The sequence below is a fragment of the Lampetra fluviatilis genome, unplaced genomic scaffold (genome assembly GCF_964198595.1).
Source record: "Lampetra fluviatilis unplaced genomic scaffold, kcLamFluv1.1 SCAFFOLD_357, whole genome shotgun sequence".
Taxonomy (NCBI): domain Eukaryota; kingdom Metazoa; phylum Chordata; class Hyperoartia; order Petromyzontiformes; family Petromyzontidae; genus Lampetra; species Lampetra fluviatilis.
This window is the reverse complement of record NW_027621061.1, coordinates 35395-97417: the sequence shown is the minus strand read 5'-3', so window position 1 is coordinate 97417 and position 62023 is coordinate 35395. Positions and strand designations below refer to the sequence as shown.

Sequence of the window (62023 nt, the reverse complement as noted above, 5' to 3'; positions counted from 1 at the left end):
CACCCCTACTCACTCACCTACTCACTCACCTACTCACCTACTCACTCACCTACTCACCCTCACCCACTCACCTACTCACTCACCTACTCACCTACTCACCACTCACCCACTCACCTACTCACTCACCTACTCACCTACTCACTCACCCACTCACCTACTCACCTACTCACTCACCTACTCACCTACCTCACACCTACTCACTCACCTACTCACTCACCAACTCACTCACCTACTCACTCACCTACTCACTCACTACTCACTCACCACTCACCTACTCACTCACCTACTCACTCACCCACTCACCTACTCACCTACTCACTCACCTACTCACCTACTCACCACTCACTCACCTACTCACTCACCTACTCACTCACCTACTCTCACCTACTCACTCACCCTACTCACCTACTCACTCACCTACTCACCTACTCACTCACCACTCACCTACTCACCACCTACTCTACTCACTCACCCACTCACCTACCTCTCACCTACTCACTCACCTACTCACCCACTCACCTACTCACTCACCTACTCACCTACTCACTCACCCACTCACCTACTCACTCACCTACTCACTCACCTACTCACCCACTCACCTACTCACTCACCTACTCACTCACCCACCTCCACCTACTCACTCACCCACTCACCTACTCACCTACTCACTCACCCACTCACCTACTCACCTACTCACTCACCTCACCTACTCACTCACCACTCACCTACTCACCTACTCACTCACCCACTCACCTACTCACCTACTCACTCACCACTCACCTACTCTCACCTACTCACCTACTCACCTACTCACTCACCTACTCACCTACTCACCTACTCACCTACTCACTCACCCACTCACCTACTCACCTACTCACTCAGCCACTCACCTACTCACTCACCTACTCACTCACCCTACTCACTCACCTACTCACCTACTCACCTACTCACTCAGCTACTCACCTACTCACTCCTACTCACTCACCTACTCACTCACCTACTCACTCACCTACTCACCTACTCACTCACCTACTCACCTACTCACTCACCCACTCACCTACTCACTCACCTACTCACTCACCTACTCACCACTCACCTACTCACTCACCTACTCACATCACCCACTCACCTACTCACCTCACCCACTCACCTACTCACCTACTCACTCACCCCTCACCTACTCACCTACTCACTCACCCACTCACCTACTCACTTACTCACTCACCTACTCACCTACTCACTCACCCAACTCACCTACTTACCTACTCACTCACCCACTCACCTACTCACGCACCTACTCACTCACCCACTCACCTACTCTCTCACCTACTCACCTACTCACCTACTCACTCACCTACTCACTCACCTACTCACCTACTCACCTACTCACTCACACCACTCACCTACTCACCTACTCACTCAGCCACTCACCTACTCACTCACCTACTCACTCACCTACTCACCTACTCACCTACTCACTCAGCCACTCACCTACTCACTCACCTACTCACTCACCTACTCACTCACCTACTCACTCACCTCTACTCACTCACCTACTCACCTACTCACTCAGCCACTCACCTACTCACTCACCTACTCACTCACCTACTCACTCACCTACTCACCTACTCACTCACCTACTCACTCACCTACTCACCTACTCACCTACTCACTCACACCAATCACCTACTCACCTACTCACTCAGCCACTCACCTACTCACTCACCTACTCACCTCACCTACTCACCTACTCACCTACTCACTCAGCCACTCACCTACTCACTCACCTACTCACTCACCTACTCACTCACCTACTCACTCACCTACTCACCTACTCACTCAGCCTCACTCACCTACTCACTCACCTACTCACCTACTCACCTACTCACTCAGCCACTCACCTACTCACTCACCTACTCACTCACCTACTCACTCACCTACTCACTCACCTACTCACTCACCTACTCACCTACTCACTCACCTACTCACCTACTCACTCACCTACTCACTCACTTACTCACTCACCTACTCACTCACCTACTCACCTACTCACCTACTCACTCACCTACTCACTCACCTACTCACCCACTCACTCACCTACTCACCCTACTCACTCACCTACTCACCTACTCACCTACTCACTCACCTACTCACTCACCTACTCACCTACTCACTCACCTACTCACCTACTCACTCACCTACTCACTCACCTACTCACCTACTCACTCACCTACTCACTCACCTACTCACTCACCTACTCACCTACTCACTCACCTACTCACCTACTCACTCACCTACTCACTCACTCACCTACTCACCTACTCACCTACTCACTCACCTACTCACCTACTCACTCACCTACTCACTTACTCACTCACCTACTCACTCACCTACTCACTGACCTACTCACCTACTCACTCACCTACTCACCTACTCACTCACCTACTCACTCACCTACTCACTCACCTACTCACTCACTCACTCACCTACTCACTCACCTACTCACCTACTCACTCACCTACTCACTCACCTACTCACTCACCTACTCACCTACTCACTCACCTACTCACTCACCTACTCACCTACTCACTCACCTACTCACTCACCTACTCACCTACTCACTCACCTACTCACCTACTTACTCACCTACTCACTCACCTACTCACCTACTCACTCACCTACTCACCTACTCACCTACTCACTCACCTACTCACTCACCTACTCACCTACTCACCTACTCACTCACTCACCTACTCACCTACTCACTCACTCACCTACTCACTCACCTACTCACTCACCCACTCACCACCCATCCACCACTCACACCCACCCACCCACTCACCCACCCACTCACCCCACCCACCCACTCACCCACCCACTCACCCACCCACCCACCCACCCACCCACTCACCCACCCACCCACCCACCCACCCACTCACCCACCCACCCACCCTCCCACTCACCAACCCACCCACTCACCCACTCACCCACTCACCCACCCACCCCACCCACTCACCCACTCACCCACCCACCCACCCACTCACCCACCCACCCACTCACCCACTCACCCACCCACCCACCCACTCACTCACTCACCCACCCACCCACTCACTCACTACCACCCACTCACTCACTCACCCACCCACCCACCCACTCACCCACCCACCCACCCACTCACCCACCCACCCACCCACTCACCCACCCACTCACTCACCCACCCACCCACTCACCCACTCACCCACTCACCCACCCACCCACCCACTCACCCACCCACCCACCCACTCACTCACCCACCCACCCACCCACCCACTCACCCACCCACCCACCCACCCACTCACTCACCCACCCACTCACTCACTCACTCACCCACCCACCCACTCACTCACCCACCCACCCACTCACTCACTCACCCACCCACACCACCCACTCACTCACTCACCCACCCACCCACCCACCCACTCACCCACCCACCACCCACTCACCCACCCACTCACTCACTCACTCACCCACCCACTCACTCACTCACTCACCCACTCACTCACTCACTCACCCACTCACTCACCCACCCACTCACTCACTCACTCACCCACCCACCCACTCACTCACCCACTCACTCACTCACCCACTCACCCACTCACCCACCACCCACTCACCCACCCACTCACCCACCCACCCACCCACCCACTCACCCACCCCCACCCACCCACCCACTCACTCACTCACCCACCCACCCACCCACTCACTCACTCACCCACCCACCCACCCACTCACTCACTCACCCACCCACCCACCCACTCACTCACCCACCCACTCACTCACTCACTCACCCACTCACTCACCCACCCACTCACTCACTCACTCACCCACCCACCCACTCACTCACCCACTCACTCACTCACCCACTCACCCACCCACCCACCCACTCACCCACCCACTCACCCACCCACCCACCCACTCACCCACCCACCCACCCACCCACCCACTCACTCACTCACTCACCCACCCACCCACCCACTCACTCACTCACTCACCCACCCACCCACTCACTCACTCACTCACCCACCCACCCACCCACTCACTCACCCACCCACCCACCCACCCACTCACTCACTCACCCACCCACCCACCCACTCACTCACTCACTCACCCCACCCACTCACTCACCCACCCACGTCTGTGTCTCTCCCCCACCCACGTCTCTCCAGGTTTGAGAAGTTCAACACTCGCTACCTGAAGCGCGTCCTGCTGCGCGACCCGACCTCCCGGGAGTCGTCCATCGTGAACACGTACAACAAGATCGAGCGTCGCCTCGCCATCCAGCAGATCACACACGCACCCTCCACCGCCTCCGCTCTGTGGGTACCACACACACACACACGTACACACACGTGTACACACACACACACACGTACACACACACACATCGTGAACACGTACAACAAGATCGAGCGTCGCCTCGCCATCCAGCAGATCACACACGCACCCTCCACCGCCTCCGCTCTGTGGGTACCACACACACACAACACGTACACACACACACACACGTGTACACACACACACACACGTGTACACACACACACACGCACACACACACACGTACACACACACACACACGCACACACACACACGTGTACACACACACACACACACACGTGTACACACACACACACACGCACACACACACACACGTGTACACACACACATGCACACACACGTGTACACACACACAACGCACACACACACACGTACACACACACGTACACACACACACACATCGTGAACACGTACAACAAGATCGAGCGTCGCCTCGCCATCCAGCAGATCACACACGCACCCTCCACCGCCTCCGCTCTGTACGTAACACACACACACGTACAGGCACACGCACACAGGCACACGTACACACACGTACACATGCACACACACCATACTGTACTGCACACCACGTAACACCGCCAGCCTCAAATGAGCTACCCGGTGTAGCGGTGGTGTGTAGTAAACATCGTGGTGGTGGTGGTGCTGGCCACCCACCCCCCTCTGTGTGTGTAGCCACAGTGCCGGTAGCCTTCATAGGTGCTCGCTAACAGCACTTGCCCCTACAATCTGTTAGAGGCTACACGGGGGACCTTTGCCTGTGTAGGTAGCTACTACTAACAGCACTTGCCCCGACACTCTGTCAAGGCTACACGGGGGACCTTTGTCTGTGTGTGTAGCTACTACTAACAGCACTTGCCCCTACAGTCTGTTAGAGGCTACGCGGGGGACCTTTGCCTGTGTGTGTGTGCCAGGTACCGTCAGGGCGAGGAGGCGGTGGTGGTGGCGCCAGAGACGATGAACCCGGAGCGCATGGAGGACGTTCGCAAACTCGTGGAGCAGCACTTCTACAGAACACGTCAACGCGTACGTACACACACACAGTGTACACACACACAGTGTACACACACACACACAGTGTACACACACACACAGTGTACACACACACAGTGTACACACACACAGTGTACACACACACAGTGTACACACACACACAGTGTACACACACACAGTGTACACACACACAGTGTACACACACACAGTGTACACACACACACACAGTGTACACACACACACAGTGTACACACACACACAGTGTACACACACACAGTGTACACACACACAGTGTACACACACACACAGTGTACACACACACACAGTGTACACACACACAGTGTACACACACACAGTGTACACACACACACACAGTGTACACACACACACAGTGTACACACACACAGTGTACACACACACACAGTGTACACACACACAGTGTACACACACACACAGTGCACACACACACACACAGTGTACACACACACAGTGTACACACACACAGTGTACACACACACAGTGTACACACACACAGTGTACACACACAGTGTACACACACAGTGTACACACACAGTGTACACACACAGTGTACACACACACAGTGTACACACACAGTGTACACACACACAGTGTACACACACACAGTGTACACACACACAGTGTACACACACAGTGTACACACACACACAGTGTACACACACAGTGTACACACACAGTGTACACACACACAGTGTACACACACACAGTGTACACACACAGTGCACACACACAGTGCACACACACACACACAGTGTACACACACACAGTGTACACACACACAGTGTACACACACACAGTGTACACACACAGTGTACACACACACAGTGTACACACACAGTGTACACACACAGTGTACACACACAGTGTACACACACACACAGTGTACACACACAGTGTACACACACACAGTGTACACACACACAGTGTACACACACAGTGTAGACACACACACAGTGTACACACACAGTGTACACACACAGTGTACACACACAGTGTACACACACACACAGTGTACACACACACACAGTGTACACACACACACAGTGTACACACACACAGTGTACACACACACACAGTGTACACACACAGTGTACACACACACACAGTGTACACACACACACAGTGTACACACACACAGTGTACACACACAGTGTACACACACACACAGTGTACACACACAGTGTACACACGCAGTGTACACACACACACACAGTGTACACACGCAGTGTACACACACACAGTGCACACACACACACAGTGTACACACACACACAGTGTACACACACACAGTGTACACACACACAGTGTACACACACACAGTGTACACACACACACACAGTGTACACACACACACAGTGTACACACACACAGTGTACACACACACAGTGCACACACACACACAGTGTACACACACACAGTGTACACACACACAGTGTACACACACACACACAGTGTACACACACACAGTGTACACACACACACACAGTGTACACACACACAGTGTACACACATACAGTGTACACACACACAGTGTACACACACACAGTGTACACACACACAGTGTACACACACACACACAGTGTACACACACACAGTGTACACACACACAGTGTACACACACACACACAGTGTACACACACACAGTGTACACACACACACACAGTGTACACACACACAGTGTACACACATACAGTGTACACGCCAACGCATACGTACAAAGACAAAGATCCCCCGTATAGCCTTGACAGAGTGTAGGGGCAAGTGCTATTAGCAAGAACCTATGAAGGCTACCGGCACTGTGGCTACACACACAGAGGGGGTGGGTGGCCAGCACCACCACCACCATCACCACCACCATCACCACCACCATCACCACCAGCACCACCATCACCACCACCATCACCACCATCACCATCACCACCACCACCATCACCACCACCATCACCACCACCACCAGCACCACCACCACCACCATCACCACCACCATCACCACCACCATCACCACCACCATCACCACCAGCACCACCACCACCACCATCACCACCACCATCACCACCACCATCACCACCAGCACCACCATCACCACCACCATCACCACCATCACCATCACCACCACCACCATCACCACCACCATCACCACCACCACCAGCACCACCACCACCACCACCATCACCACCACCATCACCACCACCATCACCACCAGCACCACCACCACCACCATCACCACCATCACCACCACCACCATCACCACCACCACCATCACCACCACCATCACCACCACCATCACCACCAGCACCACCACCACCACCATCACCACCACCATCACCACCACCATCACCACCAGCACCACCATCACCACCACCATCACCACCATCACCATCACCACCACCACCATCACCACCACCATCACCACCACCACCAGCACCACCACCACCACCACCATCACCACCACCATCACCACCACCATCACCACCAGCACCACCACCATCACCACCATCACCACCACCACCATCACCACCACCACCATCACCACCACCATCACCACCATCACCACCATCACCACCACCGCCATCACCACCACCGCCATCACCACCACCAGCACCACCATCACCACCACCACCACCAGCACCACCACCATCACCACCATCACCACCACCACCACGCCCGGCCGCCTTTGTCTCCCCAGTGGCGATGTTCACGACGCTACACCAGCTACTCACTTGAGGCTGAGTCGACCTAGGGGAGGTACCGGTTCAGATGATCTTTGCCACTGAGCGGGAATTGAACTCTGCCGGGTTCGTAGCGCAGCGTAGCGCTAACCACTGCACCACCACTCCTCACTCACACACACACAGTGCGCTAACCACTGCACCACCACTCCCCACTCACACACACACACACAGTGCGCTAACCACTGCACCACCACTCCCCACTCACACACACACAGTGCGCTAACCACTGCACCACCACTCCCCACAAAGACACATACAGTGCGCTAACCACTGCACCACCACTCCCCACACAGACACACACAGTGCGCTAACCACTGCACCACCACTCCCCCCCCCCACCCCTCCCACCCCCTAAACCCCCCCACCCCACCCCCCCACCCCACCCCCACCCCACCCCCACCCCACCCCCTCCCCCCCCACCCCCCCACCCCCCTCCCCCCACCTACCTACCCCCCTCCCCACCTCCCCACCCCACCCCCACCCCACCCCCTCCCCGACCCCACCCCCCCACCCCACCCACACCCCCCCACCCCTCCCTCACCACCAGCTGACTTCCTACAACCGCCACACGCTGCCTGCTGACCTCATGGAGAAGCAGGCCGGAGAGATTCTCTTGCGACGGCGCAAGTTCAACGACCTCAAGCGGCGGGTGAGGGGGGGGGTGAGGGGGAGGGGGGGGTGAGGGGGGTGAGGGGGGGGAGGGGGGGGGGAGGGGGGGGAGGGGGAGGGGGGTGAGGGGGGAGGAGGGGGGGGGGGGAGGGTGAGAGGGGGGAGCCGTGGTGATGGTGGTGGTGGTGGTGATGGTGGTGGTTATGGTGGTGGTGACGATGGTGGTGGTGGTGATGGTGGTGATGATGGTGGTGACGATGGTGGTGGCGGTGGTGATGGTGGTGACGGTGGTGGTGGCGATGGTGATGATGGTGATGGCGGTGATGGTGGTGATGGTGGTGGTGATGGTGGTGGTGATGGTGGTGGTGATGGTGGTGGTGATGGTGGTGGTGGTGGTGGTGATGGTGGTGGTGACGGTGGTGGTGGTGGTGATGGGCGTGGTGGTGATGGTGATGGTGGTGACGGTGGTGGTGGCGGTGGTGATGGTGGTGACGGTGGTGGTGGCGATGGTGATGATGGTGATGGCGGTGATGGTGGTGATGGTGGTGGTGATGGTGGTGGTGATGGTGGTGGTGATGGTGGTGGTGGTGGTGACGGTGGTGGTGATGGGCGTGGTGGCGATGGTGGTGGTGGTGGCGATGGTGGTGGTGGCGATGGTTGTTGTTTCCGTGGTGGCTGCAGTTCAACTCGGAGCGGCCCAAGCGTGGGGAGCTGCAGCACCAGCTGTCCGTCCCCACGGAGGCGGCTCACGGACACAAGTTGAACCGCGCCAAGACAGGTGGGGGCCTCACCCTGCAGGGCTACCACACACACACACTCACTCACACACACTCACACACACTCACACACACAGACACACACACACTCACACACACAGACACACACACAGACACACACACACTCACACACACAGAGACACACACACACTCACTCACACACACAGAGACACACACACAGAGACACACACACAGAGACACACACACAGACACACACACACTCACACACACAGAGACACACACACAGACACACACACACTCACACACACAGAGACACACACACACTCACACACACAGAGACACACACACAGAGACACACACACAGACACACACACACTCACACACACACAGACACACACACAGACACACACACACTCACACACACAGAGACACACACACACTCACTCACACACACAGAGACACACACACAGAGACACACACACAGACACACACACACTTACACACACAGAGACACACACACAGACACACACACACTCACACACACAGAGACACACACACACTCACTCACACACACAGAGACACACACACAGACACACACACACTCACACACACAGAGACACACACACAGACACACACACACTCACACACACAGAGACACACACACACTCACTCACACACACAGAGACACACACACAGACACACACACACTCACACACACAGAGACACACACACAGACACACACACACTCACACACACAGACACACACACACACACTCACATAGTGTAGTGTATAGTGTCGTGTTGCAGTGTATAATGTAGTGTATAATGTAGTGTATAATGTAGTATAGTGTAGTATGTAGTAGTAGTTTGTGTGTGTGACTCACTGCGTGTGCCCGCGACGTTGCGAGTGCAGTGGGCTACTACGTGGACGAGACGGAGGAGGGGGACGAGGAGGTCGCGACCCCCGCGACCCCCCGTGACCCCCGCGACCCCCGCGACGACCCCGGCACCCCCGGCGACGAGGACGTCTTCACCCCCGGCGACGTCACCGCCGGCTCTCCCCCAGGTCCGCTCCGACAAAAAACTACAATCAACGTTGTCACAACGTGACCCCGTGGTGACCCCGTGGTGTGACCCCGTGGTGACCCCACAGAGTGACCCCGTGGTGACCCCCGTGCTGTGACCCCGTGGTGTGACCCCGTGGTGCGACCTCGTGGTGACCCCACAGTGTGACCCCGTGGTGACCCGTGGTGACCCCACAGAGTGACCCCACAGTGCGACCTCGTGGTGACCCCGTGGTGTGACCCCTTAGTGACCCCGTGGTGTGACCCCGTGGTGTGACCCCATGGTGACCCCACAGTGACCCCACAGTGTGACCTCGTGGTGACCCCGTGGTGTGACCCCGTGGTATATATGTATATTATGTTTGTGCATTAATGTGCGTACATTATGTATGCAGATTATGTGTGCAAATAATGTGAGTGAGTCAGTTACTAGATGAGTGGGTGAGTGGCTGAGCGAGTGAGTGAGTGAGTGGATGGGTGAGCGAGTGGGTGAGTGAGTGGCTGGGTGAGTGGCTGGGTGAGCGAGTGAGTGGCTGGGTGAGTGGCTGGGTGAGTGGCTGGGTGAGCGAGTGAGTGGCTGGGTGAGCGAGTGAGTGGCTGGGTGAGTGGCTGGGTGAGCGAGTGAGTGACTGGGTGAGTGGCTGGGTGAGCGAGTGAGTGGCTGGGTGAGCGAGTGAGTGGCTGGGTGAGTGGCTGGGTGAGCGAGTGAGTGGCTGGGTGAGTGGCTGGGTGAGCGAGTGAGTGGCTGGGTGAGTGGCTGGGTGAGCGAGTGAGTGGCTGGGTGAGTGGCTGGGTGAGCGAGTGAGTGGCTGGGTGAGTGGCTGGGTGAGCGAGTGAGTGGCTGGGTGAGCGAGTGAGTGGCTGGGTGAGCGAGTGAGTGAGTGGCTGGGTGAGCGAGTGAGTGAGTGGCTGGGTGAGTGGCTGGGTGAGCGAGTGAGTGGCTGGGTGAGTGGCTGGGTGAGCGAGTGAGTGGCTGGGTGAGTGGCTGAGTGAGCGAGTGAGTGGCTGGGTGAGTGGCTGGGTGGGGTGGCTGGGTGAGTGGCTGAGTGAGCGAGTGAGTGAGTGGCTGGGTGAGCGAGTGGGTGAGCGAGCGAGTGGGTGAGTGGCTGGGTGAGCGAGTGAGTGAGTGGCTGGGTGAGCGGCTGGGTGAGTGGCTGGGTGAGTGGCTGAGTGAGCGAGTGAGTGAGTGGCTGGGTGAGTGGCTGAGCGAGTGAGTGAGTGGCTGGGTGAGCGAGTGGGTGAGTGGCTGGGTGAGCGAGTGAGTGGCTGGGTGAGTGGCTGGGTGAGTGGCTGGGTGAGCGAGTGGGTGAGCGAGTGGGTGAGCGAGTGAGTGAGTGGCTGGGTGAGCGAGTGGGTGAGCGAGTGAGTGAGTGGCTGGGTGAGCGGCTGGGTGAGCGAGTGAGTGAGTGAGTGAGTTACTAGATGAGTGGCTGGCTGAGCGAGTGAGTGAGCGAGTGGGTGAGTGACTGGGTGAGGGACTGGCTGAGCGAGTGAGTGAGTGGCTGGGTGAGCGAGTGGGTGAGCGACTGAGTGAGCGAGTGGCTGAGTGAGTGGCTGGGTGAGTGGCTGAGTGAGTGGCTGGGTGAGTGGCTGAGTGAGTGGCTGGGTGAGTGGGTGAGCGAGCAAGTGAGTGAGTGGCTGGGTGAGTGGCTAGGTGAGGGACTGGGTGAGCGAGTGAGTGAGTTACTAGGTGAGCGGCTGGGTGAGCGGCTGGGTGAGCAAGTGAGTGAGTGGCTGAGTGAGCCAGTGAGTGAGTGGCTGGTTGAGTGGCTGAGCCAGTGAGTGAGTGAGCGAGTGAGTGAGTGGCTGGGTGAGTGGCTGAGTGAGTGGCTGAGTGAGCGAGTGAGCGAGTGAGTGAGTGAGTTACTAGGTGAGTGGCTGGGTGAGCGACTGAGCGATGTAACCCGGCCGTCTTTGTCTCTCCAGGCTTCCCCAACAACGGCCCTCCCCAGAAGCCTCGTGGCCCGCGGCTTGGATCAGAGCCCGGGCCACCGCGTCCTGGGCCCAGCTTTGAGGAGGAGGAAGAGGAGGAGGAAGATGATGGTGGTGGTGGTGGTGGTGGAACAAGCCAACCCTTCCTCAAAAAGAATGCGTGACGGAGGTGTGGGGGTGGTGGTCATAGTGGTTTAGATGGTGGTGGTTGTGGTGATGGTGGTGATGATGGTGGTGGTGGTGATGGAACAAGCCAACCCTTCCTCAAAAAGAATGCGTGACGGAGGTGTGGGGGTGGTGGTCATGGTGGTGGTGGTGATGGTGGTGGTTGTGGTGATGGTGGTGATGGTGGTGGTGATGGTGATGATGGTCATGGTGGTTTAGATGGTGGTGGTCATGGTGGTTTAGATGGTGGTGGTGGTTGTGGTGATGGTGATGGTGGTGATGGTGGTTTAGATGGTGGTGGTGATGGTGGTGATGGCCACCCCCATTACCCGCAACGTTCCCCTCTGTGACCCACGTGGTCTCTCATCCACACCAACACTCCTACTACCACTACTACTACCAACACCACTACTACCACCACTACTACCACCACTACTACCACCACTCCTACTACCAACACTACCACCACTACCACTACTTCTACCACCACTACTACCACCACTACCACCACCACTACCACCACCACTACTACCACTACTACTACCACCACTACTACTACCACTCCTACTACTACCACACTACCACCACTCCTACTACCACTACCACCACACTACCACTCCTACTACCACTCCTACTACCACTCCTACTACTACTCCTACTACCACTACTACCACCACTCCTACCACCAACACCACTACTACCACCACCACTACCACTCCTACTACCACCACTACTACCAACACTACCACCACTCCTACTACCACCACCACTACTACCACTACCACCACTACCACCACCACCACTACCACCACCACTACCACTTCCACCACCACTACCACCACCACCACTACTACCACCACCACCACTACCACTCCTACCACCACCGAGTGACGAGTCTACTCTGCATGGTGCTCAGTGTCCGCGTCTCGTGGAGGGATGTTGGTCGCTGTGCGTTGTGCGTCTGTCTCCGGGGTGACTGCGTCACCATGAACTCCGCTTGCAGGTCCTGGACACATTTCACATCGCCCCTCGTGACAAATGTGCACACCGGTGAGTGAGTAAAGCAATGAATTTACTCACTTGTCAAAATAGCGATAACTTTATCTTTAAAGGGAATAGCAGTGCTGCCAATAATACTCACCCAGCCACTCACCCACCTACTCACCCAGCCACCCACCTACTCACCCACTCACCCACCCACTCACCCAGCCACTCACCCACCTCACCCAGCCACCCACCCACTCACCTACTCACCCACTCACCCAGCCACTCACCTACTCACCCACTTACCCACCCACTCACCCAGCCACTCACCCACCTACTCACCCAGCCACCCACCCACTCACCCACCCACTCACTCACCTACTCACTCAGCCACCCACCCACTCACCTACTCACCCACTCACCCAGCCACTCACCCACTCACCCAGCTACTCACCTACTCACCCACCCACCTACTCACCCACTCATCCATCGGGAGTCAGCTTAACGGGGGCTGGCGGTGTGGGTGGTGGTGGTGGTGGGGTATGTGTGATGATGGTGGTGTGGGTGGTATGTGTGTGGGTGGTCTGTGCGGGTGGTCTGTGTGTGGGTGGTAGTGTTACTGATGGTGGTCGTGGTGTGTTTTGATGGGCAATGTTCGTCTATGGCAGTGCTGAGTCTATAGGCAGTGCTGAGTCTATGGGTGACAGTGCTGAGTCTATGGGTGACAGTGCTGAGTCTATGGGTGGCAGTGCTGAGTCTATGGGTGACAGTGCTGAGTCTATGGGTGACAGTGCTGAGTCTATGGGTGGCAGTGCTGAGTCTATGGGTGACAGTGCTGAGTCTGTGGGTGACAGTGCTGAGTCTATGGGTAGCAGTGCTGAGTCTGTGGGTGACAGTGCTGAGTCTATGGATGGCAGTGTTGAGTCTATGGGTGACAGTGCTGAGTCTATGGGTAGCAGTGCTGAGTCTATGGGTGGCAGTGCTGAGTCTATGGGTGGCAGTGCTGAGTCTATGGGTGGCAGTGCTGAGTCTATGGGTGACAGTGCTGAGTCTATGGGTGGCAGTGTTGAGTCTATGGGTGGCAGTGTTGAGTCTGGGTGGCAGTGCTGAGTCTATGGGTGGCAGTGCTGAGTCTATGGGTGACAGTGCTGAGTCTATGGGTGGCAGTGTTGAGTCTATGGGTGGCAGTGTTGAGCCTATGGGTGACAGTGCAGAGTTTATGGCAGTGTTGAGTCTATGGGTAGCAGTGTTGAGTCTATGGGTGACAGTTGTGAGTCTATGGGTGGCAGTGCTGAGTCTATGGGTGACAGTGCTGAGTCTATGGGTGGCAGTGCAGAGTTTATGGCAGTGTTGAGTCTATGGGTAGCAGTGTTGAGTCTATGGGTGACAGTGCTGAGTCTATGGGTGACAGTGTTGAGTCTATGGGTGACAGTGCTGAGTCTATGGGTGGCAGTGCTGAGTCTATGGGTGGCAGTGCTGAGTCTATGGCAGTGCTGAGTCTATGGGTGACAGTGCTGAGTCTATGGCAGTGCTGAGTCTATGGGTGACAGTGCTGAGTCTATGGGTGACAGTGCTGAGTCTATGGGTGACAGTGCTGAGTCTATGGCAGTGCTGAGTCTATGGGTGACAGTGCTGAGTCTATGGCAGTGCTGAGTCTATGGGTGGCAGTGCTGAGTCTATGGCAGTGCTGAGTCTATGGGTGACAGTGCTGAGTCTATGGGTGACAGTGCTGAGTCTATGGGTGACAGTGCTGAGTCTATGGGTGACAGTGCTGAGTCTATGGCAGTGCTGAGTCTATGGGTGACAGTGCTGAGTCTATGGGTGGCAGTGCTGAGTCTATGGGTGGCAGTACTGAGTCTATGGCAGTGCTGAGTCTATGGGTGACAGTGCTGAGTCTATGGGTGGCAGTGCTGAGTCTATGGGTGACTGTGCTGAGTCTATGGCAGTGCTGAGTCTATGGGTGACAATGCTGAGTCTATGGGTGACAGTGCTGAGTCTGTGGGTGACAGTGCTGAGTCTATGGGTGACAGTGCTGAGTCTATGGGTGGCAGTGCTGAGTCTATGGGTGACAGTGCTGAGTCTGTGGGTGGCAGTGCTGAGTCTGTGGGTGACAGTGCTGAGTCTATGGGTGACAGTGCTGAGTCTATGGGTGACAGTGCTGGGTCTATGGGTGGCAGTGCTGAGTCTATGGGTGACAGTGCTGAGTCTATGGGTGACAGTGTTGAGTCTATGGGTGACAGTGCTGAGTCTATGGGTGACAGTGCTGAGTCTGTGGGTGACAGTGCTGAGTCTATGGGTGACAGTGCTGAGTCTATGGCAGTGCTGAGTCTATGGGTGACAGTGCTGAGTCTATGGGTGACAGTGCTGAGTCGATGGCAGTGCTGAGTCTATGGGTGACAGTGTTGAGTCTATGGGTGACAGTGCTGAGTCTATGGGTGACAGTGCTGAGTCTATGGGTGACAGTGCTGAGTCTATGGGTGGCAGTGTTGAGTCTATGGGTGGCAGTGTTGAGTCTATGGGTGGCAGTGCTGAGTCTATGGGTGACAGTGCTGAGTCTGTGGGTGACAGTGCTGAGTCTATGGGTGACAGTGCTGAGTCTATGGCAGTGCTGAGTCTATGGGTGACAGTGCTGAGTCTATGGGTGACAGTGCTGAGTCGATGGCAGTGCTGAGTCTATGGGTGACAGTGTTGAGTCTATGGGTGACAGTGCTGAGTCTATGGGTGACAGTGCTGAGTCTATGGGTGACAGTGCTGAGTCTATGGGTGGCAGTGTTGAGTCTATGGGTGGCAGTGTTGAGTCTATGGGTGGCAGTGCTGAGTCTATGGGTGACAGTGCTGAGTCTATGGGTGACAGTGCTGAGTCTATGGGTGACAGTGCTGAGTCTATGGGTGGCAGTACTGAGTCTATGGCAGTGCTGAGTCTATGGGTGACAGTGCTGAGTCTATGGCAGTGCTGAGTCTTTGGGTGACAGTGCTGAGTCTATGGGTGGCAGTGCTCAGTCTATGGGTGACAGTGCTGAGTCTATGGCAGTGCTGAGTCTATGGGTGACAGTGCTGAGTCTATGGCAGTGCTGAGTCTATGGGTGACAGTGCTGAGTCTATGGGTGGCAGTACTGAGTCTATGGCAGTGCTGAGTCTATGGGTGGCAGTGCTGAGTCTATGGGTGGCAGTGCTGAGTCTATGGGTGGCAGTGCTGAGTCTATGGGTGGCAGTACTGAGTCTATGGGTGACAGTGCTGAGTTTGTGGGACAATGTTATTGTTTGGACCACGTAAGATGATAAGCAATGTTAGATGGGCCATGTTAGTTTATGAGAAGTCAGAGGCACAAACTCAAATCGTCGTTACGCAGCGGACAGACAATCACAGGGGGAGGGGCTAGACGGGGGGAGGGGCCAGACGGGGGGAGGTGCCAGGGGGGGAGGGGCTAGACGGGGGGAGGGGCCAGACCGAGGGGGGGCCAGGGGGGAGGGGCTAGACGGGGGAGGGGCTAGACGTGGGGCGGGGCCAGGCGGGGGGAGGGGCCAGGCGGGGGGGAGGGGTCAGAGTTGAGCCGTTGGTTGGGTGGTCGCCGCTCGCGACGCAACCAGTTGCGTGGACGGATCTCGTGCGTCAAGCGGTCGCGTGCAACTGGTTTCCCGCGGGTTGCAGAGAGGAGTGGGGGGGGGGCTGGGGGGGTGCTGGGTCGGTCGGGCGAACGCGGTGGGGACATCTCGGATTGGCGGTTGTGGCGGTTTTGGTGGTGGCGGTTTTGGTGGTGGTGGTTTTGGTGGTGGCGGTTTTGGTGGCGGTTTTGGTGGTGGCGGTTTTGGTGGTGGTGGTTTTGGTGGTGGCGGTTTTGGTGGTGGTTTTGGTGGTGGCGGTTTTGGTGGTGGCGGTTTTGGTTGTGGTGGTTTTGGTGGTGGTGGTTTTGGTGGTGGCGGTTTTGGTGGTGGCGGTTTTGGTTGTGGTGGTTTTGGTGGTGGCGGTTTTGGTGGTGGCGGTTTTGGTGGTGGCGGTTTTGGTGGTGGCGGTTTTGGTGGTGGTGGTGGTGGTGGTTGTGGTGGTGGTGTTTTTGTTGGTGTGGTGAGTGCGCTTTGAGGGGCGAAGGTGAACTTTGGTGTTTTTTGGGGCTTTTAAATGGTGACAAACATCTCGTTTTTTACACAAAGTGTGTTTGTAGTTCATGACGACGACGATGACGATGATGACGATGATGCTGCTGATGATGATGCGATGTGAATAGTTCCTGTCCGGGGTGCTGCTTAGGGTTAGACATTCCTCAGTGAGTTCACTTTGTAATACAGAGCAGCATGCGAGTGTGTGTGTCTGTGTGTGTGTCTGTGTGTGTCTGTGTGTGTGTCTGTGTGTGTGTGTCTGTGTGTGTGTAGGTGGGTGTGTGTCTGTGTGTGTCTGTGTGTGTGTGTCTGTGTGTGTGTGTCTGTGTGTGTGTGTGTGTCGGTGTGTGTATGTCTGTGTGTGTGTGTCTGTGTGTGTGTCTGTGTGTGTGTCTGCGTGTGTCTTTGTCTCGTGGTGTCAAAGTGCACCTACCCTGGCACAAGTGCTGTGGTGACATCACCACTCAGCTGTGAATGGCAGCTGTTGTCGTGTTTGTGGTATCTCTACGTGTGTGTGTGTCAGTGTGTGTGTGTGTCTATGTGTGTGTGTGTGTCAGTGTGTGTGTGTGTTTATGTGTGTGTCGGTGTGTGTTTGTCTATGTGTGTGTGTCAGTGGAGGCATGCAGGGCAAGGGTGATGAGTCGGCTGCCTTCCATGACCCCCCAGGTGCTGGATAAATTGCCCCCTCAAGATGGAGGAGGCATCTTGTCGGGTGACTTTAACGCCCGAGTTGGCCATGACCCAGGCACCAGAATTCAGCGTCGGGCAGAGACGATCTCCCAAACGACCTGCTGAGGGAGGGTGGCATCTGTGCCAGAGGTCACAACCGGGTACCCGATACCCGTACCCTACTCAATACCCGGCTACCCGTACCCAGCCGGGTACGGGTACCCGTTTGCGACCCTGGTGCGGCCGGGTACGGGTAGGCCGTGAGTCACTGGTGAGTCACCGTTTGTCACTCATTTCGGGTAGGGTACGGGTAGGGAACGGGTACCCGTACCCGGCCGGGTATGGGTACGGGTACCCATTTGCGACCCTGGTGCGGCCGGGTACGGGTAAGGAATCAAAACCCGTTTGCGACCTCTGATCTGTGCGCAGACTGCCCTACGTGACATCATCACAACATTTACACTGAGACCTTTACCAGTGGCAAAATATAGCAATAGGTTTTTACCCTTTCAACTGGTACAAAAACTGACACCTTTATACAAGGCATCATGTTTGCAATAACCACAACACAAGCATTGCAAACATGATGCCTTGTATAAAGGTGTCAGTTTTTGTACCAGTTGAAAGGGTAAAAACCTATTACTATAATTTGCCACTGGTAAAGGAGATGTCTCATAGTGTAAATGCTTAACCCCGAGCTCTCAATACTCTGAGAGTGCGCTGTCTTTGAGTTGTACGCCTTTTGGCGTCATCTGGTCCAACACCCAATGGAGACTATGCTCTAAGAAAAGCTGTCTCGGGTGTGGACCAATCAACTTCAAGGACAGTGCATATCATTATCATCATCAGAGTTGTTTCTTTTTGTTTGCATTTTGACTGCTCGTGTTGTGGTTATTGCAAACATGATGCCTTGTATAAAGCTGTCAGTTTTGTACCAGTTGAAAGGGTAAAAACCTATCACTATCATCACAAGAGTTTGGACCACTGGATGGGTAAAAACCACAGGGGCATCTCACTGCTCCTTGTGAGGCTGGGAAAGGTCCTGCCAAGGATTATATTCAACATCGCCCTCTTCCCAGACAGCACGCTGAGTGAGGAGAGGCTTGCGGAGCTCCAATGTGGTTTCGGGCCGGGGCAGTCCTGCACAGACGCCACATTCTCCGTCTGCTTATTACAGCAGAGGCGTAGGGAATTCCAGCAGAAACTGCATCACTGCTTTATTGACCTGGTCAAGGGCTCTGCGTTGTTTTTCGAGTCCCTGACTCACAATCATTAAGGGCCTTCATGATGGTGGGCAGGCCCAATTGTAAAACTACGTGGCCGGGAGTCGGAGCCATTCCCTGTTCACTTTGGGATGCGACAGGGATGTCCTCTGGCTCCCACGTTATGAAACATTATCTTCGAACACGTAGTTCGTGCAGCTTTCTACGGCTGTATATTGGAGGAATCTCCATCTGGTACAGATACAATGGGAGGCTGATCGATACCTGGATGCGGTCAAGGGATGGCTCCCTATTGGTCAACCACGTTACTATGTATGCTGATGATCTGGTAATTGCTGCTCACTCAGAGGAGGAGTTGGCGATGCTGCTAATGAAACTGGAGCGTGCCACTAAGATGTGAGGGCTTAACATTAGAGTCCTACCAAAACGAAGCACCTGCCTGGGTATATTCGATGTCATCAAGTCGCCCTCCAGCAACAGCTGAGGGCAGAGGAGCGACGCTCACAACAACGAGCGGAGCGCCGGGTGGCTAAAGCACAGCGAGTTGGCACAGCGGGGGGCACGGCTGGTGGTGCATCTGCCGGTCATCTCGGTCGGCCGACCCACGGCACCTGCTGGGTCTGTTCTGTGACCTGTCAGCCAGCGAGCCTTGGACACGTGACTTCCAAGTGCACCTAGCCTGGCACAGGCGTCGTGTTGACATCATCCCCTTTCCGTGGCTAGTGGCGGCTGTTATAGTCTTTGGTGTGTACGTGTCTCTGTGTGTGTGTCTGTGTGTGTGTCTGTGTGTCTGTGTGTGTGTGTCTGTGTGTGTGTGTCTGTGTGTGTGTCTGTGTGTCTCTGTGTGTGTGTCTGTGTGTGTGTCTGTGTGTGTGTCTGTGTGTGTGTCTGTGTGTGTGTCTGTGTGTGTGTCTGTGTGTGTGTCTGTGTGTGTCTCTGTGTGTGTCTCTGTGTGTGTGTCTGTGTGTGTGTCTGTGTGTGTCTGTGTGTGTGTGTCTGTGTGTGTGTCTGTGTGTGTGTCTGTGTGTGTCTCTGTGTGTGTGTCTGTGTGTGTGTCTGTGTGTGTCTCTGTGTGTGTGTCTGTGTGTGTCTGTGTGTGTGTCTGTCTGTGTGTGTCTGTCTGTGTGTGTCTGTGTGTGTGTCTGTGTGTGTGTCTGTCTGTGTGTGTCTGTCTGTGTGTGTCTGTCTGTGTGTGTGTCTGTGTGTGTGTATGTGTGTGTGTCTGTGTGTGTGTCTGTGTGTGTGTCGCTGTTGATTTGTGTGAGGAGCGGTGGCGCAGCGGTTTGCGCTCTGCGGGGTCCGCCAGTGGTGTCAGAACCAGTCCCGAGTCCTCCCCTAGGTCCACTCGGCCTCAGATGAGTACCTGGTGTAGCGGTGTAGTGTAGGAAACATCGCTAGCACTGGGGAGACAAAGGCGGCCGGGCGTGGTGCTGGCCACCCACCCCCTCGTGTGCCATGCCGGCCTTCATAGGTGCTGCTACTCGCTAACAGCACTTGCCCCTACAGCCTGTTACAGGCTACGTGGGGGATCTTTGTCTTTGTGAAAGTGAATGTAAGCGGATGTTGCTGCCGACACCGCAGGCAGCGTCTGGTGTGGGTCTCCCCTAGGTCGACTGGGCACCAAAAAGCAACACGAATCAGTGATTGCTTGTGAATGTGCCATACCCATCCATTGTACGATATCGGACGACGCGTTGCTCGTGTGTGATGGGAATTGTACTACGACTACTGAGTGCTTATTAAAGGCTATGCAATGCAAAACAGAGGCTCACTCCCTCACTCACTCGCTCACTCACTAGCTCACTAGCTCACTCGCTCACTCACTCACTAGCTCACTCACTCACTAGCTCACTCACTCACTAGCTCACTCACTAGCTCACTCGCTCACTCACTCACTCGCTCACTCGCTCACTCACTAGCTCACTCGCTCACTCACTAGCTCACTAGCTCACTTACTCGCTCACTCACTAGCTCACTAGCTCACTCGCTCACTCACTAGCTCACTAGCTCACTCGCTCGCTCACTCACTAGCTCGCTCGCTCACTAGCTCGCTCGCTCGCTCACTCGCTCGCCAACTCAGCTCCAAAGCAGCAGGTCCCAATCGGGGGTCTGTGGGTCCCTGCTGGCTGCTAGGGGTACCACAGGGGGTCTGTGGGTCCCTGCTGGATGGTAGGGGGTCACAGGGGGTCTGTCTGGATCTCTGTGGCATTCAGGAGGTCCGGTGGACCGGTTCTGGCTCCTGCCACCATGAGTGGTGGACAGTCCTCTACTCGGGGCAGGAGACTGCCAAACAACAGGGTGTGGCTCTTCTTTTCAACAAAAGAATGAAGGGGGCGTGGTAGCGTGGCGGTGAGGTGTGGGAAGCTGTAAGCCCCAGGATACCTTGGGCTCGCCTTCCCATCAACCGGAGGCGAGGAGTGGTGGTCGTGGTTACTTATGCCCCCACCGAAGACGAACATCCGTGGAGGGATGCAGGCAAAGTCGATGAGTCAGATGCGTTCTATGACCTGTCACAGGTGCTGGCTAAAGTGGCCACTCGGGACAGAGTCATCTTGTTGGGTGACTTCAATGCCCGAGTTGGTCATGATGCTGGCACCTGGTCTGGAGTGATTGGAAGGCATGGGCCAGATCAGCTCAATAACAACGGCAGGAGCCTGCTAGATTTTTGTGCAGCCCATGGGCTTGTAATTACCAACACGCTCTTCCGGCATCGGCGCATCCACACAACATCATGGATGCATGCCAGGTCCAAGCAAGAACATCTGCTGGACTACATAGTGACGGACCAGCGGATGCAAGCCCATATCCTTGACCCCAGGACCTACCGTGGAGCTGATCTGCCCTCTGACCATCGACAAGTCATCTGTAAGATGCGCCTGCCATTCTTCCACTCCGGTGGTGGGTGTACACCCAGGACCCCAATCCAACCTAAAGTGGCCTGGTCTCAGCTGATGAAAGCTGCAAGCGAGAATTTCATCATCGCTTGCGGCTGGGGTTGGCATCGTCCCCCACTCCTGATGTCAAGGGTAAATGGGCGAGGTTTAGGACTGTGACTCATGCAACTGCAATGGCTGCTTTGGGTATGCAGTCCAGACCTCCCCAGAGACCCTGGCTGACAGAGGAGGTGTTGAGAAAAAGCGACAGGCCCACTCTCATCGTCTACAGCATCCCACGTCAGAGAATGAGGAGGTTTACCGCAGCCTTCGCTCGGAGGTTCAGAGAGCTGTGAGGCGCTGCAAGGATGGGTGGTGGTCGCGGGTTGCTGAGGAGATGGAGTCTGCCTCAGTGGCCTGCGATCACAAATCACTATTTAACTCCATCAAAAAAGTAACCTGCAGCGCCACACCTACTACCATCATTAGCGGGAAAAAAACGGTGATCCAATCTCCGACCCCCAGGAACAGGTTTGCAGATTTGCTGAGCATTTCTGTGAGGTCCTGGGGGAGGGGAAATCCCTCAGCCAGGAAAACATCATGGCACAAAGTGGGGATGACCCTGCTGAGGCTGCAGTGCCTCAAACATTGGAAGAAGTCACCCCCTGCGAGTGGCTGGCTGAGGTGCCATCTGTTGAGGAAGTACTGAAGGCGATCCGGAGTCTGAGACCAGGAAAGGCAGCGGGCAGAGATGATCTCCCAAGCGAAATGCTGAGGGAGGGTGGCGTTTGTGCACAGACTGCCCTATATGACATCATAACAACAGTCTGGACCACTGGACGGGTTCCGCAGGATAGGAAGGATGCCCTGGTGGTCCCCCTCTTTAAGAAGGGGGACCGCACAGACTGTAACAACTACAGGGGCATCTCACTCCTCAGTGTGCCGCGAAAGGTCCTGGCAAGGATTATTCAACATCGCCTTGCTAGGCACGCTGAGGAGAGGCTTGCGGAGCCCCAATGCGGTTTCAGGAAAGGGCGGTCCTGCACAGATGCCATATTTTCTGTCCGTCTGCTACAGCAGAGGTGTAGGGAATTCCAACAAGACCTACATCTCGGTCATCTCGGTCAGTCGACCCGTGGCACCTGCTGGGTCTGCCCCGTGATCTCCTGCCAGCGGGCGTTCGACACTTCACGTGGCCTCAAGGTGCACATGGCCTGGCACAAGCGTGGCGAATGGCGGTTGTTGTGTGGTGTATGTGTGTGGTGTGTGTGTGGTGTGTGTGTGTGGTGTGTGTGTGTGGTATGTGTGTGGTGTGTGTGTGGTGTGTGTGTGTGTCGGTGTGTGTGTGGTGTGTGTGTGTGTCTGTGTGTGTGTGGTGTGTGTGTGTGTGGTATGTGTGGTGTGTGTGTGTGGTGTGTGTGGTGTGTTTGATGTGTGTGTGTGTGTGTCTGTGTGTGTGTGTGTCTGTATGTGTGTGTGTGACTGTGTGTGTGTGTGTGTCTGTGTGTGTCTGTGTGTCACTTTGACCCCGCCACAAACGACACTTCCCCACTCTCCCTTGAAATCTCACAGGGACCCAATCATTACACAACCTGCACCACCCCTCCCACCCCTCTCACTCGCCCATCCACCTACCCACTCACCCTTCTCACTCACCCATCCACCTACCCACTCACTCACCTACCACTCACCCCTCTCATCACTCACCTAGCACTCTCACCTACCACTCACCCCTCTCAATCACCTATCCACATACCCACTCACCTACCCCTCTCATAAGCGACCACAGGGTTCAGTGTTGAATCAGTGTGAGGCTCACAGAGCCAGACTGAGGCTCCCACAGGGTTCAGTGTTGAATCACTGAGGCTCACTGAGCCAGACTAAGGCTCCCACAGGGTTCAGTGTCGATCACTGAGGCTCACAGAGCCAGACTGAGGCTCCCACAGGGTTCAGTGTTGATCAATGAGGCTCACAGAGCCAGACTGAGTCTCCCACAGGGTTCAGTGTCGATCACTGAGACTCACAGAGCCAGACTGAGGCTCCCACAGGGTTCAGTGTTAATCAGTGAGGCTCACAGAGCCAGACTGAGGCTCCCACAGGGTTCAGTGTCGATCACTGAGACTCACAGAGCCAGACTGAGGCTCCCACAGGGTTCAGTGTTAAATCAATGAGACTCACAGAGCCAGACTGAGGCTCCCACAGGGTTCAGTGTTAAATCAATGAGACTCACAGAGCCAGACTGAGGCTCCTTTATAGTTGAGTAGACGGGAGGAGGGGGAGGTGGGGGAGAGGAGGGGGGGGTGAAGGGGGAGGGGGTGACGATGGGTGGGGGGGTTTGGAGGAGGGGGTGACGGTGGGGGGGGGGTGACGATGGGGGGGGTGAAAGGGGGGGGTGAAGGGGGGGGTGACGGCTGGGGGGGGGTGAAGGGGGGAGGTGAAGGGGGGGGTGACGGTGGGGGAGGTGACGATGGGGGGGGGGGTTGGAGGAGGAGGGGGGTGACGGTGGGGGGGAGTGTGACGGTTGGGGGTGGGGGGGGGGTGAAGGGGGGGGTGAAGGGGGGGTGACGGTGGGGGGGGGTGACGGTGGGGGGGGTGACGGTGGGGGGGGGGGGGGTGACGATGGGTGGGGGGGTGAAGGAGGAGGAGGGGCTGTAGTTGAGGCTGTGATCTTGAGACGGCGCCTCAAGAAGCCTTGAGGCGGGTCTGCTCGCGGAGCGTCGTGGTCGTCGTCGTCGTGAGCTTCATCGCGAGGTGAGGACGAGATGGTGGTGGTGGATGGGAGAGATGATGATGATGATGATGAAGAGATGGTGGTGGTGCTGGTGGTGGATGGGAGAGATGATGATGATGATGATGGAGAGATGGTGGTGGTGTGTGCCACAGTGCCGGTAGCCTTCAGAGGCGCTGCTGCTGCTGCTGCTACTCGCTACTACTAACAGCACTTGCCCCTACAGCCTGTTAGAGGCTACACGGGGATCTTTGTCTGTGTAGCACTGCGTGAGACAAGTTGTAGTACCATTCATCTGGATGATGATTTTAAAGTGACCGGCTCCAGCGGATTTTCTAATATCGGAAGGGAAGAGCGTTCCAGACGGCCACGGAAGCGAGTCACCCACTCACCCACTCACTCACCTACCCACTCACCCACCCACTCACTCACTCACTCACCCACCCACTCACTCACCCACACACCCACTCACTTACTCACACACCCACTCACTCACTCACCCATCCACCCACTCACCCACACAGCCACCACCACTCACTCACTTAATCACCCACCCACCCATTCAATCGCTCACCCACGCAGCCACTGACCCATTCATCCACTTACCAACTCAATCACTGACTCACCCATTTATCCACTCACCCACTCACCCACACAGCCACCCACACAGCCGTTCACCCACTCAATCACTCACCCACTCACTCACCCACCCACTCACTCACTCACCCACCCACCCACTCACACACTCACTCACTCACTCACCCACTCACCCACTCAATCACTCACCCACTCACTCACTCAATCACTGACTCACTCACCCATTCAATCGCTAACCCACACAGCCACCGACCCATTCATCAACTCACCCACTCATCCACTCGCTCACCCACCCACTCAATCACTGACTCACCCACTCACTAACCCACTTACCCACCCACTCACCCACCCACCCACTCACCCACTCACCCACCCACCCACCCACTCACCCACCCACTCACCCACCCACCCACTCACCCACTCACCCACTCACTCACCCACCCACTCACCCCCCCACTCACCCATCCACTCACTCACTCACCCACCCACCCACCCACCCACTCACCCACCCACCCACTCACTCACTCACTCACTCACCCACCCACCCACTCACCCACCCACTCATCCACCCACTCACCGACCCATCCACTCACCCACCCATCCACTCACTCACCCACTCACTCACTCACAAACCCACTCACCCACCCACCCATCCACTCACTCATCCATCCACTCACCCACCCACTCACCCACCCACCCACTCACCCACTCACTCACCCACCCACTCACCCACCCATCCACTCACTCACCCACTCACTCACCCACCCACCCACTCACCCACCCACCCACTCACTCACTCACTCACCCACCCACTCATCCATCCACCCACTCACTCACCCACCCACCCACTCACCCACCCACTCACCCACCCACTCACCCACTCACCCATCCACTCACCCACTCACCCACCCACTCACCCACTCACCCACCCACTCACTCACCCACCCACCCACTCACCCACTCACCCACTCACCCACTCACTCACCCACCCACCCACTCACCCACCCACCCACCCACTCACTCACTCACAAACCCACTCACCCACCCATCCACTCACCCACTCACCCACCCACTCACCCACTCACTCACCCACCCACCCACCCACTCACTCACCCACTCACTCACCCACCCACCCACCCACTCACTCACTCACAAACCCACTCACCCACCCATCCACTCACCCACTCAGCCACCCACTCACCCACCCACCCACTAACCCACCCACCCATTTCTCTACGTATATTTGACTGAGCAAAGTCGCTGCTGCTGCTGCTGTAAGGCTTCCCGCAGTTCGCGTGATGATAGGTGGATGCTGATCTGCCCCTCTGACCATCCGCTTGTGGTCATCTGTAAGATGCCGCCTGCCATTCGTCCACCCAGGGACCCATTCACACCCCACACGTTGTCGTGGCGAGCTCGGCATGAACGTTGCGAGCGAGAATGTCGACCTCGCCTGCAGCTCGGGTTGGCATCGTCCCACACTCCTCCTGCAGATAGCGAGCGGGAATGGGCGAGGTTCGGGACTGTGGCTCGCGTAGCTGGTGGTGGTGATGGTAGTGATGATAGTGGTGATGATGATGGTGGTGGTAGTGATGGTGGTGATAGTGGTGGTGATGATGATGGTGGTGGTGATGATGGTGATGATGATGGTGGTGGTGGTGGTGATGGTGGTGATGATGGTGGTGGTGGTGATGGTGGTGGTGATGGTGGTGATGATGGTGGTGGTAGTGATGATGGTGGTGATGATGGTGGTGATGATGGTGGTGGTAGTGATGATGGTGGTGGTAGTGATGATGGTGGTGATGATGGTGGTGGTGGTGATGATGATGGTGGTGGTGGTGATGATGGTGGTGATGGTGGTAGTGGTGGTGGTGATGATGGTGGTGGTGGTGATGATGGTGGTGATGGTGGTGGTGATGATGGTGATGATGATGGTGGTGGTGGTGGTGATGGTGGTGGTGATGATGGTGGTGGTGGTGATGGTGGTGGTGATGGTGGTGATGATGGTGGTGGTAGTGATGATGGTGGTGATGATGGTGGTGATGATGGTGGTGGTAGTGATGATGGTGGTGGTAGTGATGATGGTGGTGATGATGGTGGTGGTGGTGATGATGATGGTGGTGGTGGTGATGATGGTGGTGATGGTGGTAGTGGTGGTGGTGATGATGGTGGTGGTGGTGATGATGGTGGTGATGATGATGGTGGTGGTAGTGATGATGGTGGTGGTGGTGATGATGATGGTGGTGGTGGTGATGATGGTGGTAGTGGTGGTGGTGATGATGGTGGTGGTGGTGATGATGGTGGTGATGATGGTGGTGGTAGTGATGATGGTGGTGGTGATGATGATGGTGGTGGTGGTGATGGTGGTGGTGATGATGATGGTGATGATGGTAGTGGTGGTAGTGATGATGGTGGTGGTGGTGATGATGGTGGTGATGATGGTGGTGGTAGTGATGATGGTGGTGGTGGTGGTGATGGTGATGATGGTGATGATGATGGTGATGATGGTGGTGGTGGTGGTGATGGTGGTGATGATGGTGATGATGATGGTGGTGATGATGGTGGTGGTAGTTCTGGTGATGATGGTGGTGATGATAGTGATGTGGTGATGGTGGTGATGATGGTAGTGGGTAGACCATGGTGATGGTGAGTACAGTAGGGTGAGTACAGTACGGTGTGTACAGTGTGTACAGTGTGGAGGGGGAGTGAGACACGTGGGGCTCCTTCACGTGGAGGTGCGAGACGACCTCCACCAGGAGGGACAGGGGGGCGGGGGGGATGAGGGGGATGAGGGGGGGCGAGGGGGGCGGGGGGAGAGGGAGAGAGGGAGAGGGGGGGAGGGGAGGGGGGGGAGAAAGAGGGGGGGGTAGGGGGGATGAGGGGGAGGGGGAGAGGGGGATGAGGGGGAGGGGGGCGAGGGAGGAGAGGGAGAGGGGGGAGAGGGGGGAGAGGGGAGGGGGGGGAGAAAGAGGGGGGGGTAGGGGGGATGAGGGGGAGGGGGATGAGGGGGATGAGGGGTGAGGGGGGGCACGTTGTGGAGCCCCATTCACGACGTGGTGTTTTTGCGGAAATGTTTCAGAAAACTCAAATTCTGCGGGTAGAAGGTGGGGAGAGAGAGAGGCCACCACCACCACCAGCAGCAGTGACGATTGTCTGAACCGGTCCTGGGCCTCCCCTAGGTCGACTCAGCGTCAATTGAGTAGCTGGTGTAGCGGTGTAGTGAACATCGCTAGCACTGGGGAGACAAAGGCGGCCGGGCGTGGTGCTGGCCACCCACCCCCTCGTGTGCCGTGCCGGCCTTCATAGGTGCCGCTCGCTAACAGCACTTGCCCCTACAGCCTGTTAAGGCTACACGGGGGATCTTTGTCTCTGTGTGTGTTGAACTTGGTACGTAGCCTACCTTGCTAATCTACAGGTGTCTGTGGGTCTCTGTGTGTGTGTCTGTGGGTGTCTGTGGGTCTCTGTGTGCGTGTGTCTGTGGGTGTCTGTGGGTATCTGTGTGGGTGTGTCTGTGGGTGTGTCTGTGGGTGTCTGTGGGTCTCTGTGTGCGTGTGTCTGTGGGTCTCTGTGTGCGTGTGTCTGTGTGCGTGTGTCTGTGGGTCTCTGTGTGGGTGTGTCTGTGGGTGTCTGTGGGTGTCTGTGTGGGTGTGTCTGTGGGTGTCTGTGGGTCTCTGTGTGCGTGTGTCTGTGGGTGTCTGTGGGTGTCTGTGGGTATCTGTGTGCGTGTGTCTGTGGGTGTCTGTGGGTCTCTGTGTGCGTGTGTCTGTGTACGTGTGTCTGTGGGTCTCTGTGTGGGTGTGTCTGTGGGTGTCTGTGGGTGTCTGTGTGGGTGTGTCTGTGGGTGTCTGTGGGTCTCTGTGTGCGTGTGTCTGTGGGTGTCTGTGGGTGTCTGTGGGTCTCTGTGTGCGTGTGTCTGTGGGTGTCTGTGGGTGTCTGTGTGGGTGTGTCTGTGGGTGTCTGTGGGTCTCTGTGTGCGTGTGTCTGTGGGTGTCTGTGGGTGTCTGTGGGTCTCTGTGTGCGTGTGTCTGTGGGTGTCTGTGGGTCTCTGTGTGCGTGTGTCTGTGGGTGTCTGTGGGTGTCTGTGGGTCTCTGTGTGTGTTGAACTTCTTTCACACCGCACCTTAGCCAAATCGCACCAATCACAGGCAGGAGTGATGGTTGCCCACCTGGGCTGAGGAATGTGCACACTCGGCGTTGCCGTGACGGGGCCGAGTCTGTCCGAGAGGCGGACAGCCAGGCCGTTGTGTCGGGAAGTGAATTCCAGGAGGGGTTTTCAGGCTCAAAGGGAGAGGTCACGAGCAAGGTCACCACTCACTCGCTCGCAGATACACACACAGACACACACACACAGACACACACACACACAGATACACACACACAGACACACACACAGACACACACACACACACAGATACACACACACAGACACACACACACACAGATACACACACACAGATACACACACACACAGATACACACACAGACACACACACAGATACACACACAGACACACACAGACACACAGACACACACACAGACACACACGCACACAGACACACACACATAGACACACACACACAGACACACATACACACAAATACACACACAGATATACACACACACACACAGACACACAGACACACACACAGACACACACACACAGATACACACACAGACACACACACAGACACACACACACACAGACACACACAGATACACACACACACAGACACACAGACACACACACAGATACACACATACACAGACACAGATACACACACACACAGATACACACACAGATACACACACACAGCCACACACACACAGACACACACACATACACACACACAGACACACACAGACACACACACAGACACACACACACAGACACACACACACAGACACACACACACAGACACACACAGACACACACACAGATACACACACAGACACACACACAAACACAGATACACACACAGATACACACACACACAGATACACACACACAGACACACAGACACACACACACAGATACACAGACACACACACAGATACACACACAGATACACACAGACACACACACACACAGATACACACACACACACACAGATACACACACACAGATACACACACACACAGATACACACGCAGATACACACAGACAGACACACACACACAGATACACACACACACACAGACACACACACACAGATACACGCACACACAGATACACACAACAACAACAACAACCGCCATTCGCCACTAAGTGGCGGTGACGTCACCACGACGCTTGTGCCAGGCCATGTGCACCCTGAGGCCACGTGAAGTGTCGAACGCCCGCTGGCAGGAGGTCACGGGGCAGACCCAGGTGCCACGGGTCGACTGACCGAGATGACCGAGATGACTGGCTGATGCACCACCTGTGCCCCCTACTGTGCCAACTTGCTGTGTTTTAGCCACCCGGCGCTCCGCTCGTTGTTGTGAGCGTCGCTCCTCCGCCCTCCGTTGTTGTTGGAGGGCGACTGCCTCCAACTGCCCAGTAGCGTCCTTCACGAGCCTCCTCCACTGAGGCCGATCTTGACACCGCTGGTACCAGTCATCGGCAAGTCCACTCAGCTCCACGTCCTCCTGTACCACATCACTCCATCTCTTCTCTAGCCCGTGCCGCGCTCGTTTAGCCCCCTCGATCCGGCCGAACAAAAGCTGTTTAGGCATGCGGTGGCTGGGCATGCGGGCTACATGACCCAGCCAACGCAGCCTTGCCTGCCGGAGGAGCTCACTGATGGGACTTTGCCCAGATCTTTCAAGGACTTGTGAGCTCCTCACACAATCCAGCCTGGTTAAACCCAGGATGGATCGTAGGCAGGCCAGCCTAAATGTTTCCAACCGGCGAAGATGCTCCACTAGGGGGGTCCACGTTTCGCAAGCGTAAAGAAGGGAGGGAATGACCGTGGCCGAGAAGACCTGAAGCTTCGTGCGGAGCGACAGACCAGGTAGCTTCCACACAGCGTTACGCAACCGATGAAAAGATATTGCCGCTCGACTGATTCGGAGTGAGACCTCTGCTGATAAACTGGAGCCGGTCATAAGCACACTGCCCAGGTATGGGAAACTCTCCACTCTCTCCACAACTGCCCCATCACCGATTGAGAGTTGTGGGGGTGGAGTGCCCGATGGTACAAAATACCCAGGCAGGTGCTTAGTTTTGGTGGGGCTGATGGTAAGGCCCCACCTCTTAGTGGCACGCTCCAGTCTCAGCAGCAGCGTCTCCGACTCCTCTTCTGAATGAGCAGCTATTACCAAATCATCGGCATACATAACGTGGTTGACCAATAGGGAGCCATCCCTTGATCGCACCCGGGCGTCGATCAGCCTCCCATTATATCTGTACCAAATGGTAATTCCCCCGGTACAGCTATTGAAGGCTTCACGAACTACGCAGTCGAAATAGATGTTAAATAATGTGGGAGCCAGAGGACATCCCTGTCGCACCCCAAGGTGTACAGGGAAAGGCTCCGACTCCCGGCCACGTAGTTTTACCCGGGCCCGCTCACCATCATGAAGGTCCTTAATGATCGTGAGCAGAGGGTCAGGGACTCCGAAAGCACGAAGAACAACCCAGAGCCCAGTCCTACTGATGGTATCATAGGCCTTGACCAGGTCAATAAAGCAGAGATGTAGGTCTTTTTGGAATTCCCTACACCTCTGCTGGAGCAGACGGACAGAAAATATGGCATCTGTGCAGGACCGCCCTTTCCTGAAACCGCATTGGGGCTCCGCAAGCCTCTCCTCAGCATGCCTAGCAAGGCGATGTTGAATAATCCTTGCCAGGACCTTACCCGGCACACTGAGGAGTGAGATGCCCCTGTAGTTGTTACAGTCGGTACGGTCCCCCTTCTTAAAGAGGGGGACCACCAGGGCATCCTTCCAGTCCTGCGGAACCCGTCCAGTGGTCCAGACTGTTGTTATGATGTCATATAGGGCAGTCTGTGCACAAACGCCACCCTCCCTCAGCATTTCGCTTGGGAGATCATCTCTGCCCGGTGCCTTCCCTGGTCTCAGACTCCGGATCGCCCTCAGTACTTCCTCAACAGCTGGTACCTCAGCCAGCCACTCACAGGGGGTGACCTCTTCCAATATTTGAGGCACCGCAGCCTCAGCAGGGTTATCCCCACTTTGTGCCATGATGTTTTCCTGGCTGAGAGATTTTCCCTCCCCCAGGACCTCACAGAAATGCTCAGCAAATCTGCAAACCTGTTCCTGGGGGTCGGAGATTGGATCACCGTTTTTTTCCTCTAATGATGGTAATAGGTGTGGCGCTGCAGGTTACTTTTTTGATGGAGTTAAATAGTGATTTGTGATCGCGGGCCACTGAGGCAGACTCCATCTCCTCAGCAATCCGCGACCACCACCCTTCCAGATACACACACACACAGATACACACACACAGATACACACACACACAGATACACACACACACACAAATTCACACACACATACGCGCACACACAGATACACACACAGATACACGGGTCGACTGACTGAGATGACCTTGATGACTGGCTGATGCACCACCTGTGCCCCCTACTAAAGACACACACACACAGACACACACACACAGACACACACACACAGACACACACAAGACACAGATCCCCCGTTTAGCCGGTGCAGACTTTTGGGGCAAGTGCCGTTAGCGAGTATCAGCAACTATGAAGGCTACCGGCACTGTGGCACACACAGAGGGGGTGGGTGGCCAGCACCACGCCCGGCCGCCTTTGTCTCCCCCAGTATATATAGACACACACTCCGACTGCACAATCAGAAAATACAAGATGAGGCGCTGTTGTAAGGGGGGAGTTTCACCATACTTCACCAAAATGTGTCAGGTGCAGGTCGGTCCAGGAACCCGGCTTAGATATTCTCCCAACTGCTGGCAGTAGGATCCTGGGTGGGGAGATGTTGACTACCTCGCCTGGTGTACAGGAGGTCGTGGGTTCGATGTTGAGATGTTGACTACCTCGCCTGGTGCACAGGAGGTCGTGGGTTCGATGTTGAGATGTTGACTACCTCGCCTGGTGTACAGGAGGTCGTGGGTTAGATGTTGAGATGTTGACTACCTCGCCTGGTGTACAGGAGGTCGTGGGTTCGATGTTGAGATGTTGACTACCTCGCCTGGTGTACAGGAGGTCGTGGGTTCGATGTTGAGATGTTGACTTCCTCGCCTGGTCTACAGGAGGTCGTGGGTTCGATGTTGAGATGTTGACTACCTCGCCTGGTGTACAGGAGGTCGTGGGTTCGATGTTGAGATGTTGACTACCTCGCCTGGTCTACAGGAGGTCGTGGGTTCGATGTTGAGATGTTGACTACCTCGCCTGGTCTACAGGAGGTCGTGGGTTCGATGTTGAGATGTTGACTACCTCGCCTGGTCTACAGGAGGTCGTGGGTTCGATGTTGAGATGTTGACTACCTCGCCTGGTCTACAGGAGGTCGTGGGTTCGATGTTGAGATGTTGACTACCTCGCCTGGTCTACAGGAGGTCGTGGGTTCGATGTTGAGATGTTGACTACCTCGCCTGGTACACAGGAGGTCGTGGGTTCGATGTTGAGATGTTGACTACCTCGCCTGGTCTACAGGAGGTCGTGGGTTCGATGTTGAGATGTTGACTACCTTGCCTGGTCTACAGGAGGTCGTGGGTTCGATGTTGAGATGTTGACTACCTCGCCTGGTGTACAGGAGGTCGTGGGTTCGATGTTGAGATGTTGACGACCTCGCCTGGTGTACAGGAGGTCGTGGGTTCGATGTTGAGATATTAACTACCTCGCCTGGTGCACAGGAGGTCGTGGGTTCGATGCTGAAATGTTGACTACCTCGCCTGGTCTACAGGAGGTCGTGGGTTCAATGTTGAGATGTTGACTACCTCGCCTGGTGTACAGGAGGTCGTGGGTTCGATCCTGACACTAATGAGATGTTAACTACCTCTTCTGGTATGCAGAAGGTCGTGGGTTCGATGTTGAGATGTTGACTACCTCGCCTGGTACACAGGAGGTCGTGGGTTCGATGTCGAGATGTTGACTACCTCGCCTGGTATGCAGGAGGTCGTGGGTTCGATCCTGACACTAATGAGATGTTAACTACCTCTTCTGGTATGCAGAAGGTCGTGGGTTCGATGTTGAGATGTTGACTACCTCGCCTGGTACACAGGAGGTCGTGGGTTCGATGTCGAGATGTTGACTACCTCGCCTGGTATGCAGGAGGTCGTGGGTTCGATGTTGAGATGTTGACTACCTCGCCTGGTCTACAGAAGGTCGTGGGTTCGATGTTGAGATGTTGACTACCTCGCCTGGTGTGCAGGAGGTCGTGGGTTCAATGTTGAGATGTTGACTACCTCACCTGGTGTACAGGAGGTCGTGGGTTCGATGCTGAGATATTAACTTCCTCGCCTGGTGTACAGGAGGTCGTGGGTTCTAAGCTGAGATGTTGACTACCTCGCCTGGTGTACAGGAGGTCGTGGGTTCGATGCTGAGATGTTGACTACCTCGCCTGGTACACAGGAGGTCGTGGGTTCGATGCTGAGATGTTGACTACCTCGCCTGGTGTACAGGAGGTCGTGGGTTCGATGTTGAGATGTTGACTACCTCGCCTGGTCTACAGGAGGTCGTGGGTTCAATGTTGAGATGTTGACTACCTCGCCTGGTGTACAGGAGGTCGTGGGTTCGATCCTGACACTAATGAGATGTTAACTACCTCTTCTGGTATGCAGAAGGTCGTGGGTTCGATGTTGAGATGTTGACTACCTCGCCTGGTACACAGGAGGTCGTGGGTTCGATGTCGAGATGTTGACTACCTCGCCTGGTATGCAGGAGGTCGTGGGTTCGATCCTGACACTAATGAGATGTTAACTACCTCTTCTGGTATGCAGAAGGTCGTGGGTTCGATGTTGAGATGTTGACTACCTCGCCTGGTACACAGGAGGTCGTGGGTTCGATGTCGAGATGTTGACTACCTCGCCTGGTCTACATGAGGTCGTGGGTTCGATGTTGAGATGTTGACTACCTCGCCTGGTACACAGGAGGTCGTGGGTTCGATGTCGAGATGTTGACTACCTCGCCTGGTCTACAGGAGGTCGTGGGTTCGATGTTGAGATGTTGACTACCTCGCCTGGTATGCAGGAGGTGGTGGGTTCGATGTTGAGATGTTGACTACCTCGCCTGGTCTACAGGAGGTCGTGGGTTCGATGTTGAGATGTTGACTACCTCGCCTGGTGTGCAGAAGGTCGTGGGTTCAATGTTGAGATGTTGACTACCTCACCTGGTGTACAGGAGGTCGTGGGTTCGATGCTGAGATATTAACTACCTCGCCTGGTGTACAGGAGGTCGTGGGTTCTAAGCTGAGATGTTGACTACCTCGCCTGGTGTACAGGAGGTCGTGGGTTCGATGTTGAGATATTAACTACCTCGCCTGGTGTACAGGAGGTTCGATGTCGAGATGTTGACTACCTCGCCTGGTATGCAGGAGGTCGTGGGTTCAATGTTGAGATGTTGACTACCTCGCTTGGTGTACAGGAGGTCGTGGGTTCGAGGCTGAGATGTTCACTACCTCACCTGGTATGCAGGAGGTCGTGGGTTCGATCCTGCCACTAATGAGACGTTAACTACCTCTTCTGGTATGCAGAAGGTCGTGGGTTCGATGCTGAGATGTTAACTACCTCGCCTGGTGTACAGGAGGTCGTGGGTTCAATGTTGAGATGTTGACTACCTCGCCTGGTGTACAGGAGGTCGTGGGTTCAATGTTGAGATATTAACTACCTCGCCTTGTGTACAGGAGGTCGTGGGTTCAATGTTGAGATGTTGACTACCTCGCTTGGTGTACAGGAGGACGTGGGTTCGATCCTGACCCTGATGCTGCTACTGCTGCTGCTGTGTATTTGGAGTCTGCGTCTCTCTCCCCGTGGTGGTCGCTGCCTGGATGTTTCTCTCCGGGTTCTCCGGTTTCTCCCCTCTCACAATTAGAATCAACGTCACCACGAGCTCAGAGTCAATGTCCACGTGGTGATGATGATGATGATGATATCAGTCAGGTGGCTGAGCTGCTGTCATCAGTGATGTACCAGCTCGCTTCTGATACCATATCTACACAGCAGCTGAGTGGGTCTTACAGCTGGTGATGTGAACATAGTTTAGTTGTAGTGTGGGTCTCTGTGGGTGTCTATGAGTATGGGTCTCTGTGGGTCTCTATGAGTATGGGTCTCTGTGGGTCTCTATGAGTATGGGTCTCTGTGGGTCTCTATGAGTATGTGTCTCTGTGGGTCTCTATGAGTGTGGGTCTCTGTGGGTCTCTGTGGGTCTCTATGAGTATGTGTCTCTGTGGGTCTCTATGAGTATGGGTCTCTGTGGGTCTCTATGGGTCTCTGTGGGTCTCTGTGGGTCTCTATGAGTATGGGTCTCTGTGGGTCTCTATGGGTCTCTGTGGGTCTCTGTGGGTCTCTATGAGTATGGGTCTCTGTGGGTCTCTGTGGGTCTCTGTGGGTCTCTATGAGTATGGGTCTCTGTGGGTCTCTATGGGTCTCTGTGGGTCTCTATGAGTATGGGTCTCTGTGGGTCTGTGTGGGTCTCTATGAGTATGGGTCTCTGTGGGTCTCTATGGGTCTCTATGAGTATGGGTCTCTGTGGGTCTCTGTGGGTCTGTGTGGGTCTCTATGAGTATGGGTCTCTGTGGGTCTCTGTGGGTCTGTGTGGGTCTCTATGAGTATGGGTCTCTGTGGGTGTGTGTGGGTCTCTGTGGGTCTGTCGATGTCTCTGTGGGTCTCTATGGCTCTCTGGGTGTCTATGGGTCTCTCTCCGAGTGTGTAGAAACACACGTTTGTCAATATCTACATCACGATATCTGCCACGTGGTTGAGCTTCCGTGGTAACGGTCGCTTATGATCAAAGATCCGGGCAGCCTCAGCGGGTGCCTCTACGACGGGCGAACTCAAAAATGTATTTAATTTTTATTTCGATGTTATCCTTGGCCCGGAATCGATCCGGCGGGCTTGTGCTCCCAGCCCAAACAGAAATGCGTAAAACCGCTCGCCCCGTCTCGCGCCGGGAGCCGACACCGAGACAAATATTGGTTTTGGTTGTGCCGTGTTGACATTTCCATTTAGCCAAATATGAACGGCGAGTGGTCTGCCTGTGTGCGAATGAACCCCCCCCCCCCCACAAACACACAGGTGTATGCACACGTGAACACACACACACATCAACATGTACACAGAGTTACAGAGAGACGCATAGTTACACAGAAATGCACACATACACCCATACACACACTTACATAAGAGTTGCACACAGACACACCACACAACAACCGCCATTCACCACGAAGTGGCGGTGACGTCACCACGGCACTTGTGCCAGGCCATGTGCACCTTGAGGCCACGTGAAGTGTCGAACGCCCGCTGGCAGGAGGTCATGGGGCAGACCCAGCAGGTGCCACGGGTCGACTGACTGAGATGAGTGGCCGATGCACCACCTGTGCCTCCTACTGTGCCAACTTGCTGTGCTTTAGCCACCCGGCGTTCCGCTCGTTGTTGTGAGCGTCGCTCCTCCGCCCTCCGTTGTTGTTGGAGGGCGACTGCCTCCAACTGCCCAGTAGCGTCCTTCACGAGCCTCCTCCACAGAGGCCGATCTTGACACCGCGGGTACCAGTCATCGGCAAGTCCACTCAGCTCCACGTCCTCCTGTACCACGTCACTCCATCTCTTCTCTAGCCCGTGCCGTGCCCCTTTAGCCCCCTCGATCCGGCCGAACAAAAGCTGTTTAGGCATGCGGTGGCTGGGCATGCGGGCTACATAACCCAGCCAACGCAGCCTTGCCTGCTGGAGGAGCTCACTGATGGGACTTTGTCCAGATCTCTCAATGATTTGTGAGCTTCTCACACAAACCAGCCTGCAGGTTAAACCCCAGGCGAATATGTTCCATTAGGGGGGTCCACGTTTCGCAAGCGTAGAGAAGGGAGGGAATGACCGTGGCCGAGAAGAACTGAATCTTCGTGCGGAGCGACAGACCAGGTAGCTTCCACACAGCGTTACGCAGCCGATGAAAGGATATTGCCGCTCGACTTATTCAGAGTGAGACCTCTGCTGTTAAACCGGAGCCGGTCATGAGCACACTGCACAGGTATGGGAAACTCTCCACTCTCTCCACAACTGCCCCATCACCAATTGGGAGTTGTGGGAGTGGAGTCTCCGATGGTACAAAATACCCAGGCAGGTGCTTAGTTTTGGTAGGGCTGATGGTAAGGCCCCACTTCTAAGTGGCACGCTCCAGTCTCAGCAGCAGCGTCTCTAACTCCTCCTCTGAGTGAGCAGCAATTACCAGATCATCGGCATACATAACATGCTTGAGCAATAGGGAGCCATCCCTTGACCGCACCCGGGCATCGATCAGCCTCCCATTGTATCTGTACAAGATGGAAATTCCTCCGGTACAACCATCGAAGGCTTCACGAACTACGTTTCGAAATAGATGTTACATAATGTGGGAGCCAGAGGACATCCTTGTTGCACCCCAAGGTGAACAGGAAATGGCTCCGACTCCTGGCCACGTAGTTTTACCTGGGCCCGCTCACCATCATGAAGGTCCTTAATGATCGTGAGCAGAGGGTCAGGGACTCCGAAAGCACGAAGAACAACCCAGAGCCCAGGCCTGTTGATGGTGTCATAGGCCTTGACCAGCTCAACACATTCCTGCGGAGGGAGCTGGTAGGAACGTTGGGTTGCTCGGTCAATGGCCTGCAGGGTCAACGGCGGCGTGGTGTATTCCGCAAATATGCCCGACTGTGAGGGTGGGCACAAGCCGGCGTGAGTAGGTTAAACGTTGAGTTTTATAAGGGCACCAGCCTCTCCCCACCCAGCCCCACTCAGCCCTTCCCACCCTCCCCTAAACACCCAGCCCCACCCTCCCCACCCAGCCCCTCCCCACCCAGCCCCACCCTTCCCACCCAGCCTCTCCCCATCCTCCCCTCCCCACCCAGCCCCTCCCTCCCCACCCAGCCCCTCCCTGCACGACGGACACAATAATCCCCTGTGGGCTGGTGTAACCAGGAGGTTCCTACCAGTATAAAGCCGAGATGTAGGTCTTCTTGGAATGCCCTACACCTCTGCTCTAGCGGACGGACAGAAAATATGGCACCTGTGCAGGACCGCCCTTTCTTGAAACCACATTGGGGCTCCGCAAGCCTCTCCTCAGCGTGTCTGGCAAGGCGATGTTGAATAATAATTGGCAGGACCTTTCCCGGCACACTGAGGAGTGAGATGCCCCTGTAGTTGTTGCAGTCTGTGCGGTCCCCCTTCTTAAAGAGGGGGACCACCAGGGCATCCTTCCAGTCCTGCGGAACCCGTCCAGTGGCCCAGACTGTTGTTATGATGTCATGTAGGGGAGTCTGTGCACAAACGCCACCCTCCCTCAGCATTTCACTTGGGAGATCATCTCTGCCCGGAGCCATTCCTGGTCTCAGACTCCCATAGACTAACACTGCCCATAGACTCAACACTGACCATAGACTCAACACTGCCCATAGACTCAACACTGCCCATAGACTCAACACTGCCACCCATAGACTCAACACTGCCCATAGACTCAACACTGCCATAGACTCAACACTGCCCATAGACTCAACACTGCCCATAGACTCAACACTGCCACCCATAGACTCAACACTGCCCATAGACTCAACACTGCCATAGACTCAACACTGCCCATAGACTAAACACTGCCCATAGACTCAACACTGCCATAGACTCAACACTGCCCATAGACTAACACTGCGCATAGACTCAACACTGCCCATAGACTCAACACTGCCCATAGACTCAACACTGCCACCCATAGACTCAACACTGCCCATAGACTCAACACTGCCCATAGACTCAAAACTGCCACTCATAGACTCAACACTGCCCATAGACTCAACACTGCCCATAGACTAACACTGCGCATAGACTCAACACTGCCCATAGACTCAACACTGCCCATAGACTCAACACTGCCACCCATAGACTCAACACTGCCCATAGACTCAACACTGCCCATAGACTCAAAACTGCCACTCATAGACTCAACACTGCCCATAGACTCAACACTGCCACCCATAGACTCAACACTGCCACCCATAGACTCAACACTGCCCATAGACTCAACACTGCCACCCATCGACTCAACACTGCCCATAGACTCAACACTGCCACCCATAGACTCAACACTGCCACCCATAGACTCAACACTGCCACCCATAGACTCAACACTGCCACCCATAGACTCAGCACTGCCACCCATAGACTCAACACTGCCACCCATAGACTCAGCACTGCCACCCATCGACTCAACACTGCCACCATAGACTCAACATTGCCACCCATCGACTCAACACTGCCACCATAGACTCAACACTGCCCATAGACTCAACACTGCCCATAGACTCAACACTGCCCATAAACTCAACACTGCCATAGACTCAACACTGCCCATAGACTAACACTGCCCATAGACTCAACACTGCCACCCATCGACTCAACACTGCCCATAGACTCAACACTGTCACCCATAGACTCAACACTGCCACCCATAGACTCAACACTGCCACCCATAGACTCAGCACTGCCACCCATAGACTCAACACTGCCACCCATAGACTCAGCACTGCCACCATAGACTCAACATTGCCACCCATCGACTCAACACTGCCATAGACTCAACACTGCCCATAGACTCAACACTGCCCATAGACTCAACACTGCCATAGACTCAACACTGCCCATAGACTAACACTGCCCATAGACTCAACACTGCCCATAGACTCAACACTGTTCATAGACTCAACACTGCCATAGACTCAACACTGCCCATAGACTCAACACTGCCCATAGACTCAACACTGCCATAGACTCAACACTACCCATAGACTAACACTGCCCATAGACTCAACACTGCCACCTATAGACTCACACTGCCCATAGACTCAACACTGCCCATAGACTCAACACTGCCCATAGACTCAACACTGCCACCCATAGACTCAACACTGCCATAGACTCAACACTGCCCATAGACTCAACACTGCCACCCATAGACTCAACACTGCCCATAGACTCAACACTGCCATAGACTCAACACTGCCCATAGACTCAACACTGCCCATAGACTCAACACTGCCATAGACTCAACACTGCCCATAGACTAACACTGCCCATAGACTCAACACTGCCCATAGACTCAACACTGCCCATAGACTCAACACTACCCTTAGACTCAACACTGCCCATAGACTCAACACTGCCATAGACTCAACACTGCCCATAGACTCAACACTGCCACCCATAGACTCAACACTGTCACCCATAGACTCAACACTGCCCATAGACTCAACACTGCCACCCATCGACTCAACACTGCCCATAGACTCAACACTGCCACCCATAGACTCAACACTGCCACCCATAGACTCAACACTGCCCATAGACTCAACACTGCCCATAGACTCAACACTGCCCAAAGACTCAACACTGCCACCCATAGACTCAACACTGCCCATAGACTCAACACTGCCATAGACTCAACACTGCCACCCATAGACTCAACACTGCCATAGACTCAACACTGCCACCCATAGACTAACACTGCCCATAGACTCAACACTGCCACCCATAGACTAACACTGCCCATAGACTCAACACTGCCATAGACTCAACACTGCCACCCATAGACTAACACTGCCCATAGACTCAACACTGCCACCCATAGACTCAACACTGCCCACCCATAGACTAACACTACCCATACACTAACAGGTATTGCGCAGAGTCTAACGTTGCACGTAAGGTTAATGATATTATTAATCGATATTTTAACAATCCTTATCTACAGCTCATTAGTGTAGTGTATAGTGTAGTGACAAACGGTGACTCACCACTGACTCACGGCCTACCCGTACCCGGCCGCACCAGGGTCGCAAACGGCTACCCGTACCCGGCCGGGTACGGGTAGCCGGGTATCGGGTAGGGTACGGGTATCGGGTACCCGGTTGCGACCTCTGTCACCGACCCAAAACCTCTCCCCCTTCGCCCCTCAGGTCGCGATGCCGCCGCCATCAGCGCTCCGCATGGCCGCCATCTTGGCCTTCCTGGTGGCGTCCGTGAGCTCCAGCTACTACCCGGACGCCTCAGGCCCCGTGCTCTCCTCCTCCTCCTCTGGAGTTCAGTCGCAGTTCTCCGTGGCGGGGGGCGGGAGGGCCCCCCAGACGTTCGTGAAGCAGGCGACGTACGCGGGAGTGGGGGTGGTGGGGGTGGGCGGGGTGGGCCCCCGTCCACCGGTGAAGGGTAAACTCAAGGAGAAGTGGATCGGTGAGAAGGATATCCGTCGGTGGTTCGGTGTCGCGGGAGGGATGGAGCATCATCATCATCGGCATCAGCGGCAGCAGTGTCATCAATGTCACCACCACTGTCACCACCACCATCATCACTATCACCACCATCATCACTACTATCATTATCACCACCACCACCATCATCACCAGCATCATCACTATCACCACCACCACCACCATCACCACTATTATCACTATCACCACCACCACCATCACCACTACTATCACTATCATCACCACCACCATCACCACTACGATCACTATCACCACCACCACCATCACCAGCATCATCACTATCACCACCACCACCACCATCACCACTATTATCACTATCACCACCACCACCATCACCACTACTATCACTATCATCACCACCACCATCACCACTACGATCACTATCACCACCGGGTTGGAAGTGCAGTGCGCCAACTCCGACACCACCACCACCACCACAACCCCGAACACCACCACTACAACCACCACCACCATGATCACCATTCGGATAAGCTAAGATTTTCATCACCACCACCAGCAACACAACCATCACCACCACCAACCCTTAACACCACCACCACAACCCCCAACACCACCAATACAACCACCATCACCATGATCACCATTCGGATAAGCTAAGATTGTCATCACCACCCCCAGCAGCACAACCATCACCATCACCACCACCAATAAACCTTAACACCGCCACCACCACCACCGCCACCACCACCGCCACCACCACCACCACCACCACCACCACCCCTCTGCTCTCCTCCCTCCACAGAAGTTCCCGTGGTGCTGCAGCCCGGCCCGCGCGGTTTGAAGGGCCCCCCCGGACACCCGGGCTTGCCGGGAGTGGGCCAGGCCGGGCCCCCGGGCCCCACGGGCCCCCCAGGGGCCCCTGGGAGCCCCGGGACCCCCTCGCCGGGGAGCCGCGGACACCCGGGGCTCGCCGGACCTCCCGGGGTAGCCGGCCACAAAGGTCCCGCCGGAGTCCCAGGACGCGCCGGGACCCCCGGCCCCAAGGGCCACCAGGGCCCCCAGGGCCTGCCGGGGCCCAAGGGGGACAAGGGGGACGGGGGGGACGGGGGGGAGGGGTCCCCGGGGCCGCGGGGCCCCCCCGGAGCGGAGGGGCCCCCGGGCGTCGGAGTCCCGGGGAGTGCCGGCATGGACGGGGCCGAGGGGCCCGCGGGCGCGCCCGGCGCCAAGGGGGAGCCGGGGAGCCGCGGGCCCCCGGGGCAGCCCGGCCTCCCGGGGCCGCTGGGCCTCCCCGGGATGGGCAGCCCGGGCAGGGACGGCGCCCCGGGGCGTGCGGGGGAGAAGGGCCACCGGGGCCTCCAGGGGAAGCCGGGCCTGCCCGGCAGGCTCCCGCCCGGCGCGAAGGGCGGCCGCGGCGAGTCCGGGCCACCCGGCCCCGAGGGCCCCGAGGGTCACGTGGGGCCCAAGGGGGAACCGGGGCCGGAGGGGCAGCCGGGCTTGCCCGGGGTCGACGGCCTCGCCGGAGAGCGGGGGGCCCCGGGCCCGCGGGGAGCGCCGGGCGAAGGGGGGTCCGTCGGAGCTCCGGGCGGGGACAGCGCGCCAGGCGATCGTGGCCCCGCCGGGGAAGCCGGCGGGCCGGGCCCCGTGGGAGACGTGGGTCCCGAGGGCCCCGCGGGTCCTGTGGGGCCGGCGGGCCCCGGCGGGCCCCGGGGCGAGCGCGGCCCCAAGGGGTGGCCCGGCAGCAAGGGGCACGCCGGCTCGCCGGGGTCACCGGGCTCGCCGGGGTCGTGCGAGTGCGGCCCTCGGGACGGAGGCCCCATCGGCGCCCCCGGTCCGCCGGGGCCGCCCGGCCCGCCGGGACCGCCGCCTTCGCCCGTCGACCGCGAGCTCCTGGGCGACCTCCAGGGCCGGACGATGCCCCTGCGGCCGGGCGGCGGGTTCGACGGGGAGGCCGACCTGGGCCCGTCGGTCGGAGTCGGCGTGGCCTACCGGCCGGAGCCCGCCGCCGCCTCCTCCCGCGGCCCTCCCGACGCGCCGCCCGGCGCCGTCGTCAAGGTGGCGAAGAAGATGGTGGGCGTCAAGGAGCACCACGTGCACCACCACCACTACATGAGCGCCGTCAAGGTTCCCGTCCTGCCATTCGCTCCCTTCCCCGAGCAGCAGCAGCAGCAGATGCAGATGCAGCAGCAACAGCAACAGCAGCAGCAGCAGATGCAGGTCCAGTTTCACGCTCAGCAGCAGCAGCACCAGCAGCAGCACCAGCAGCAGCACCAGCAGCAGCAGATACCGCAGCAGCAGCAGCCGGCGGCCCGGTCGGCGTTCTCGGTGCGCCTGTCGGAGGCGTACCCGCCGGCGGGGACTCCGATCGTGTTCGACGAGGTCTTCTACAACGGCGAGGACGCCTACGACGTGCCCAGCGGCGTGTTCACGTGCCCCGCCGGGGGCCTCTACTACGTCTCCTTCAGCTTCCACGTGCGGGGCAGCCGCGCCTGGGTGGCGCTCGTCCGCAACGGGGAGCCCGTGCTCTTCACCTACGACGACGGGGACGGTGGCGGCGGCGGGGCCGGAGGAGGAGGAGACGATGGAGGAGGGAACGGCAGGAATGGCAGCGGAGGCGGAGGTGGTGGTGGAGGAGGTGGAGGAGGGATGGTCGACCACGCGTCGGGAGCCGTGGCCCTGCCTCTGGTGGTGGGCGACCGCCTCTGGCTGCAGATCCCCTCGGAGGAGGCGGCGGCGCTGTACGCGGCGGAGCACGTGCACGCCGCCTTCACCGCGTTCATGGTGTTCCCCCTGTGAGGGGGAGGGGGCAGGGGGGGGGCGGGAGGAGGGGGAGGAGGAGGGAGGAGGAGTAGGAGGAGGGGGCAGAAGGAGAAGGGGTAGGAGGAGGAGAGGGAGGGAGTGAGGAGGAGGAGGGGCAGTAGGAGGAGGAAGTGGAAGGGAAATGGCGGCGGTGGTAACAATGGCGGCGGTGGTAACAATGGCGGCGGTGGTAACAATGGCGGCGGTGGTAACAATGGCGGCGGTGGTAACAATGGCGGCGGTGGTGTGTAGGGGTTCGTGATGATATTGGAGGGGATGAGGGTGCGCGGACGGATGGATTTAGCGGATTAGATGAAGCCAAGGTCGACACGCGGACAGAGACAGGCAGCAGACAGAGACACGCTGCAGACAGAGACACGCAGCAGACAGAGACACGCGGACAGAGACAGGCAGCAGACAGAGACACCCAGCAGACAGAGACACGCAGCAGACAGAGACACGCGGCGGACAGAGACAGGCAGCAGACAGAGACACGCAGCAGACAGAGACACGCGGCGGACAGAGACACGCAGCAGACAGAGACACGCGGCAGACAGAGACAGGCAGCGGACAGAGACACGCAGCAGACGGGCGAACGATTTGCCAGAGAGAACGACGGACGGATTGACGAATCGGCGCGTTCAGCCTCCTGGCTCCGGCAAACAACAGGCGCAGAAACACACTCATACACAAAGACAAAGATCCCCCGTGTAGCCTTAACAGACTGTAGGGACAAGTGCTGTTAGCGAGCACCTATGAAGGCCGGCACGGCACACGAGGGGGTGGGTGGGCCAGCACCACGCCCGGCCGCCTTTGTCTCCCAAGTGGAGACGTTTTTTTAAAGCACTGCACCAGGTTCTCATTTGAGGCTGAGTCGACCTAGGGGAGGCCCAGAACCGTTTCAGATAAACGTCACTGCTGGTGTCGGCCGTGAGCGGGAATCGAACTCAGGTTGACAGGTTTGTAGCGCAGCGTAGCGCCAACCACTACACCCACCACTCCCCACAGGCACACACACAGATACACACACAGGCACCACACACAGGCACACACACGGGCACACACAGATACACACACACAGGCACACACACAGGCACACACACGCACAGGCACACACACACACAGGCACCACACACAGGCACACACACGGGCACACACAGATACACACACACACACAGGCACACAGGCACACACACAGGCACACACACACACAGGCACACACACAGGCACACACACACACAGGCACACACACACACACAGGTACACAGGCACACACACAGGCACACAGGCACACACACAGGCACACACACACAGGCACACACACAGGCACACACACACACAGGCACACACACAGGCACACACACAGGCACACATACACACACAGGCACCACACACAGGCACACACACGGGCACACACAGATACACACACAGGCACACAGGCACACACAGGCACACACACAGGCACACACACACACAGGCACACACACACACAGGCACACACACACACAGGCACACACATACAGGCACACACAGACACAGGCACACACACGCACACACACACACACACAGGCACACACACACACAGGCACACAACAACAACAACAACCGCCATTCGCCACTAAGTGGCACAGGCACACACACACACAGGCACACACACAGGCACACACAGGTACACAGGCACACACACACACAGGCACACACACACACACAGGCACACACACACACACAGGCACACACACAGGTACACAGGCAGGCCATACCCCGATGTACGCCCAGGATACGTCCCTGAAAAGCAAAACGTCAGTGGAGAATACTCACATCGCAGCAAAGAGATGGGATGGTGGATCGTAGAATGGTACAGAACCTACTACTACCAGTAATACCCTGGTAAATCACCTGCTAGTATGATAATTGGGTTTTTTACCCTTCTATCTGGCAACAAAACTGACACCTTTTTTACGAGGAGTCATGTTTGCATAGACCACAATACCTGCAGTCATAATGCAAACAAAAAACACAACTCTGATAATGTATGCACTGTCCTTGAAGTTGATTGGTCCACACCCGAGACAGCTTTCCTTAGAGCCTAGTCTCACATGGGTTGGACCAGATGACGCCAAAATGCGCACAACTCAAAGACAATGCACCATCAGAGTATGAGAGCTCGGGGTAAACATTTACACCATTGGAACCTCATTTGCCAGTAAAAAATATGATAATTGGTTTTTGACCCTTCTATCTATAAAAAAAGGTGTCAGTTTTGTTGCCAGATAGAAGGGTAAAAAAACAATTATCATATTTTTTACTGGCAAATGAGGTTCCAATGGTGTAAACCTACACTTTGCTTTTTTCGGTAAAGTCTCATAGGTAGAAGAACTGCTGAAAGTAGGAGGCGCTTTCTTGAAGTGGTTGTCTCACCTGATGACGATTGCTTGTGTTGCGATCGAAACGTCATGATCTATTTCACTGGTCAACACACTTCTTCTGGCACAAGGTATTCCAACGGTTTCAAGGTAATGTTGGGGTGCTGATTCCAAATCTGGCATCAAATATGACATTTTCAATAAAAACTGCAGAAGAGAAATGTTAAATAAATGTGGATATCTACATAAAATTATATTATAAACACACTATCTTAAAAATACAGCAGCATAGTTTAACACTAAAGCAGTCACTGACTCGCAACAACTTGCAATCATAAGTGACAGAGTTAATTTCGGGTAAAATCAATGAAAATGGGGTATGCCGATAGCATAAAAATGAGATGTGATAGAGCAAATCTGAGATCAGATTTGGAATCGGCACCCTGAAATTAGTCTAGAACAGCTGCAAAAGTCCAGGCCAGAAAAACATGTTTTTTTTTGTTGACCAGTGTAATTTGTCTATCTACTTGACTTTACCGAAATACCCAAAGAGAATATGGATTCCTGCAGTGACGAAAGCTTCAAATCAATATTGAACCTATTTCGATCCATTCAGGCGCTGTCGCCTCGACAGACCTGGTTTCACCTGAGGACGGCTGCTTGCGTTGTGGCCGAAACGTCGTGAGAATTATTTTATGCTTTATTTGTATTATTTTATTACTTCCCTTCTACGTGATGACTTTAGCGAAAGAACCAAGAAGATGAATATTGAACCTACTAGTAGTAGTAGGTACTGCTTTTGGTAGGGAGACAAAGGCGGCCGGGCGCGGTGTTAGTAGTAGGTACTAGTAGTACCTGCTAGTAGTAGTAGTACTGGGTACCAGTAGTACTACTACTGGTGGATCGTAGTGTGGTACAGGACCTAACGCGCATTGAATCGGTACAACCGTCTGCGTGAAATCCAAGTGTATATTATAGACATATTAAAAAGTATCACATTGTCTCTTCTGATATGTGTATCGTTGTTATGAGTGGTGGTTGTTTATCATATAAAAGTCGTATTAAACTAAAAGTAATAAAATAATAAAAAATAAAATATAATAAAATAATTCTCACGACGTTTCGGCCACAACGCAAGGCTGCTTTTATTATGTTTTATTTTTATTATTTTATTACTTCCCTTCTACGTGACTTTACCGAAAGAACCAAGAAGATGAATCCCTGCAGTCACGAAAGCTTTAAATTGAAAACTAAAAGTAGTCGCCACAAATATGCGATGCGTGGGGGGGGTGCTGAATGGATGTCGATCAGTTTGAGTTATAAAGAAGTAATGTTTTAAAATAACTTCTTTTTTAAAAACACGCTTTTATGAAATGTACTAGTAACGGAAGAACTCCACGACTCCAGGAAGTGGCCCCGAAACTTGCCACAACGTCATGGAGCGTGGTGATTGACAGCCAACGTCAGTTGAGCGTGGGCAATTAGAGCCAAGCCGAAACATAACATGTAAAAAATAATGTTTGAAATATATCTATTTTAAATCCTTTATATTATGTTCGCTTGCGCGCTTACGACCGTGCAAATCTTTCGGTCGTTTTTTAACCCGAGTTGAGGGGGGAGGGAGAGGGAGCTCATCAGACTATGGTAGCCAATGAAAGGAACGTATCGGGAGGGAGGGGGGGCGAGGCCAAAAGGGTGGGCGATGGACGTGGAAGCGCTTGTGCGCAAGCGGCCAATTACGTCCATCGCCCACCCTTTTGGCCTCGCCCCCCCCTCCCTCCCGATACGTTCCTTTCATTGGCTACCATAGTCTGATGAGCTCCCCCCTCCCTCTCCCTCCCCCCTCAACTCGCTTTTAAGGGATTACATCTTGAATCATTGCCTCACTTGATACAGCTAATCTGGCTGTGACGGTCCCACCTGATTACGGAGACTTGTGTTGCCTCCGAAACGTCGTGATTTTTGTTTTTATTTTATTTTACTTTCTACGTGACTTTACCGAAAAAACCTAAGAAGATGATTCCTTGCAGTCACGAAAGCTTCAAATCTAGAATTAATGTAAAAAATAATGTTTGAAATATATCTATTTTAAATCCTTTATATTATGTTCGCTTGCTTGCTTAGGACCGTGCAAATCTTTCGGTCGTTTTTTAACCCACTTCCCGTGATCCAATCGAGCTGACATTTTGCACACAGACTCGTTGTGCGTGACAATGCATTTTCGTGAAAAAAATTTCCAAAATTTTACACTGTTTAGGGGAAAATAAATAAATATTTAATTACCAATTGTTTAATGCTGCCAGATAATCATCTGACCCATAGGTGGCAGCCATCTCAAGCCAGAGGACGAGAGGACTCTAGCCGCCCCGATGCCACGCATATAAAGGATTTATAGTGAAAAACTTTGTTTTTACGGGTTTAGTTGTTATTTTTTATGATACAATATAGTATTGTCATCAGTATGACATACGTATACCAAGTTTGCAGTCGATACCACATTGGGAAGTGGGTTAAAATCGAGTTACAAGATTTGAGGATACAACAACGATGACAACAACAGACAGAGTGAGTTAAATGGAAGCGTGTAAAACGATAAGAATCGGGATGTTTACCCTTTGTGGCGATAAAACAGCAGGAATTGTGTTAAGATCTTCTTGGTTGCTTCGGTAAAGTCACGTAGAAGGGAAATAATAAAATTAAAACAATAAAATACAATTCTCACGACGTTTCGGCCACAACGCAAGCAGCCGTCCTCAGGTGAAGAACAGGGTTGTCGGAAAGACAGCGTCCGAATGAACACCACCAAGCTTGGCAGCTTAAATATACGCTGCCAAGTCTGGTGGTGTTCATTCGGACGCTGTCTTTCCGACAGCCCTGTTCTTCTGAACATCACCAAGCTTGGCAGCGTATATTTAAGTATATATTTAAGTATATACGCTGCCAAGCTTGGTGGTGTTCATTCAGACGCTGTCTTTCCGACAGACCTGTTCTTCACCTGAGGACGGCTGCTTGCGTTGTGGCCGAAACGTCCTGAGAATTGTATTTATTATGTTTAATTTTTATTATTTTATTACTTTCCTTTTAGGTGATGACTTTACCGAAAGAACCAAGAAGATGAATCCCTGCAGTCACGAAAGCTTTAAATCGAAACATAACTCTGATAGTGCATATATTATCAGAGTTATGTTTTTTCCTTACCCGTACCCATACCCGGCCGCACCAGGGTCGCAAATGGGTACCTGCCATAGACTCAGCACTGCCATAGACTTAACATCACCCATAGACTCAGCACTGCCACCCATAGACTCAGCACTACCATAGACTCAGCACTGCCATAGACTCAGCACTGCCCCCTACAGACTCAACACTGCCAAAGACTCAACACTGCCACCCATAGACTCAGCACTGCTACCCATAGACTCAGCACTGCCCCATAGACTCAACACTGCCACCCATAGACTCAACACTGTCACCCATAGACTCAGTACTTGCCACCCATAGACTCAGCACTGCCCCATAGACTCAACACTGTCACCCATAGACTCAGCACTGCCCATAGACTCAACACTGCACCATAGATTCAACACTGTCACCCACAGACTCAAGACTGCCACAGACTCAACACTGCCACCCATAGACTCAACACTGCCCATAGACTCAACACTGCCCATAGACTCAACACTGCCCATAGACTCAACACTGACCATAGACTCAACACTGCCCATAAACTCAACACTGCCCATAGACTCAACACTACCCATAGACTCAGCACTGCCCATAGACTCAGCACTGCCCATAGACTCAACACTGCCCATGCATAGACTCAGCACTGCCCATAGACTCAGCACTGCCCATAGACTCAACACTGCCCATAGACTCAGCACTACCCATAGACTCAACACTGCCCATAGACTCAACACTACCCATAGACTCAGCACTGCCCATAGACTCAGCACTGCCCATAGACTCAACACTACCCATAGACTCAACACTGCCCATAGACTCAACACTGCCCATAGACTCAACACTGCCCATAGACTCAACACTACCCATAGACTCAACACTGCCCATAGACTCAACACTACCCATAGACTCAACACTATCCATAGACTCAGCACTGCCCATAGACTCAACACTGCCCATAGACTCAGCACTGTCCATAGACTCAGCACTGCCCATAGACTCAACACTGCCCATAGACTCAGCACTGCCCATAGACTCAACACTACCCATAGACTCAGCACTGCCCATAGACTCAACACTACCCATAGACTCAGCACTGCTGTCAACTTAGACATCATCACAGCGACGACGATTCACTCCTCGGCTGCTGCTCTTGACGCGGCTTGAGCAGCCCGAGTCTCTTGCCATCGACACCGGCAGCCAGACGGCAAGAGACGACGTCTGATTGGTGGATACGCAGCGGCACCTCGTGGCGACACGAGGAACGGGACTTTGAAAGACTCCGCGGGGCATCGGGAGTGGGCTGACTGTGACCACGTGCTCCACACGTCACGTGGCACGGCATGAACGTATACCCGCCATTAGCCAACTCACTCACCCACTAATTCACCCATGAACTCACTCACCCACCCACTCACCTACCCACCCACTCACTCACCCATTTACCCACTCACTCACTCACCCACCAACTCACCCACCCACCCACTCACCTACCCACCCACTCACTCACCCATTCACCCACTCACTCACCCACCAACTCACCCACCCACCCACTCACCTACCCACCCACTCACTCACTCGCTAACTCACCCACTCACTCACCCACCAACTCACTCACCCACCCACCAACTCACCTACCCACCCACTCACTCACCCACCCACGCACTCACCCACCAACTCACCCACCCACCCACTCACCTACCCACCCACCCACTCACTCACTCACCCACTCACTCACTCACTTGCTAACTCACCCATTCACTCACCCACCAACTCACTCACCCACCCACTCACCTACCCACCCACTCACTCACTCGCTAACTCACCCACTCACTCACCCACCAACTCACTCACCCACCCACCAACTCACCTACCCACCCACTCACTCACCCACCCACGCACTCACCCACCAACTCACCCACCCACCCACTCACCTACCCACCCACCCACTCACTCACTCACCCACTCACTCACTCACTTGCTAACTCACCCATTCACTCACCCACCAACTCACTCACCCACCCACTCACCTACCCACCCACTCACTCACTCGCTAACTCACCCACTCACTCACCCACCAACTCACTCACCCACCCACCAACTCACCTACCCACCCACTCACTCACCCACCCACGCACTCACCCACCAACTCACCCACCCACCCACTCACCTACCCACCCACCCACTCACTCACTCACCCACTCACTCACTCACTTGCTAACTCACCCATTCACTCACCCACCAACTCACTCACCCACCCACTCACCTACCCACCCCCTCACCAACCCACTCACTCACCCAATCACTCATCCACCCACTTAGGGGCCGTCCATAAATGACGTCACGCGATTTTGATCCATTTTTGACCCCCCCTCGTCACACGGCGTCACAAAAAGTCAGACCCCCCCTCAAATATGACGTCACAAAGCTCTGCCCCCCCCCCCAAAATAAAACATGCTTCAAATCGCTTTAAACTATTGTCATTGTAGTGCGTATTTAATGTGGTGCTGCACTCTGATGTTGTAGGAGAAAACATGTATTACAAAGTCTATTTAATTAAGTAGACCGTGTTGTCTATATTTATTTAAAGTTGCGCATTTTTTTGTGACGTCACATTTCTCAACCCCCCCCCCCTCGTCACACATCGTCACAATTGTCTGACCCCCCCCCCCAGGTGCGTGACGTCATTTATGGACGGCCCCTTAATCACCCACTCACCCACCCACTCACTTACTCACTCACCCACCCACTCACCCACTCACTCACCCACCCACTCACTTACTCACCCACCAACTCACTCACTCACCAACTCACTCACCCACTCACCTACCCACCCACTCACCCACTCACCTACCCACCCACTCACTCACCCACTCACTCACCCACCCACTCACTCACCCGCTCACCTACCCACCCACTCACTCACCCACTCACCCACCCACCCACTCACCCACTCACCTACCCACCCACTCACTCACCCACTGACTCACTCACCCACCCACTCACCTACCCACTCACTCACCCACCCACTCACTCACCCACTCACATACCCACCCACTCACTCACCCACTCACTCACCCACTCACCAACCCACTCACCCACTCACCTACCCACTCACTCACCCACCCACTCACTCACCCACTCACCTACCCACCCACTCACCCACCCACTCACTCACCCACTCACCCACTCACTCACTCACCCACCCACTCACTCACCCACTCACCTACCCACCCACTCACCCACCCACTCACCCACTCACCCACCCACTCACCCACTCACCCACCCACTCACCTACCCACCCACCAACTCACTCACCCACTCACCTACCCACCCACTCACCCACCCACTCACTCACCCACTCACCCACCCACTCACCCACTCACCTACCCACCCACCCATCCATCAGTTCCATCTCTTCTCTAGCCCGTGTCGTGCCCGTTTAGCCCCCTCTATCCGGCCAATCAGAAGCTGCCTCAAAGTCTGTGCACCCAGCCTGGCACAAGCGGCGTGGTGACGATAACATTACGCAATTAGAATCGATTCTAGCTAGTAGACGCTCACGAATCTTTCCCAAATCGATTCGTGGTGACGTCACGAACCATCGCGGTGAAGTGGGTGGGGGGGCCGGAGAAGGGGGCGGGGCAGGAATACAAAAATCCCTGCAATCTGATTGGTTGGAATGGCCTCGCGACCGCTAACCAATCGGAGTCGCGGATCACACCCCCCCTCACCGCCCCTTCTCACCCAGCCCCGCCCACTCACGACCCTGGACCAATAGGGAAGCGCGGTTCAATCCCCGCTTACTCCGCCCTCTCTCCATCGTAACTCCTCCCACTAACCCGCCCGCTCTCACTGGGCCCCGCCCACTCACGACCGTTGACCAATGAGAAAGCGCGGTTCAACCTTAACTCCCCCTCCCCATACCACCCCGCCCCTTCGCGCTCATTGACGCCCCGCCCACTCACGACCGTGGACCAATGGGGAAGCGCGACTCAACCCCCACTCCGCCCTCTCTCCATCGTAACTCCTCCTACTAACCCGCCTTCTCTCGCTTAGCCCCGCCCACTCACGACCCTGGACCAATAGGGAAGCGCGGTTCAACCCCCACCCCGCCCCTCTCTCCATCGTAACTCCTCCCACTAACCCGCCCGCTCTCACTGGGCCCCGCCCACTCACGACCGTTGACCAATGGGAAAGCGCGGTTCAACCTTAACTCCCCCTCCCCATACCACCCCGCCCCTTCGCACTTATTGACGCCCCGCCCACTCACGACGGTGGACCAATGGGGAAGCGCGGTTCAATCCCCACTCCGCCCCTCTCTCCATCGTAACTCCTCCCACTGACCCGCCCGCTCTCGCTCCGCCCCGCCCACTCACGACCGTGGACCAATGAGAAAGCGCGGCTGAACGCCCCCCCTTTCTCCTTCTCACCCCCCCCGCGCCCCGCCCCTCCACGACCGTCAACCAATGGGTGGGACGCGTGGCTCAACCCCCCCTCTCCCTCCCACTCCCGGGGCCCACGTGACCCGCCGCTCTTATTAACGTTACGATTTCCGAACCCTCCATTCCCGCCGCTAAGTGGCGGCGGGCCGCATGCAAGGGGAGGTTTCGCTCCGCCCGGTACCAATTTTTTTCATATTTCCTCTTCCCCACACCACATCTCTCTAATTGTTTTACCTCCACCCCCCACCCCTGAGAGAAATCGATTTATTGACTGTGGAGTGAACGCGCGAGACCGTGAGTCGATTGGGCGATTGCACGCGCGTGCTTAGCCGAGCCGAGCGGGCCGCTAGACGGACGCGGCCTAGTCAAGCCTGCGGGGCCCAGGCTCGGTAGGCCGCGGCCTGGTCGTCGTCGTAGCGAAGTCGCCTCGACGAGAAGAAAGTCGGTTTGGGGCCAGCTGGTAACGCGCCGGACATTGTCTTGGTGTCTCTCTGTGTGTCGGTGTGTGTGTGTCGGTGTCTGTGTGTGAACAGCTGCCTAAATTGTGAGTGCGGGAACAGGCTCATAGAGACCCGCAGACTCATATACAGAGACCCACAGACTCCTACAGAGACCCGCAGACTCCTACAGAGACCCACAGACTCGTATACAGAGACCCACAGAATCCTACAGAGACCCACAGACTCACACACAGAGACCCACAGACTCCTACAGAGACCCACAGACTCACACACAGAGACCCACAGACTCCTACAAAGACCCACAGACTCACACACAGACCCACAGACTCGTATACAGAGACCCACAGACTCATATACAGAGACCCACAGACTCGTATACAGAGACCCACAGACTCACACAGCAACTCGCACAGAGACCCACAGACTCCTGCAGAGACCCACAGACTCACACACAGAGACCCACAGACTCCTACAGAGACCCACAGACTCACACACAGACCCACAGACTCCTACAAAGACCCACAGACTCGCACAAAGACCCACAGACTCACACAGAGACCCACAGACTCACACAGAGACCCACAGACTCACACAGAGACCCACAGACTCACACAGAGACCCACAGACTCACACAGAGACCCACAGACTCACACAGATACCCACAGACTCGCACAGATATCCACAGACTCACACAGAGACCCACATACTCACACAGAGACCCACAGACTCACACAGATATCCACAGACTCACACAGAGACCCACAGACTCACACAGATACCCACAGACTCGCACAGAGACCCACAGAATCCTACAGAGACCCACAGACTCACACACAGAGACCCACAGACTCCTACAGAGACCCACAGACTCCTACAGAGACCCACAGACTCACACACAGAGACCCACAGAATCCTACAGAGACCCACAGACTCACACACAGAGACCCACAGAATCCTACAGAGACCCACAGACTCACACACAGAGACCCACAGAATCCTACAGAGACCCACAGACTCATATACAGAGACCCACAGAATCCTACAGACTCGTACGGCGACCCGCACTCAGACCTGAGTTTGATTCCCGCTCACAGCCAACGCCACCAGTGACGATTGTCTGAACCGGTCCTGCGCCTCCCCTAGGTCGACTCAGCCGCAAATGAGTACCTGGTGTAGCGGTGTGTAGTGAACATCGCCACTGGGGAGACAAAGGCGGCCGGGCGTGGTGTTGCCCTTGATAGGTGCTGCTACTTGCTATTGACAGCACTTGCCCCAACACTCTGGTAAGACTACACGGGGCATCTTTGTCTGTGTACGTGTGTGTATCTGTGTGTATGTGTGTGTCTGTATCTGCGTATATCTGTGTATGTGTGTATCTGTGTGTCTGTATCTGTGTATGTGTGTGTCTGTATCTGTGTGTGTGTATCTGTGTGTCTATGTGTGTGTGTCTGTATCTGTGTATATCTGTGTATCTGTGTATGTGTATGTGTGTATCTGTTTGTCTGTTTCTGTGTGTGTGTGTATCTGTGTGTGTGTGTATCTCTGTGTGTGTGTATCTGTGTGTGTCTGTATCTGTGTGTGTATCTCTGTTTGTGTGTATCTGTGTGTGTGTCTGTATCTGTGTGTGTATGTGTATCTGTGTGTGTATGTGTATCTCTGTGTATCTGTGTGTGTGTGTGTGTCTGTGCACATAGCCTGGCACAAGTGCCGTGGTGACGTCACCGACACATGGTGGCGAATGGTGGTGGTTGTTGTGTGTCTGTGTGTGTATCAATCGCTGTGTTCATCACGTAGACTTTTGTCAATGTGACACATTGTTTACTGATTGGCCGTGTCGGGTGGTGGAGGGTAGTGACACATTTATAATAACGCGATCTGACCCAGAAACATTGACTACAATCGATGTGTGTGTGTATCTACGTCTGTGTGTCGATATCTGTGTATTTGTGTGTCTGTGTATCTGTGTGTGTGTATCAATTTCTGTGTGTGTGTATCTGCTTGTGTGTGGATATCTGTGTGTGTGAATCTACGTGTGTGTGTGTATCTGCGTATAGTGGGGAGTGGTGGTGTAGCGGTTAGCGCTACGCTGCGCTACGAACCCGGCGACCCGGGTTCGATATCCGCTCACGGCCAACACCGGTGACAATTATCTGAACCGTTCCTGGGCCTCCCCTAGGTCGACTCAGCCTCAAATGAGAACTTGGTACGGTGTGGTGCTGGCCACCCACCCCCTCGTGTACCGTTCCGGCATTCATAGGTGCTCGCTAACAGCACTTGCCCCTAGAGTTGGTTAAGGCTATACGGGGGATCTTTGTCTTTGTGTATCTGCATGGTGTGTGTGTGTATATGTGTGTGTCTGTGGAGCCACAGCAGAGATAGAGAATTTGAACAAAACCCACGTCTCTGCTTTATTGACCTGGTCAAGGCCTATGATACCATCAGTAGGCCTGGGCTCTGGGTTGTTCTTCGTATGTTCGGAGTCCCTGACCCTCTGCTCACGATCATCAAGGACCTTCATGATGGTGGGCAGGCCCGGGTAAAACTACGTGGCCAGGAGTCGGAGCCATTCCCTGTTCACCTTGCGGTGCGACAGGGATGTCCTCTGGCTCCCACGTTATTTAACATCATCTTTGACCACGTAGTTCGTGAAGCCTTCGATGGTTGTACCGGAGGAATTTCCATCTGGTACAGATACAATGGGAGGCTGATCGATGCCCGGGTGCGGTCAAGGGATGGCTCCCTATTGCTCAACCACGTTATGTATGCCGATGATCTGGTGATTGCTGCTCACTCAGAGGAGGAGTTGGAGGTGCTGCTGCTGAACCTGGAGCTTGCCACTAAGAGGTGGGGCCTTACCATCAGCAAAACTAAGCACCTGCCTGGGTATTTTGTATAATCAGACACTCTACCCCCACAACTCCCAATTGGTGATGGAGCAGTTGTGGAGAGAGTGGAGAGTTTCGCATACCTGGGCAGTGTATATCCAAATCAGTCGAGCGGCATTATCTTTTCATCGGTTGCGTGACGCTGTGTGGAAGCTACCTGGTCTGCCACTCCGCACGAAGCTTCAGGTCTTCTCGGCCACGGTCATGCCCTCCCTTCTCTACGCTTGCGAAACGTGGACCCCCCTAATGGAACATCTTGGCCTGGGGTTTAACCTGCAGGCTGGATTGTGTGAGGAGCTCACAAATCCTTGAAAGATCTGGGCAAAGTCCCATCGGTAAGCTCCTCCGGCAGGCAAGGCTGCATTGGCTGGGTCATGTCGCCCGCATGCCCAGCTACCGCATGCCCAAGCAGCTTTCGTTTGGCCGCATCGAGGGGGTTAAACGGGCGTAGCACGGGCTAGAGAAGAGATGGAGCTGATGCGGTTCAAGAGGACGTGGAGCTGAGTGGACTTGCCGATGACTGGTACCAGCGGTGTCAAGATCGGCCTCTGTGGAGGAGGCTTGTGAAGGACGCTACTGGGCAGTTGGAGGCAGTCGCCCTCCAGCAACAACGGAGGGCGGAGGAGCGACGCTCCTCCGCCCTCGGCGACACCGAGTTTGATTCCTGCTCAAGGCCAACACCAGCAATGATTCATTATCTGAACCGGTCCTGGGCCTCCCCTAGGTCGACTCAGCCTCAAACGAGTACCTGGTGTGGTTTGTGGTGCTGACCACCCACCCCCTCTGTGTGTGCCACAGTGCCGATAGCCTTCATAGGTAGCGCTGCTACTCGCTAATGGCACTTGCCCCAACAGTCTGTTAAGGCTACACGGGGGATCTTTGTCTTGTGTCTGTGTGTGGCAGACTGCTGCCATGTGGCAGGGCGACTCCAACTGGGGCCAGTGGCCCAGCTCCCAGCAGCAGTGGATCCAGTCGTACAGCGCCAGCGATGAGGGTGGGTCTACACACAGACACACAGACAGACACAGACACACACACAGACACACACACAGACACACACAGACACACACACAGACACACACACAGACACACACACAGACACACACACAGACACACACACAGACACACACACAGACACACACAGGCACACACAGACACACACACAGACACACACAGACACACACACAGACACACACAGATACACACGCACACACACAAACATACAGACACACACACAGACACACAGACACACACACAGACACACACACAGACACACACACAGACACACACACAGACACAGACATACAGACACATACCAACCACCCACCCACTAACCCACCCACCCACTAACCCACCCACCACCACCCACCCACCACCCACCCACCACCCGCGTGTGCGTAGGGGGCGAGGTGGACTGGGCGGCGCTGGCCCAGGCTTGGATCGCCCACAAGCAGACGGAGGGCGACACCAGCGGCACGGATCTCGGCGGCACCGCCCGTCCCCCGGCACCGCCCACGGCGGGTGGGGCGTCCCCCCACCCCCTCAACCCCCCCCACCCCCTCAACCCCCCCCCGCCGCCCCCCCCCCCAACAACAGCAGCAGCCCCAACAACAGCAGCAGCAACAGCTGCAGCAGCAGCTGCAGCAGCAGCAGCTGCCCACCGCTCACCGCCAGCGTCCGTTCAACGGCCCCCGACGGAGACCCCGAGGAGAACCTGGCGGAGTACGACAAGGCCTACGGAGCCTGGCAGCCAGGTGGGGGGGGGGGGTGAGGGGGGGGGTGTGGGGGGAGGGGGGGTGTGTGGGGGGGAGGGGCGGGCACGGGGGGGTGTGGGAGGTTGGGGGTGTGGGGGGCACGGGGGGGGTGAGGGGTCAGGGTCTGGAGTTGGGTCCCAAGGGGACTCGGGGTGAGAGTCTAACGCTGGCTATGAGATGTTGACGACCTCGCCTGGTGCGCAGGAGGTCGTGGGTTCGATCCCGACCCTGACGACGCTGCTGCTGCTGCTGTAGATTTGGCGTCTCTCTCCCCCGTGGTCGTGTGAGTCTCTGTGGGTCTCTGTGGGTCTCTGTGGGTCTCTGTGAGTCTATGTGAGTCTCTGTGAGTCTCTGTGGGTCTCTGTGGGTCTCTGTGAGTCTCTGTGAGTCTTTGTGGGTCTCTGTGGGTCTTTGTGGGTCTCTGTGGGTCTCTGTGAGTCTTTGTGAGTCTCTGTGGGTCTCTGTGAGTCTCTGTGAGTCTCTGTGGGTCTCTGTGGGTCTTTGTGAGTCCCTGTGGGTCTCTGTGGGTCTCTGCGAGTCCCTATGAGTCCCTGTGAGTCTCTGTGAGTCCCTGCGGGTCTGTGAGTCTCTGTGGGTCTCTGTGGGTCTCTGTGGGTCTCTGTGGGTCTCTGTGAGTCTCTCTGAGTCTCTGTGGATCTCTGAGTCTCTGTGAGTCTGTGTGTGTCTCTGTGGGTCTCTGAGTCTCTGTGGGTCTCTATGTATCTCTGTACGTGTGAACATGTGTGTGTTAATTGATAATTGGTTTTTTACCCTTCTATCTGGCAACAAAACTGACACCTTTTTACAAGGAGTCATGTTTGCATAGACCGCAATACCTGTAGTCATAATACAAACAAAATAACATAACTCTGATAATGTATGCACTGTCCTTGAAGTTGATTGGTCTACACCCGAGACAGCTTTCCTTAGAGCCTAGTCT

General features: G+C 55.4%; 3 protein-coding genes across 3 annotated transcripts; all 3 read left to right on the top strand.

Annotated features, from left to right (window-relative positions):
• The first annotated feature begins 4778 nt into the window (after positions 1-4778).
• On the top strand, positions 4779-16993 carry LOC144954719 (sodium/hydrogen exchanger 2-like). The gene is made up of 6 exons (XM_078885157.1): positions 4779-4853; positions 5289-5400; positions 8686-8787; positions 9429-9525; positions 10398-10550; positions 12475-16993. Exons 2-6 carry the CDS (start codon positions 5332-5334, stop codon positions 12642-12644), a joined length of 591 nt encoding a protein of 196 aa, XP_078741283.1. The 5' UTR covers positions 4779-4853; positions 5289-5331; the 3' UTR covers positions 12645-16993.
• Positions 16994-43160: 26167 nt separating this feature from the next.
• On the top strand, positions 43161-45989 carry LOC144954718 (uncharacterized; the record flags this gene model as incomplete). The annotated part of the gene is made up of 2 exons (XM_078885156.1): positions 43161-43197; positions 43999-45989. Coding segments are annotated over 2 exons (2028 nt in total), but the record flags the coding sequence as incomplete, so codon positions are not given.
• A 9529-nt stretch (positions 45990-55518) lies between these two features.
• LOC144954717 (uncharacterized) lies at positions 55519-60919 on the top strand. The gene is made up of 5 exons (XM_078885154.1): positions 55519-55561; positions 56313-56372; positions 56574-57727; positions 60233-60323; positions 60731-60919. Exons 1-3 carry the CDS (start codon positions 55519-55521, stop codon positions 57563-57565), a joined length of 1095 nt encoding a protein of 364 aa, XP_078741280.1. The 3' UTR covers positions 57566-57727; positions 60233-60323; positions 60731-60919.
• The last annotated feature ends 1104 nt before the right edge of the window (positions 60920-62023 follow it).

Bases quoted from the DNA above. Each gene is read 5' to 3' on its own strand.
- LOC144954719 (XM_078885157.1), top strand. From the start codon at position 5,332: ATGAACCCGGAGCGCATGGAGGACGTTCGCAAACTCGTGGAGCAGCAC. The intron at 9,526-10,397 runs GTGGGGGCCTCA...TTGCGAGTGCAG, and splicing joins GTTGAACCGCGCCAAGACAG to TGGGCTACTACGTGGACGAG. The intron at 10,551-12,474 runs GTCCGCTCCGAC...TTGTCTCTCCAG, and splicing joins CACCGCCGGCTCTCCCCCAG to GCTTCCCCAACAACGGCCCT.
- LOC144954717 (XM_078885154.1), top strand. From the start codon at position 55,519: ATGGGGAAGCGCGACTCAACCCCCACTCCGCCCTCTCTCCATC. The intron at 55,562-56,312 runs GTAACTCCTCCT...GCGCGTGCTTAG, and splicing joins CACTCCGCCCTCTCTCCATC to CCGAGCCGAGCGGGCCGCTA. The intron at 56,373-56,573 runs GTAGGCCGCGGC...ACTCATATACAG, and splicing joins GCCTGCGGGGCCCAGGCTCG to AGACCCACAGACTCCTACAG.